We start from the raw sequence: 72,089 nt of genomic DNA on the forward strand, positions 1-72,089 counted from the left end.
AAGTTTCTACCCTCAGATTCAGATGCACCTGCCTGGAGGCATCTCCTGCTAGCGGTTGGGCTGACCAAGGTGGGGAATGACAGTGAGGGGTTGAGCACCTGGCTACTCCTGCTTAGATACCTAAATTAATCCCTCCCACTTGCTCCTGGGCCACCTCTAGGCCTGAAACCATCTGGATGCTGCATTCATCTTTTATAGCATTCATCTTCTGAACAGTACTTTCTTCTAAGAGGATTTTTTTCTTTTTTTTTTTTTTTTTTTCCCTTCAGAGCTGCTTCTCTCTAGTTTACTGGGGACTCTCATTTTTCAGTGCAGTTATAGATGTAATAATTTTTCTTTAAATGTTTTCTGCCATTTCTGGACATTTGAATTGGGAATGGAGCAACTAAAAATTCTCTCTTCAGCCTACCACATATTTTAAATATTTTAATGTGTGTTTGTCTGTAATATGCCAGTTATTTAAAGATTATTTTTAAGAGGTTTCTACCTCTTAGGAAACCCACAATATCACTAAATACAAGCTGTTAAGTACATTTTATGTAAACCATCATAAGTCTGTTTTTATTAGAAAAATGCATTGTATAGAATATGACTATTTTTATTTCATTTTCTTCACTTCTGTTATTCTCCCAAACGGCTGCATGTTACAGTTTGACTGATTTTCCAAAAGTGAAACTTTTAAAAGGATTAAATGTCCGAGATTTTAGATGTCCTAAACCAGTAAAATTTCCAAAACAAATCTAAGGAATCATGAGCAATTATAAGAAATTGTCTGGCATCAGAGTTATTTTATCAAGTAAGGGCAATTAAACACCAAATACACAAAGGATACAATATTGGAATATAGGACACTTGTCCGAGGGTCCCTGATAGCTTCATCACAGACTGGTCCTCATTCAGGGCAGTTGGGAACTCTTGGGTTAGTACACGTGGCAGAGACCTTTTTCAGAGGTAAGTTGCAGCTATATGTGGTTCTCATTTGGAAATCTCCCACTCCTTTTCCCATTCTCTTTCCCACGGGCCCTAACCTGGCTTTCCTAGGAGGTAAAAATTCTGCCCTATTCCATTCTGTGCCCGCCCCCCCCCCCCCCCCAAATTAGCCTTTGCTCATAGTGTGACTAGATCTCATTCAGATTTGTACTTGGGAGGAAGGTGTCTTTGAACTTCAACTTAGGCAAAAGTTCAGGTATCTCGGGCTTCTATTCTCACTGGGGACAAGATGGTCATTGTGGTTCTTGAAGAAGGATTTTCAGATCTTCCATCTCTTCACTTTTCATGTCTCATCTAGAAAGAAATTTGTTTTCTGCCAGTAGGATGACCAGCCCTCCTAATATGCCTGGGACTGAGGTTCCCTGGACCCATTGTTCACCCTACCCAGGTGTCCCACTGTAACCTAACTAATGTGAGTTTGCTCCTTGGTGCGTTACAGATTGAGATTATATCAGGTGGAGTTGCCACACAAAAGAAACTTTATTTGTAGCAAATAAGGAAATCACTGGGGATAATTTCCCCAAAACTGTGAGTTGCCAAATAGAGGTGAGTGGGTTTCTTATATTTAGGGTTAGGATGACTAGTCAGGAAGATGAACTTTGTCATCACATGTAAAGGTGGGCATAAGGTTACGAGAGTACTTAGGAAACTTGCCCATACCTGCATCTTGTGTTATGTTAATGAAGCTTGTGCTCCTCCTAGGGTGGAGACTCTAACATTATCATTAAGCAGAGGTAATTGCCAGGGGAGGGGTAAGCTCTGAGAGCGGGTATAAAATGGATGGCGACTAGGGCTCTTTATCATGGGGAAGGAGTCCAGGGCCTTGCTTACCTTTGAAATAGCCCTGGGAGTTTTACCACTGATTTATTGTCTCTGATTAGGCTTTTTCCAGGCCTGGTGGAGATAGTTGTTGTTACATTCGTTTTTTTTTTCCCCTTTAAAATCCTTAACTACTGAGACTTTTGCTTTTTTTTAATCCTGACACCTCCTAAGAAGCTCAGCAAAAAGTGTGCTTGACGGGGCGCCTGGGTGGCTCAGTTGGTTAAGCGACTGCCTTCAGCTCAGGTCATGATCCTGGAGTCCCTGGATCGAGTCCCGCATCGGGCTCCCTGCTCGGCAGGGAGTCTGCTTCTCCCTCTGACCCTCCTCCCTCTCATGCTCTCTGTCTCTCATTCTCTCTGTCTCAAATAAATAAATAAAATCTTTAAAAAAAAAAAAAAGTGTGCTTGAGCAACTAAGGCAAAGATCTCTGAAAATAGCTGGGGGCCTAAGATGACTTCTCTTGTGTCATGAAAACTGTCTCTTTCTTTTTCTGGGAACCCCTACCTCTTTCGGTTTACACACCAGGTTCTGTAGAGAGGACATAGCTTGCCTAACCACCTCCTCCCCCCATTCCCTGATTTGAGCCTTCATTTTTGTCCCATCTCGGTATTAATCCCTATGCATAGGGTGGGGAAAGGCAAATAGAAATTGTGGCAAAAGTATTTATGCACTAAATACTACTTTCATAATTTTTATTAGCTTTTCATTTCTGGAATTCTTAGGGACCACTAAAAATCTAAGGTGCTTCTGAAACAGCTATATTGGGTGAAGACATGAGTTATGTGTCCTGAGCTGAATACAGTCAGCTATGCAGTGAAATCTGGAAGGTCATTGTTGCTGTATTTCTTGGGGCTTATTATACACTGACAAGCCTCTCTCCCCTTCTGTCTCTCTCTCTCTCCTTTCCTTCTAGAACTTCTTTCCTTCATGTCTCTCCTTTCTATTTTCTTCCATGTCTTCCCTTCCTCTTGGTTTCTCTGATGCTGTTTCTCTTTCTCATTCTAAGGTCCACAGAGAAGAAAAATTCCCTGAGAAGCTGTCATTCTTGTGGGCTTACTAACATCCTTGAAGAATACTGAAGGATCTCTTTCATAGAAAGAGTCCCATAGACCATATCTTTTGAACTAAATACTTAGTGCTGTCTTCTGCATTTCTGATTCTACAGAGGAAGGCTTTGTGCATTCTTTCCTCAAGGCCCTCTCCAGAACTGAGTGCCAACCTGGCTCACCACAGATGCAGGGTTTGTGTGGCCTGCCCCACCCCATACCCCTTATTCCAGTTTTTCAATGTAGCTGGCTTATTTCTTTTCAGATCCGTTTGGGGGTGTGGGTATGAAAGAGGCGCAACTATTTTCAGAATTGCCTGAATATCGTATTTTACAAGAAACTAATAGCTGAGTATTCAATAGAATTCCCAAAATCTGAGGAGTAGGCTTCTGAGCCTTTGATCATGGACGAAAACAAAACTAAAAGTAGAACTGAACGAGACTGTCATCAAAAGTAAAAAAGTCATCTTGGAAGAAGGCAAAGGAGCTAGATCAGGTTTACATCATCAGGTTTTTTAGTTTAGATGTGAGCTAGAATCCTAACCCAATGAAAAGCATTTCTTGGACTGTCCTCCCATTTTGGGCTAAGTGATTTGGAGGATGCTTTATTATCTGAGGTTGATCTCTCTAAGCATGCTGCTTTTGTCTTCATCCCTTTCGGCATTTCAGATTTTCTTCATGATTTTCTAATTATTGATACTCTTAGAGGGAATAGAAAGATGATGTACACCTGTGTGCCCAGCCAAAAACAGATGGCACATTCACAAAGGGTGATTAATGAAGAGCCTCTTTAATAAGTGGACCGTTGACAAGTTGTGGGCAAGGTGAGTGCAAACCATCTCAATACAATGAAATAATCCAGGGTGGGCAATAGCAGGAGGCTATTACCACCCCAGTGAGTGGCGGCTAAGGAGAGTAATCTTTCCAGGACTAATGAAAGCTATAGCTGTAGGGCAGATTTGTCTGTCAGGAGCCGTGACCTTTGGTAGAACATAGCCACTGCCAACTTGTGGAGCTGGCAGGAAGGATTCAGGGGAATAAAAACCACCTTAAAACTTCTTTCTGCTCTGACTTCCCGTGTCTCCAATTGGCCGAATATCGAGCAGAGGTTAGGAGACCTGGAAGCATCACAGATGCCATTAACAGAGATCCACTTTCTAGGGCACAGAGCAAGGTAGAGAAGATTGGAGAGTGGTTCATACTGTTCAGTACACAACCCAGAAAAGTTTACAAAAACATCTTGTTCCTTCATCAGAAGCATTTTGTTAGATTTATAGCTCAGTGTTCACTTACAAAGAAAACATTTTGCTTAGGCCTAGAATTAAATGTGATACATTGAACAATTCTCTGCTTACTTCTAGGAGCATAGGAAAAGGTTCTTCTTCTTTTTTTTTTTTTTCTTACATTAATTTAATGTGAAAAAGTTTACAATAGAAACCAATACAGAAGGGAGTGAATGCTGGATTAGAGAAATAAAGCAACAACTTCAGGGTTGGGTCAAGATGATACATTAGAGCTGGCTGCTTTCTCTCTCCTTTACAATTAGCCCAGGGGAAGCACTGAAGGAGTGTGCAATGGGCACATGGAACCAGCAATAACCATAAGGAGACTGAAGGCTGCCTTGAACTGGAGAGAGAGAGAGAGAGAGAGAGAGAGAACTGGGGGGCTGTGAATAGGTGAAGCCTGGAATACAGGATGGCCAGAGCTGGCTGGGAGAACGTAGAGTGGAAGAAAGCTTTATATATTCTGCTCTTGACATTTTCCTTGCATTTCCTTGAACAACTTTGCTTGTCCCTTTACTGATAAAAGTGGCTGCAACAGACAAGATCGGGAGTAACATTGATCCACAGCATCCTGCAGTGGTGAGGACATGAAGAAAACAGATTTGAATTGACAAGCCACCCTCAAGCATTTATTTCTCCATTATTTTTTCCTTTTTAGCTTCAAATGAGATTCCACCTTCTTTCAATGCTGCTACTTATGCATTTAAAAGGTAAAACTTGTAAGATTGCTGGGGGACAGCAAATGTAAGGAATCACCAAGGGTTTTGTGGTATCTGCACTCTCTTCCCATCCCTTTCTCTTCCCTTAAACACACAGGGACTGATGTAGACTGGAGCCTTTCTCCATCTTATAATGCCTATCACCAAACTAAGAACCAGATAACTCCCTATGAGGATGAGCTCACAGGCTGAACTAATTACACCTCTCGGGAGAACAATAACTCTACAAAGAAAGACAACATATGGAATGACATATTTAATCAGAAGCACAATTGTTTGAACAGACTGGCAGAGGATTTAAAATAATTAGAGGTAAGGAAGTAATATAAGAATGTCGGAGAAAAAAATAGACACTTTAGGTATTAAAATGTAAAAGGAGAAATGACGCTATAATTAAAATATAGAATGGGAACAGCCAAAGAATAAGTTAATGAATTAGAAGGTAACATTGAGAAATATCCCAGAAAACAGGAAAAAAAAAAAAGTCCTAGAAAACATAACAGAAATGCTAAAAATATGGAGGATTTACATAGATATTCAACATCTGTATAATAGAATTCTAGAAGGAATCTTAAAAAATGGAAAGTGGGAAAATTTTCTAAAAGTAAAAATGAAGACCATGGAAGGACTTACAGAATACCCAGTGGGGATATGATTAAAAACATGTACTTAGGCTCAGACTGAAATTCAGGCATACTAAAGATAAAGAGGAAATTCTAAAACTTTCCCAGGGAAGAATTTGTCGACAAAAATCAAGAATTCTCTGGCTATTCAACATTTCAACAATAGCCTTGGATGCAAGAAGATGATTATGTTGCTAAAGTATTGAAGGAAAGAACGTTGATGGAGATTTTATAACAAGTCAAATTTTCACTTAATTCTGAGGATATAATAAAAACATTCTTAAATGTACTATGCCTCAGGATGCTTGCTACTTTAAATCTTACTGAAAGCACTCTAGGAAGAAAAACTTCCATAAAAAAGGAAAAAAGTCTGAGATAATGCAGGAGATATGGCCAGCAAAGATGGTTAAATCACACACACACACACACACACACGCACACATGTTATAAGGGCAAGGAGAAAAGGACAGAAGTAGACACACAATTAAATCTAGACATGATCAGCATGTACACATTGATCAAATGTCCATTAGATATTAACATCTATGTTTTATTAGGGAAAAGATCTATATTGATAGGTTTATGTACCCCTACAGAATTCCTAAACTTAAGTGTGAGCATTAAGTGCAACCCCCATAAGAACAAATAATGTGTAACTTTTTAGTAAGTGACATAACAGATCTCTCCAATATAAGAAGGAGATACAAGAGAAAGTACAGTAAATGGTAAATGTGAGGTAAGATAGCAAAATTATTTTTATGTCCTAATAAAGCAGCAATTCAATAAATGGATTGAATTCCTTGATTCCATGCTAGGAATGTTTTTTATTGGATTAAAAAAAAAATCCATGACCCCAGATTATGTTGTCAATATGAGCTAAATTTAATTTAAAAAATAATAGAAAAGTTGAAAATAAAAGATTACTGGGAAGTAAGGAATGAAAATAACACTAATGATAATTTATTAGTTGAGGTTGGGGAAATAATCCTTTTGGTGGTGAGATGTTTATAATTTGATATTCTAGGTGAGGGCCATCCATGCCCCAGGGCAGAAGATTTTCATGTTTCTCACCATCCACTTCATGATACTCAATTCCTCAAAGGCTTAGATATTTTATTGAAATGCATTTAGGTTAACCTTCTGGTAGTTTGTGTTCTTTATGAAATACTTTCTAAAAATAACATTCCATGAAGCAGATCAACTTAAAGACCTTTTGGATTCTTATATTACCATTACATTTCTTTTTGATTCTTTTAATTGGCATTGTCTCTCACATGTAGGCACTCACACGATGCTATCCTAAAGTCTAATAACCCAGCTACTCAGCCACTGGACAGTTCTATTGATTCATTTCTTTACGGATTAATTCAGACAACATCTGCTGAGTATCTAAAATGTGTCAGGAAATAGGTTAAAAACAGAGATCACAGTTGTCAGTAAAATAATCACTATCTCTGCCTTCGTACTGTTTACAGTTTTAAGAAGGAGAAAAACAATCACAGACAATCTAAAATTATACGGTGTGATAGAACTAGAAGGAAAATGAGGTGTGTGGTGCACGTTCCTGCACAGGGCATTGAATAATGTGGTGTGTGTGTGGTGGTGGGTCGGGAGGTGGTCCTAGAAAGTACTTCTGAGCAATTGGTACTTGAGTTCGGAAGGCTGGGTAGGGTCTGTCCAGGTGAAGAAATGTAGAGAAGAGCATTTTGCACAGATGGGCCAGCATGGGCAAAGGCTCTGAGGTGGGAAAGTTTTTTCAAGAAACAAAGTGTTTGATTATGTCTGGAGCAGAGATAGTGGAACCCAGAAAGTAAGAGTGGTGCTGAGTTGTGGTGGGAAAGCTACGTCAAAGACAATTCAGACATCTGTAAAAGATGGTAAATACTTGCAATTTGATCCTCAATAAAGTAGAAAATTGTGGCATGGCTTTAAAATTGGAGGTAGAGTCAGCTTTGTATTTTAAGGAGAACATTCTGGCTGCAAGAGATTCTGGGAGTGCAAGAATGAAAGCAAAAATCTAGCTAAGGAGGTATTTAAGATGTCCAGGTGAGAAGATTGGTGGCTTGGATTGGGAAGGAGCAGTGGAGTTGGACACAGGTTGATGGGTTGAGCTGGATTTTAGAGATAGATTTACAAATACTGATAGTAGGTTGAATGTGGGTGATGAGGACTGGGAAGTGTTGGGAATGATTTTTGGGATTCTAACATGAACAACAACTAGAGTGAGATCAGAATCCCTGCACTAAGTACAATTTGGGAAAGGATAAGACTGAAGTTTTAGTTTAGTTTGTGTTCAGTTTGAAATAACATTGCCAAATGGAAATTTCAGTTAGCTAGAATGTAGGAGACTGGAGCTCTGGAAATTAGGCTTGGCTGGAAACCTCACTTTGTAAGTCACTGGAATATATAGGATTCAAAGAAACATAAACAAAGAGTCTTTAGAAGGAGGGATTAGAGTAACAGAAGGCATTTATCCATAGGGAACTCAAACATCTATAAAAACTTGTTAAAGAAGGAAGAGGCAGCATAGAAACCTTGAAGGAAGGGCAAGAGAACGAGAGAACTTGGAGAATTTAGTTTTCCACAGCTCAAGCAAAGGAAATCTTGGGGCGCCTGGGTGGCTCAATTGGTTAAGCGTCTGCCTTCGGCTCAGGTCATGATCCCAGGGTCCTGGGATAGAGCCCCACATCGGGCTCCCTGCTCCGCGGGAAGCCTGCTTCTCCCTCCCCGACTCCTCCTGCTTGTGTTCCTCCTTTAACTATCTCTTTCTCTCTGTCAAATAAATAAATAAAATATTAAAAAAAGAGAAGGAAATCTCCCAAAAGGAAGGGAAGGAGTTAGCCCTGTGGGATATTACTGAGAGGTCAAGTGAAGATGGGGACTGAAAAAATGTCCTTGAAATTTAGAGACATGGAGGTCACTGGTGTTTGTTCCAGTCATTATTGCATAAACCCACCATGTTCTTATGCCCCTGGATTCTTTGGGCTAGGAATTCAGAGGGCACAATGGAGATGCTTGCTTCTGCTCCACCATGTCTGAGGCTCCATTGGGAAGGCTAGGAGTGACTCTGTGGCTGGAGTCCTGAATCTCTGCAGGTTCATAGGCTAACATCTGTTGCTTGAACAGCTAACCCCAGGATGGCACATGGATTTTCCATGTAGTTTGGCTTGGTTTCCTCACTGTGGTGTGTTCAAAATTAATAAATATTTTACATGGTGGCTCATGGTTCCAAGTTTTCAGAGGGCAAGGCAGAAGCTGCACCTTTTCTGACATAGTCTTGGAAGTCATCACATTCTCTTGGTTACAAGTAAGTCACAAGCCTGTTCGGATTCAAAAGGAGAGGACATAGACCTCACCTCACTACCAAAGGACTCTTCGTATTTGTGGGCACAGTTTAAGACCATCGTCGGAACTTCAGTAACAGTCTCAGGGGAGAGGAGGATGCAGACTAAAGGGGCTTGCAAGTGAACAGAAAGTAAGATGTGCCACTTGAGCACAGATCAGTTTTCCAATTGAAACCTTAAGGGGCGCCTGGGTGGCTCAGTCGTTAAGCGTCTGCCTTTGGCTCAGGTCATGATCCCAGGGTCCTGGGATCGAGCCCCACATCGGGCTCCCTGCTCAGCGGGAAGCCTGCTTCTCCCTCTCCCGCTCCCCCTGCTTGTGTTCCCTCTCTCGCTGTGTCTCTCTGTCAAATAAATAAATAAAATCTTTAAAAAAAAAAAAACCTTAAAATTTAGTTTGTGATACAAAAAGGATGTGGAGAATAGTAAGGGTTATTAATATTCCTCAAAATTGGGACAGCTGACTTGAGTCTGCATTTGGAAACCATAACTACACACTCAGCTACTCAGCCACTTTGAATCAAACATCTTAAAATGTCTTCCAGGTAGTTTTTTAAAAAAATCAAACTATAATAAAAAACAACTATAAGCCTTTGCTATAGCGAGTGGAAGCAACTATCATACCCATTGAACAGAAAGGGTGCAGAAAGGGTAAATATTTCTTTGGCTTCTTACTAAGGCTCTGGCAATGTCAGAAATGAAAGCAATACTTGTGATTAGCCTGTGTGGTCCTTCTATGTGAACAGATGTGCACAGGGAGGGCAATCATCCTGCTCTAAGTGAGAGTATTGTTCTAACTTCCTCAACAACTTTGAGTTCCTTTTCCAACTTTGAATTTTGTTTTTGCATATATAAAACATACACAACACATGTATTTATATCATGGAATCTGTATGGACATAGCTATAAATATTCAGCTAATATCGCATCTTGAAAGGATAAGCAGAAATTTGCAACATAATAACTCTATCAACATTTTTAAAAACTCAGCAATTATTTTTCCTTCCATTGTTTAAAGTTTCCAAAGCTCAGTTAAAATTAGCAAGCTCTTTTTATTTGCCATAATACTGATCACAAAGTGGTTTTAAACTACTGGTAAGTGGTGACATTAGCTAAAATTTTGCTCTGGCCATTATTCACTGATTTTTTTTTTTCATTTATTTGTTCATTCACTTAATAGCATGTTTATTTGTTTTGTGTTACCTTTTCCTCCCTACTTTTCAAAAAAATTCAAATTCGGAATAGTTGGAAAAATTTAGAAGAGTTAATATAATACTCCTATATCTCCACCTAGTTCCCTCATTAACATTTTACATTATTAAGATTCATTTGTCACCACTAATGAACAATATTTATGCATTATTAACTAAAGTCCCTATTTTATTAGAATGTTCTTAGTTTTTACCTGAGGTCCATATTATTTTTTTTTGTAAAGCTATCACATTACATTTAATCGGTATGTCCTCTGAAGCATCTCTAAACTCTGACAGTGTCTCAGACTTCCCTTCTATTTGATGACCTTGACACTTTGAGGAGTCCTGGTCCGGTGTTTTGTAGAATGGCCCTCACTTTGGGTTTATCTGATGTTTTTCACATGACTAGTCTGGTTTAATGGGCTCCTGGGGGAAGCCGACCACAGAGGTAAAGGGCTGTTTTTACCAAGGGAGCACACCGTCAGTGTGACTTATCACTGATGAAACTAAACGTGATCACATGGCTGGGGTATTGCTTTTTGGTTTTCTCCTCTGTAAAGGTACTCTAGTGTCCACCTTTCTATACTGACCTCTTGGGATGGAAGTATGTGGCCCACACTTAGGGTGTGGGGAGGAGTTACACTCCACTTCCCTTAGGGGGCAGTATCTGCCTCAGTCTTTGCCCTGCCTGGATGTCCCGCTTTTGGAGTCAACCATTGGTTCCTTAGCACAATTTATATAAAGCACTTAATACGGGTGGCTGTCATATAGTGGGTGCTCAACACACTTTAGTTTATGCTTCACCCAAGAAGCTTACAAAATAATTCATTTAGAAAAATATGTATAATGTCAAAGCCCAGAGTTATTTTTCACTTCTGTGAACTGTTTCAAGATACAGATAATTCTAAAAACTTAGTGCCCAGACCCAGCAGTAGAGCTTCACATCTTGCTATATATTCTCAAGATCTTTTATTAGAAGTAAATGTTACCATTCTGGAACCTCCAGCATCTCTTTCCCGACTCCTGGCTATCACTGCTCTTTGTATAAATAATCACTATAACAAAGCTGGTGATTTAAATTTCCATACAGGCTGTTATACTACTTCTACATTGTCATTGTGGATTAAGAGAATTTTACCTCTTCCTTTCCCATTTACAGGACTTTTAATTTTTATTTTGTAAAGAAGTGTTAACTTGATGGGAAAGAGGAGAAAGTTGTTAAGAAACAATACTAAAATCTGGGCTCTAAATATACAAAGCCATAATTCAGTTTTTCACCCTGGAAAAAAGACCACTGATGTGCTTTAAAGTTCGTAATTCTTTAGGCTAAGATACAAAAGATAATTGAAATAAGATGGCTACAGAAAGGAGGAGGAGATGCGGCTGGACGTTGATGGATGTCTGATTAGCAGCTGTTTCCTAAAGGCCATGCTGCAGGGATGGGAAATACACAGGTCAGCTGTCATCCAGGTAAGATCCTGCCCCACTGAGAAGCTGAGTTAGGGCCATCCCACTGGCCTCATACAATGGGGCTGACACTGTTTTTCCTGAAGAATTTATACTCACAGTTTAGGTGAGTGGGTCTCAAATTGTGGTGTGCTTGAGAATCATGGAGAGAGGCAGGTAGGGACTTGGAAAACCTCAGATTCCTGAGTCTTTCCCCTCAGAGAATCTGACAGGGTGGTGTGTTGTTCCAAGTCCTATATTCATCTGATTCTAATTCATGGGTTCTGAGGACCACACAAATCCAGGGGCTACTACCTGAGAGTAATGTTTGCACTCATCATGGGTAACGAGTTCTTGAACTAAACTTAGTAGAAGCAAGACCACATTCTTAGTTTGAAGGCGAAACCAATCTTTGTCCTGCCGTTTTGGGACAATAGCTCTGTTTTTAGTGTTCATTTTCATAGAAAGCCTGTGTCTCTTCAAGGTGTTAGAAATTAGGAGCTGAATAAGGGCAGTGGGGCTAGAAAGAAAGACTAAACAAAAGGACAGATGTGTGGAGGCAAAGTCTATGGGCCATCAAGAGAATGAGAAGACAGGCCACCGACTGAGAGAGAATTTTTGCAAAAGACATCTGATAAAAGACTGTTATCCAAAATATGAAAAGAACACTTAAAAGTCAAGAAAGCAAACAACCCAATTAAAAAATAGGCTAAAGCCCCAAGAGACACATCACTAAAAAAAAGAACAATGACAACACCAAATATATGTGGAGCCACAGAGACTCTCACTCATTGGTGGTGGGAATGCAAAATGGTATGGCTACTTTGGAAGACAGTTTGGCAGTTTCTTACAAAACTGAACATTTTCATGATCCAGTGAGCATGCTCCTTGGTATTTTCCCAAAGGAGTTGAAAACTTACACCTACACAAAAACCTGCACATAGATGTTTACAGCCGAGTTATAAATAGTTGCCAAAACTCGAAAGCAACCGAGATGTCCTTCAGTAGGTGAGTGGATAAATGAACTGTGGTACATCCAGGCAATGGAATATTATTCAGCACTCAAAAGAAATGAGCTATGAAGCCATGAAAAGACATGAAGAAAACTTAAATGCGTATTAATAAATGAAAGAAGCCGATCTGGAAAGGCTTCACACTGCGTGATTCAACTACATGGCAATGTGGGAAAGGTGAAACTACGGAGACTGGAAAAAGGTTTGTGGTTGCCAGAGGTTTGGGGAAGGAGGGAATGAATAGGCAGAGCACAGAGTAATTTTACAGCAGGGAAACTATGATACCATAAGGCTGGTTACAGGTCGTTCTACATCTTAAAACCTACAGGTCATGACAAGTTGGCAGCTGATTGTCAAGATAGACTTCAGAGATGTGACTGCATTTGCTGGCCTTGCACCTGGGAGGGTGGTAACCCACCAAAAGTAAAAAAACCAGCTAACCAGACAAACAAAAAATGCTGTATATTTTGTAAATTTTAAAATGCTCTGCAGTTGGAAGGTCTTATATAGCTGTAAGACCTGGAACTGTAAAACCCACTGCTCTTGCCATGAGATGAAATTTCCCAGAAGAGCAGTTGCTTGTCCCATAATTTGTTTTGAAGGGTTTTCTGAGTCTCTTAGGGTGAAAACAATATTTGATAGAGGTGAAATAGAGGAGGTGAACTGAATTATAACTTAATATGCATGATTTTAAGTTCACATTTTTTCTTTTTTTAAGATTTTATTTATTTGAGAGAGTGCACAAGCGGAGTGGGGGAGAGGGAGAAGTAGGCTCCCTGCTGAGCAAGGAGCCTGATGCGGGGCTCGATCCCAGGACCCTGAGATCATGACCTGAGCTGAAGGCAGACACTTAACCGACTGAGCCACCCAGGTACCCCTTAAATTCACATCTTGAAACATGACCCATATCCTTTTATTTAACCAAGTGACAAAAGCAGACTTAGCATTTTCTTACGCTACTATGTGTGTGTGTGTGTGTGTGTGTATGTGTGTATATATATATATATAAATATATATATATATATACACACTTTTTTTTTTTCAAATAGTGGATTTAGAACTTAAGGAGGAAGAGAGTGACAGCTAAAATAGCAAAATACACTCTGGTTTCCATTGTTAATATTCACTCCTTGTGTTTTTCCTCCTGGATTTCTTGATTAAGAGAAAAGCTATTTAGAATGTTGAAGAACCTTAGAAACTCAGTTCTACCAGTAACACAAGATGGTGGTTAAGGTGACATGCAGCACAGACAAGAATGGCTAATTATGTCAAATTATAGCTTTTAAAATGCCAGATGAGATCTCGTTTCAGTGTAAGTCCTGTTCAGGCCTCAGCTGGATTTCTAGTAGAAAACCCACTCTTTTGTATTAGGTTTGAACTCTTAACTGGGAAGGGAAGGAAATCGACCATGCTGCCAAAGGACATGGATTCATGTTAGCTGTACGGCAGAAGGCGTCCAGGCCCCATCCCCTATTGTAAACACTGGTCAACACCAAGAGATAAGTGCAGAATTATTAGGTAAGAAGGGTGCGTTTTGTTCCTGTACCCCAGGGATCTAGTTTTTCTCAAAAATCTGCCTACGGTGGGGTTGAGTGTTTTATAAATAGTTAATGTTTCAGTTAGTGTTGCCGTGAAATGAAATAACCCCAAAACTCAGTGCCTTAAAATCCCAACTATTTCTCAAAGTCTGTGGTACAACCGGGCCACTGCGATCTAGCCTGGGCCTGGCTGGAATGAACAGACCTCTGTCCTGTGCCTGCAGTTCCTTGGCTGGGAGCTGGCTAGCCTGTGATGGAGCCTTGGCTGGGCTGACTCGGTTTTGTTCGGTGCCATCCTGCAGCAGCTTAAGCTTTTTCTGATGCCAGCAGAAGGATTCCAAGAGAGGCGGTGAAAATGCATGAAGTCTCTTGAGGCCTGAATTGGCATACGATCTCTACTGCTTCTGTTGGCCAAAGCAAGTCACAGAGCCAGCCCGATTGAAGGCGTAGGGCAAAAGGACTCCACGTCTTTCTCGATGGGAAGAGCTTTTAAGGGATGTGCAGACAGGGAGGGGTAGAGAATCGGGGTAACTTCCACCCTCCCCAATTTTCCAAAAATGCTTTCCTTCTAAAATCAAACTGCACAATTATCAGGTAAGACCTTTGCCTGCCTGCCTTATTATTTTTTTATAGGCTGTTGGTTTTCCCAGCAAGAAGCATATCTATTCTCTTCACAATTTCTTCCACAATTTATATTTTTCACAAATAACTTCAAGTGCTCGCATTCTTTCTCAGAAATCTTTTTTTTAAACTATGATTATCAACATAAGCCCTCCACTTTCCATTGCCATCATTTTCATATTGCACAAATGCTCTCTAGAATATGATGAATCTTCGTTTGACATTCCTAAGCAGGCTTACATTAATTTTAGTTCCCCATTGAATTTCAAACAGGAGCCTCCACACTGACATTAAAAAATATTAACATTTGCCGTGGCAGGGCAATGTGCTGAGGCGTGGATTGTGGCTCTGACTTGCCACATCTTTCCCCTTATTCTTTTTTTAGAAAGAGCAAAGCAGAGGGATTTGGCAGGGCAATTCAAGCTGCCACTCACAGCAGCTCCAGAGACGGAAGGCTAGCCCAGACCGTATTGCGTCCTAACTGGCAGCAAATCCTTCAGTCAAGGTCTTCTGCAGAAAGGCAGCGTGAGCTAGGCCCCTGACCCTTCGTGATGTCTGTCCTGGGTGTTAGGGATAACTTCCCCTCCAGAAAACCACTGCTACTTTCAATTTTTCTGAATGTGTCTAAAAATGCTGCTTTTTAATCCGTTCTTTTGCCCCAAATAATAGTTCTTCCCTTTGTTGTTTTCAATAATGCAGTCAGTGAAAAGAAGCCAACCTTCTGATAGAGGTGTGGTGGGATAAGTTTGTTCATAACCAGCTGCTGCTTCTGCTGCTTTTTTAAATTGAAGCTTCCGTGCACTTTATGGACAAGGCAACGTGCAATAGGGAGAATTTCCTTCTGCAGCTCTTTCCACCCCTTCAGCCTTGCTTATTTTTATCATGTCCCATCACCATTATTACCCATTATATTTATATCTGCATTTAGCAGGCAGACTTGCTTCATGTCTATAAAGGTGTAATGAGCAATTTGGGTTAATGATTTTCTGCAGCTGCTCAAACAGTTGGTACTAACGTCATCGTTTACGCCTTCCAAAGACATCTGAATGAGGCATCAGATGTAGACCAAATTGGTTTTGCCTGTTGGAGGAAGTAGAAGCATGGATGGGGGTGGTGTGTGTGTGTGTGTGTGTGTGTAATAACTGTTCATGCATCTTTCATTCCCCAATTCAATGGATACTAGCAGTGGAGTCTCTCTCATAAGACAATCTTTGGCATTGGGAGAAAAAAAAAAATGATCCACGACAAACAAACACACTTGTGTTGCCATCTTGATTAAAGGATATTGCCTTAACAGAATTCAGAATTTTTACACAGTTGTGCAATTTATAGGTGAACTTTGAAAATACATAAAATCAATGACTTTTCATCCCTCTTTAGGGAGTAAAGAAGCTGGTGCAGAGAAAAGAACATTGGATTGGAACTAGAATAACTAGGTTCAGTGTTTCTATTTGGCAGAATTTCAGCTGTGACCTTGAGCGATCCGTTTCACTTTTCTGGAACTCATTTCCCTTCTCTGTGAAACTGGGGATACTGAATTCCTCACAGAATGGTCTCGGGCAAAAGGGAGAGCAAGCACATGAATGTAGTATATGGCCTATAGCACAGATACTGGGTGTTACTAGGGTACACTTTTAGAGGGCTTTTTGTTCAATTAATGTGCCCAAATATATATCAGGGAGTTTCTCCCCCTACACAGAAGGGTGTTTGACCTCTCTTGGCTTTCTCGGCACATTACCTATCTGAAGGTCTCTCCTGCCAATGTCAGTTCACACTTCCAGTCTTCCGCTTTCTCAATTCCTGGCTCTTCTCAGTAGTACGGAAATGGTGTAATGGAGTGACTATTTTACATTGTGTTATTTTCATGCTTTAGGAATTCAGAACTTGACAGGAAAGTAATTTAAATTTGGCAGCCTGTGGGCTCATGTAGGGACAAAATTTTGAAAGAGAAACTTGTTTTGAATTTCCTCCCAGCCCTGTCTGCCTCTCTCAAATACACCTGTGACAAGTGTGGATTCCTTAATACTCGTTCTATATCAGCTCCCCTCCCTTTTATGATATTCCGTCTTCCTTGCACCATAACTTGATCTGTGTTCTCCCCAGTGGTGGAAACCATGCTCCATCTCTAACTGACATCTGTAGCCCAGAGCCAGGCATATATTGAGCTTGTTAAATGAATAGACGTGACCATGAGGAGATAGCCAATCTGGTCAGATAATTGGAGCTAAAGGGTTAATTGGCGTAAATGATTTCATGGATTGTGTCTCCCAGACTTCAAATTTGCCTTCTGGCTGGCACCTTACAAAGTCATAATCTGTGGAAGTGGCAGGTGGTGAGAGAGCTTTATAATCCTGGGGCAGGCCTTGAGGGCAGGGAAGGTGGGCAGATGTTTCTGGACATGTAACCTTGATATGATGTTCTCACAGTTTTGTTAGGGCTGGAGGCATACTCTTTTTTGGTTGAGATGGAAAATTTTGCCCCCTCCCCCCACCATCACCCCAAAAGTTGCTTGGAACACCTTGGTTCAGTTTTATGAGTGCTCTGAAACAGAACAACTCATATTGATTAAGCCCTAATTTTCGCAGACACTGGTAAAAGGCTTTGGCATATACTAATAATTTTCTTAAATCCTAATGAATGATTCTACCTCTAGGTACTATTTTAAATTTCACCTTTATGGATGGGGAAACCAATCTACAAAGAGATTAATAAATTATTTATTTTTAAGTAGGCTTCATGCCCAATGTGGGGCTTGAACTCATGACCCTGAGATTAACAGTCTCATGCTCTGCCAGCTGAGCCAGCCAGGTGCCCCAAGAAATTACGAAATTATATAAAGTTACAGGCAGTAAATGGAAGAACCAGGAATCGAACTCTGGATGTTTTGGCTCCACATTCTTTGTTGTTACCACCACAGGATAATGGATAGGAGCACAGAAAAGTCTGTATGTTTTTCACACAATGCTGAGATAGAAATTTCCTGGAGACTTGGAGGGAGCAATGACGTGATGATCAACAAATTGCTGTGGATCTTTCTTGACACTGTGAGAAATATAGTTAGGCTGTGAGAATGGGGAGTGCTCAGGGATACTTCAGTGGAGAAAGGAGCTCAAAATTCCTAAGAGCAGTTCCCTAGGGGCAGTGCCTCTGTGTTCTGTATGACAAGAATGCTAGGATGTACCTAAAACTGTCTTTGGAGTGCAATACAGCTATTACAGATACGCAGTTGAGAGGAGTTTTGCTATCAGGCAAACTGGTGATACCCTCATGAAAAAGAACAAGGCAAGGATGTCTACTTGCATTAAAGACCCACTCTAGACCCCATGGAAGTAGGCTGAGGGAATGTTCTCAGGATCAAGAGTCCTTGCAAGAAGTAATTCTTGTTCTAACCTGGCTCACACATGAATGATCAACAGGGCTGCCAGGTTCCTTTCCATTGGCTATTGACTGTCCTCATTTACCTCCAAGACTTCTAGTTACTATGGCTGCTATCAATCATCCCCAAACTCATTGGCTTAAAACAACTAATCATGAATTATCTCTTACATTGTCTTTGGGTTAGGAATTCTGGAGCAGCTCAGACGTTGTAGTATGGAGTTTCTAATGAGGTTGCATTCTGACCATGGCCAGGATTGAGGTCATTTCACTTCTTCACTCAGGTCTGGTGTTGGGGTTGGGAAGAACAACAACGGGACGTGAGGCAGGGGCCTGTTAGGAGCAATTGTTACACGCTCAGGACTTTGGTGAGCCAGCTTTTAAACTTTTGGTCGCTTGAACTAGATCATAGTGGGAGCATTCACACCGTGGAAATCAATAAATACTATACAACGGGGCTTTTTCAGAATGCTGTTTTACCTGCTCACCACTGTGAACACTGGGGGCTCCTTGGCATCTCTTTCTCTCTTGATGTGGTGGCTTCAGGGTCGCTGGACCTCTTTTCCATCAACTCTGGGCTCCCAAGGTGCAAGTCCTGAGAGAGGGAGGCAGGCGCAAGGGTGCAGCTTGTTATGACCCAGCCTTGGAAGTCTTGCAGCGCTGATTCCACTGTAGTGCCAGGACCTCCCAGATTCAGGAAGAGGGAACATAGACCCCATCTCGTGATGGAGGAGTGTTAATAGCACAGTGTAAGAACAGTGTGTAGATGGGAGGCCTTTGTGTAGTTATCCTTGGAAAAGACAACTCTCACAAAGACTTTTCTTTCTTCCTCTTTCTCTTCTCTCTCTCTCTCTTTCTTTCCACGTACATGAGTGGGGGGGAAGGGCAGAGGGAGAGAATCTTTTTTTTTTTTTTAAAGATTTTATTTATTTATTTGACAGAGAGAGAGACCGCTAGAGAGGGAACACAAGCAGTGGGAGTGGGAGAGGGAGAAGCAGGCTTCCCGCTGAGCAGGGAGCCCGATGTGGGGCTCGACCCCAGCACCCTGGGATCATGATCCAAGCCGAAGGCAGACGCCCAACGACTGAGCCACCCAGGCGCCCCAGAGAAAGAGAATCTTAAGCAGGCTCCCCATGGAGCTTAGGGTCCGATGCAGGGCTCGATTTCACAACATTGAAATCATGACCTGAGCTGAAATCAAGAGTTGGATGTTTCACCACCTGAGCCACCTAGGTGTCCCAAGATTTTTCTTTTTTAAAAAACTTTTTATGATCATAAAACTAATGTTCATTGTAATAAATTATATAAGAAAAAAGTAAAAAATCACCTGATATTCCTTCCACCTTCGGATAAGCAGAATTGTTGTTTTGGTAACAGTCCATTTATCAGTTTCTTAAATCTTTTTATTTTTTTAGAGAGAGCAGGCGTGCACACATGTGCAGGGGTGGAGAGCAGAGGGAGAGAGAAACTTAAGCAGACTCTGTGCTGGACACAGAGCCTGAGGCCAGGCTTGATCCCAGGACCCTGGGATCATGACCTGAACGGTAGTCAAGAGTCAAAAGCTTAAATGACTGAGCTACCCAGGTGCCCAACAGTCCATTTATAAATCTCTGTATGCATACCTACATATATAATTTTGAAGGAATGGGTTTATATCATATACATCATTTTAGTTTTAAAGTGTTCTCTTTGTTTTACCTTTCTCCTTTTCTCACTTATTTGTATCTTGTTTATCACACTTATAAAAAGTTTCTAATATATCATCTCCAGGTCAAATGATAACACTTCTACTTTCCTGAAGCTCCTGTAACAAATTATCACAAATATCACAAACAACACAAATTTATTCACAGATACAGAGGTCAGAAGTTTGAAATCAGTATCACTGGGCTGAAACTAAGGTGTTAGCCGGGCTGCACTCCTTCTAAAGGCTCTCGGGGAGAATCTGTTCCCTGCGTCTTCCAGCTTCTGGTCTCTGGTTGCATTCATTGACTTGTGACTGCATCACCTCAGTCTCTGCCTTCATGGTCACATGGCTGCCTCCTTGTCTATAAATCTCCCTCTGCCTCTCTCTTATAAGGATACACGTGATTGCATTTAGGGCCCATCTGGATAATCCCGGATAATCTCCCCATCTCAAGATCCTTAACTATACCTGTAGAGACTTTTTCCCCCACATAAAGTAAGATGTATAGTTTCTGGCTATTAGGACCTGATATCTGTGGGTAGCTATCACTCATCTTAAAGCTCTAAGTTATTCTAAAAAGAATATTTAATAATATTCCACACAAATCACAGTTAATTCATCTATTCCCCAGCTAAAGGCCATCTATTGTCGAAAAATTCAAAAAAACTTTTTAAATTATAACAACAAATGCTCATAGAAATTTACCCTTCACTTCTATACCCCTTTCAAAGATACAGCTACTTACGTATCCATTTATAATTTCCATGTATATACAAGTATGTATGTATATTTTTTATGCAAAGCTGTGCATGTGTATGATAGTTTTATAATTTATTTTTACTAAATAATCTTGGAAATCTTTTCATATCTACACGTATAAATCATACAGATCTACCAGAACCTATTAATTAGTTTCCTATTAATGACTATTTAGGTGGTTTTTGTTTTTTTCCAATTCTAAACTTTGATGTAATGGATACTGTTACCCTTATAAATTTCTAGTATGGTGTTTTATGACTGACAAAGTGAACTAAATATTGAAGGTCCCTGCCTTTTATGAGCTTCTAGGTATAAAATATTGACATAAACAGAAAGTTTATGGAAAATAACTGAAGGAACACAAAAGCATCTGTGTTTTGTTTTTTCCTCTTTCATCCTCAGGAGTGAGTCCTGTGCTGGGCGTATTGAGAGACTGCTCATGGTGTGGGCCTCCTCCAGTCATTTTGACGTGCCCTTAGGAAATTGTACTGAAGGTGGAATCACGGTATTCCAGAGGCTAGGAAGGAAAATTTCTCCCAAAAGACCAATGTAAATATACAGATTAGTATACCCTTCTCTTATAGGATATATGCATCTTTGTGTTTATTCCCAATGGAATATTAAAATGATTTTTAAATTCGTATGTATTCTAAACTTCAGGCAAAATAAAAAAGCAAAGTCATGAATTAAGTAAATGGTAGACCATTATGAGTGTCATAGTCTCAAAAGCAAACGTGTATGTGGAAACTATTCCATGGGTTGAATATAAAGATCGGTAAAAGCAAAAGGATAGTGATTTTTTTTTTTTTAATTTTTATTTTTTGGTGGTATGGGTCAGCTACTCTTGACTCATTTGTATCGTATATCTTCTATGGCTTATGACTTCTTATTTTATTTTATTTATTTTTATTATGTTAATCACCATACATTACATCATTAGTTTTTGATGTAGTGTTCCATGATTCATTGTTTGCATATAACACCCAGTGCTCCATTCAATACGTGCCCTCTTTAATACCCATCACCAGGCTAACCCATCCCTTAACCCACCTCCCCTCTAGAACCCTCAGTTTGTTTCTCAGAGTCCGTAGTCTCTCATGGTTTGTCTCCCCCTCCAGTCTCTCCCATTATGACTTCTTTTTAAATAACTTAGAGAAAACATGGGAAAAGTAATGGATTCTAAGCCATAAGTCTTTGAGATTAGTTTGGTTGCTTGATTTTTTTTTTAATTTTTAAAGGATTTAAATGAATACAAATGTTCCAAAGACATGCTATCGTCTACACCTCTAAAACCAAAAACCTTTGCCAGAAAAATAGCTGTTGAAATATGCAAAAAGCATGTGAATATGCAAATATAAGACAACAAGCCTAAATAATTATTTTTGAAATTATTTTTAAGTTATTTTTCTGCATTGGTCCTCTCTCAGTGTTTTTGGAATCTTGACATGTCTATTCTTTAGTCTGGCTTTTGTGTTTGGAATGTTCATCTTGATCTCAGACTTACATCTCCACGTAGAGTTTGGTTAGACATTTTTCCCTAGCTGCTGCTTCAGACTTGAACTGTTTGTGAACACGTCGGGGCCATTTCCTGGTGGAGTGAGGTCTTGGGACCTGTGGGTTGGCCAGGAACCAGGTCCAAAGGATGCTATTTCCTCCTCCTCACTCAAGTTAGAGTGGTTTTTATGTTCGTGTTTTGGCTGCTTGCCTCTAGCTTTGTCCAAGGAGCTTAGATTTCTATTTTTGTTCAATATGTGACCTACATTCTCTAGAGAGTTAAGATCCTCTTTGTTTTTGAAGAATGGTTACAACATCCTTTGGAAAGCACTCCTTCCCTGCCCCATCACCTTCGATATTTGAAGTGTTTCCCATGTTCAGTGTGTGACTCTGGCTAAAGTTAGTAGCAACACAACTGTACATCTGTGATATCTCTGCTCTACTTCCTCTCTCTTCTCTATGTGGGTGGCCACTGGAAACTGTGCTTAGCCATTTGGTTTCCTTCTGTTCAGAATATCCCTTTTTGCTAACCGTCTACAAAAGCTGCAAAATGCATATTGGACATTATTTACAATTAACATGGTGAGTACCCTTACTATTACTTACAACTCAAATTCTGCCCAGAGTGTTAATACAGTCATTCAATAAAAATTTACTGAGTAAATAGTTTGTGCCAAGCTCGCACTGTAGGAGGTCTTGAAAATGGGAAGAGGAATAAGATAAAGTCCCAGTTTTTGAGGATTTCAGTTTGGTGTGAGGTGACAAATAACCAAAGAGAGAGCACAAGATGCCTTGAATAAGACCTTGTCCTTGCCCTTGAGGAGTGCAGCTTAGTGGAGAGAGAAGCAATGGTGCCTGGAACATAATAAACAATCAACATCTTTTTTTTTTTTTTTAATTTTTTTCCTAATTAATGGGGAATAACGTGGTGCTATATGCAAGCTGTTATGGTGTATGTGGTAGACATGGTTCCTTCCTGTCTTTATCATTTTCCCATTTTCTGGAACTCCTCTGGGAAATGGTTGTCCTTTCTCAGTCCATTGGGTCTGTGTGGGGTGGTGCCTACCGCAGCTTCAGTACTAAACTTAGCAGTGTATTCCATACCTCTGGCTATGCCATGAGCATATGACTCCAGCCAGGCGAATGAGAGTAAGTCCTAAGACTTTTTTTGAGATTTTAGAGAAATACTTACTTTTCTGTTAAAGCATCTGGGAGGAGGAATCAGACCTAAAGTTTCCTAAATCTGTCTTTGCACATAGAAAAAGCTCCTAAGAATGGACCAACACCGTGGACAGGAGAAAGGGGAGATGGAAATATCATGCTTGCCTCCCAACCACCTCATTTGAGCCCTTGACTTAAGCTAGTTCTCTTCTTGTACCTAATAGTCCTAGGAGTCTCCCAGTTCACCGTTTTCCTTGAGCCAGGTTGTATAGGTGTTCTGTTTCTTGCTAGTAAAACAAAACAAAACAAAACCAAAAAAAGAGACCTGCTTGACTTCTATAGGAACCCAAAGTTGAACTTGTCTAATTCTGCTTGGGAGAAGCCTTCACAGAAGGAGATCTTCAGCTAGCAGTCAGAGGATGAATAGAAGTAGGCCAGCTAGATAGAGAAAGGAAGGGGGTTTCCCAGCAGAGGAATCTGTATGAGCAGAGAACAGAAGTGAGAAAAATAATGCCGTGTTGTTTCTGATCTGTGAAGCAGAAGAGGTTGTTACTTTTCCAGTACCTTATGTCTGAGGTCTTTCGTCCATTAACAAAACTTTTTTTTTTTTTTAAAGATTTTATTTATTTATTTGACAGAGAGAGAGACAGCGAGAGCAGGAACACAAGCAGGGGGAGTGGGAGAGGGAGAAGCAGGCTTCCCGCGGAGCAGGGAGCCCGATGCGGGGCTCGATCCCAGGACCCTGGGATCATGACCTGAGCCGAAGGCAGACGCTTAACGACTGAGCCACCCAGGCACCCCAACAAAACTTTTTTTTTTTAATAAAAGAATGGAGATACACTACATTTTATGACAACAAGCAAGTAGATCTTTTTTTTTTTTTTAAAGATTTTATTTATTTATTTGAGAGAGAGACCAAAATAGCAACAGAGATAGCGAGAGAGAGCAGGAGCGGGGAGGAGAGGGAGAAGCAGGCTGAGCAGTGAACCGAACGCGGCACTCGATCCCAGGACTCTGGGATCATGACCCGAGCCAAAGGCAGATGCTTAACTAACTGAGCCACCCAGGTGCCCCAGGCAAGTAGATCTTTAGAGGGCACAAGTAGGTTTGGCATGTGGGTGTGTGAGTTAAGATACTTAAGCTATGAATAACTGAAAATCTGACAAATATTAGCTTAAAACAAGAAAACATTTAGTGTACTCTTAACAACCCGTTGGAATGCAGTGGTTTCAGGACTGGAAATAATGTCCAATAATGTCATCTAGGACTCATTCTCTTTTCATCCTCCCCCTCTGCCATTCTCACCATGTTAGCTTTGGAACTCAAGTGTTTTGCCTCATGGTTAACAGATGGCTGCTATGGTTCCAAACATCTCATTATGCCCATATTACCAAAATAGGGAACATGGAAGGAAGCAAAAGAGCTGTCTTCATTTGCATCTCTCTCTTTTTTTTTTTAATTAAAGATTTTTATTTATTTGTCAGAGAAAGAGAGAGAGAGCACAAGCAGGGGGAGCAGCAGAGGGAGAGGGAGAAGCAGGCTCCTCACTGAGCAAGGAGCCTGATGTGGGACTTGAGCCGAAGGCAGACGCTTAACAACTGAGCCACCCAGGCATCCCGATCTCTCTCTCTCTCTCTTTTTTTTTTTTTTTAAATCATGGAGGTTAACAAACACCTCCATCCAGTAGATTTTTCCTTATAGATCATTGGTCAAGAGTTTAAGGGAAATTGGATTGCTGTGATGGCTTAGACCAGTCCATTCACATGGTGGAGCTGAGTGTATTGCCAAAATGAAATTAAGGGTTTGATAGCTAAAGAACAGTTGCTATGAAGATTGACAGGGTCTGTTACAAGGGCTGCCCTCAATGAGGTGTCAATGTAAATATATCCCCTCTGTCGGATATAACCTATTTTTCTCAGGGAACTGCTTCTCACAGTATTTTACAGGACAGTTTTAAAACCATTATTCTTGGGAAAGCCCATTTGAATCTGGCTTAAATTTTGAAAAGTATTCTTTTTACTGGTAACTTGAGCACCTATTTTAGGGGATACACTAGTAGAAAACAGCATCAATAATAAGGCATAGAGTTAATGGTGAGTAATGACATTGTATATCTGTTTATTGGCTTTTTTTTTTTATCAAGATGCGTTTTATAAATTTGTCTCATTTCATTTGTACAACCACATCTAAGTAGTAGCTATTTTTCAGTTTACCAATGAAAAAATCAAAATACAGAAAATTTTTTTTTTTTAAAGATTTTATTTATTTATTCATGAGAGACAGAGAGAGAGAGAGGCAGAGGGAGAAGCAGGCTCCCAAGGAGCAGGGAGCCCGATGCGGGACTCGATCCCGGGACCCTGGGATCATGACCTGAGCCGAAGGCAGACACTTAACCATCTGAGCCACCCAGGCACCCTCAAAATACAGAAAATTTAAAATACTTTATAAAGCTACATGTAAGTTAGGGAAAGAGCCTGGTCTAGAAAAATCTGCTTTTTCTAGTGCTGCTTCTGTGATTTCCTAAAGGCTTCAGAAGCCAGATCTATTCTTTGCTCTGTTTATCCAACAACCTTCTTTCAGTGGGTTTAAGGTAGTGAACATGTATATGGAACTGCAAAAACATTTCTTCACCTCACAGTCAGTGATGATTTTAGTATCTTGAGGGTAATGAATAGACATCGTTACGTCATTTTGATGATGCTTTGGCTTTGACGAGGGACTCATTTACCTTCTAGAGCCCCTGCTTATCAGAGACACCTTGTGTGCTCATTTGTGGTAGAATTTTAAGGGATTAGAGAAGTTCTTGGGTCTTGTTACAGAACCTGAAAGAGGCAAGTGTAAACACCATGCCATTACCATTTCTAAAATCCTTTCTTTGACTCTCACTGCTTCACATATCCCTGGGTACACAGTACCACATACACTGTAGGTTTTGTTATGTTTTATTTGGGGAGGAGTGTGATAGAAATGTACATGATAAGTGAGGAAAGCACTGAATGTAGAGTCACAAAATTTAGGTGTCCATATAAGGCCCTTTGTGGAACTCTTTCAAGAGTGGTCTATTTTTGAGGAAATACTTATCCCCTCTTCCTTAGTTCAGTTCTCCTGATTTGTATAATTCAGGTTTTCTCAACCTTAGCAGCACTATTGACATTTTGGAGCAGATAATAGTTGTGGGGAGCTGTTCTGTGCATTGTAGGATGTTTATCAATATCTTTAGCCTCTACCTATAAATATTAGCATCAAACTACCCCTCCTTCATCATAGTTGTGATGATCAAAAAAAATCTCCAGACATTAGCAAAACTTCCCCTGGGAGGAGGCTGAGGTAGGGAAGGTTGGGGAGGGGGCTAAGTTGGGGAGGTAGAGAGTAGGAGATTGAGGTAACAATGCCTCCAGCTGAAAAACATGGATTTAATTTTATGGTCTATATTTTATGGTCTATATTTTCCTCTCCCAGACAAGAAGACTTGTATTTGTTTAATTCAACTTCAAAAATGTAAAATATGTGGTATGTTTGAACAGTATTTGGTTCAAAAATGAGACTTTGAAATTATTTCATAATCCACAACATTTTGTGAAATTATGCACATTGTGCTTTGGAAGTACAATATGATTGGGTTTTAAAATAACTAATCAAAATTTTCCAATCAGATAGGCTGTATCCATTTAAGTCAGAAGTTTTCTTTTTTTTTTTTTTTTCATGGAACACTACGTCAAAAACTAATGATGTAATGTATGGTGATTAACATAAAAAAATAAAGTGGACAAAAGTTTTCTTTAAAGCAATCTGTACTTCGGTAATCACAATATAGAGACCTAATTTTTTTACATTGCAAAAAGGCAATCCTCCTTATGTAGAATTCACTGATGTGACAGATGACATTAAACCATGACCACTTCTATATGTACTGCAGATGAGATTATGACAGGAAAGACATTTAAATGACATATACATTCAATCTTAAAATTTTTGAAAATTAAAGTTAGTGTGGGTTTGATAAGAAAATGTACTTGAAAATCTAGATGTTCTAAAAAAAGGACCTATAAAATATTCATGAGAGAAAAAGTTAAGCTAAATTAATTTAGTAGTTATCTTGATTCTTGTAGAGCAAAGCAGTTTTAGTACCCGGAGGCTTAAAATCCCCTTGTTGTAGACAGATGATAAATTCATTGTTTGACATGGTAAATAGGCCTACTCACTTGATAATTTTGAGGATTCTGTAGCTCTGACATTTGAGTTGTTACTGGAAAACCTTCTCTCCCGCACCTTTATACAAAGAGGGAAAAAGTCTGTTTGATATCAGGGAGGCCAAAATGGCCAAAAGAAGTGACTACAAAACAATTCACTTTGCATTTGTTTATGTGGCCTCACTAGAAGGAGCGTTTGTGTTCAGAAGCCTTGATGAAATATTTATTAGGGAATATTTTGAATGAGATGGCCAGAGGGACTGTGAATGGGAATGTTTGGGTACAAATATCTTTTTTTTTAATTTTATTTTTAAAACTTTTTAAAGATTTTATTTATTTGAGAGAGAGAAACAAGGGTGGGGAGAGGGTCAGAGGGGGAAGCAGACTCCCGCTGAGCAGGGAGCCTGGTGTGGATCATGACCTGAGCCGAAGGCAGATGCTTAACCAACTGAGCCACCCAGGTGCCCTGGAAACAAGTATCTTGATTTGTTAGCTCCGGTCCCATCTCTACATACCTTGCTCTAAAAAGGGATTGTCCTTTTTTTTTTTTTTAAAAGATTTTATTTATTTATTTGACAGAGAGAGACACAGCGAGAGAGGGAACACAAGCAGGGGGAGTGGGAGAGGGAGAAGCAGGCTTCCCACCGAGCAGGGAGCCCAATGCGGGGCTCGATCCCAGGACCCTGGGATCATGACCTGAGCCGAAGGCAGACGCTTAACGACTGAGCCACCCAGGCGCCCCAAAAGGGATTGTCCTATCACCAGCTTGTGCCTGTGGCCCTGGTCTGAGTTTAAACAAAGAGAAGTCACTTGTGTTTTTGTTTCTAGAATCTATTATTTTTTCCTTAGATTTGTAGAAATCAGGTGATTGCCTTCTAATAACCTTCTAGATATTACGTAGGTTGGTGTAGTTCAGATGGATAAGGGTAGAAAAAAAGTGTCAAGATCAAGATTTGAATCTGGGAGTGGACCTGGAATGATCTTTGAAGGATTAGGGTCTTTTTACCCACAAATCTTCCATGCTTAAGTTTCTCTGAAGTCTTATCTCTCTCTTATTTCTATGAATGTATACCTCAGCTAGTGGAAAGATTTTGCCATACTTTTTCTAGGTGGTTTCTGTTTCAGGAAATCATCCATAATTTCTTTCTTGTCTTTTTCAAGAGCTGGAGCTCAACATAGAACACAGTGGGTATTTAGTGGACAGCTTAACTTTCTCAAACTTTCAGTCTTTTAGTCAGGACTTTGAGCCCTTAGTTTCCTCTTACCATAAGAAAAAAAAATCAATTATGGATTACTGGTTGTCTGGAGGTGGGGCTGGGGTGGAAACAGAGTAATTCCAAGAGCACCAGGAAGCCACCTAAGGCTTTTAAAGCAATTCTGTGGCTTACCGTTTTATTAATAAATAAGATTACTCTGGTTGCTCCCTGGAGATGAGAAAGTCAGAATGTGTGTTGGAAAACCTGTTAAAGTATTTCAGTTGTCCAGGTGAGAGATGATGGTGGATAAGGATGACAGTAATGGAATAAAAAAATGAAAATATTTGAGAAGTGTTTTCTAGGTAAAACCACTAGGACATGATAGATTTGATGTAGTGTATAAGAGAGCATGAAATCAAAGATGGCACCTGGGTTTTTGATTTGAGCAACAGGATGGGTCGTGTGCCATTTATTGACATAAGTAATCCTGGGGAAGGAACAAATATAAAAAAAATGAAAACTTGAGTTTTACAGTATTAATTTTGACAAGCTTATAAAGTATGCAGTTGGATATGTGTCTGGAGCTGAGGGGAGAGAATTACTGTATTTTGATGGGTTGATATGTTTAATCCCATATAACTTTTTATTAGTTGTTTTGTGACTACAGGCATTTAATGAGGGAAAGTTCGCTCTTTAATTCAACCTTCTTTTACCTTTCTGCTCATATGAACAGCCTTAAAAACTGAAATCCTTCTCTGATTGGCATTGGTGCTCATGTTCCATTGATGATAGCAATATGTTTGTCTTCATGGTAAATGGGGTGTCAACCTGGTTATCTCGGATCGGAAGACTCCTTCATAGTTTAATCTCAGAGCTAAAAAAAGATTAATGGGAAATGTCATAGTGATACATCCCATGCTTAGAATCCAATAATTTCATTTTAATCAGTTGCACATTACTGGTAACACTGAATCATAACTTTGCTTTTCAAAGATACCATGACCTTGCACAGCTGTGTAGAATGACTAGAAAAAGCTTGATATACTTAGTACCTTTTATTAACTATTGGTATTTACTCTTTTCTTAAAGAGAGTATTAGTGCCTTTAATTTATGCACAAATTGTCACACAGTGCAAAAATAAAACAACTTTAAGAGATTGTCTGAAAATCAGTCAGTTTTGCGCAGTCTAGTGAGTATATGTGAATGCAATCTTAAGCTGGAGGGATGTAAAAGAAACCTGACTTTTACCACTTCATATTTTCTTCTCAAAATCCAATCTATATTTCAGGAGGTAGAATTTCATGTTGACAGCTCAGTATGAAATCCTAATTCATTTTGGATAATTTGGAAATGAAACTGAAGAATACCATTTGCTAACAGATAATTTACACCGCAGGATTTATTTTGCATAATATACTTTTATGAGAATTTAGGAATTCAGAAGGGAAGATATCCGGCATCTTCTTCTGCATAATATATCATCTCTCAATATTTTCTTTAGTATGTTTTGAGTTCCTTAGGTTTGGGAGGGTTATTACTGTAAAAGTAATTTCAATATTATTCTCTTTGATAAAATACGAAGGAAAAAAAGAACAATCCATCTATTGTCAGAACACATAATCATATGGTTCAGGTTAGAGAAACAAAAGGAGCTTGACTTTCAAGCAATTGGAAAGTATCTTAAAACTCAATTAGCCAAGCATTTGCATTTTTCAAACAGTTTTTGTTTGTTTTCAACAAGTGACACAATCTCACTACTATTTTGATATATGCTATTTAAAGTTCTGGCTCCTCTTTAACTGAATATAATTTATTTGGATGAGAATGGTTTCACAATTAGATAGAAACAAGAGGAATAGGAACAGTTTGGTAGAATTTGATTGATTTATTTATTTTAGAGAGAGAGAGGGAGAGAGTGTGTGTGAACAGGAGGAGGGGCAGAGGGAGAGAAACTCAAGCAGACTCCCCACTGAGCACAGAGCCCAACACCAGAGATCTCACAACCCTGAGATCATGACCTGAGCCAAAATCAAGAGTTGGTTGCTTAACTGACTAAGCCACCCAGGTGCCCTTAGCTTTGTAGAATTTGAAAACTACAACTTCAATTTCAAGACATGAAATTACTGTTTTTCCTTAACTATTTTTACTTGTCAATAACATTTTGATATATATTATTAATAACACCTTGTAATGGGAGAACATGATTCAACTGCTATGCAGAATCCTAGTAGGTAAAAATCTGGAGCTTTCTTGTGGTAGAAATGCCAAAAGTGGGGCGCCTGGGTGACTCAGGTGGTTAAGTGTCTGACTTCGGCTCAGGTAATGATCTCAGGATCCTGGGATAGAGCCTGGTGTTAGGGTATCTGCTCAGCAGGGAGTCTGCTTTTCCCTCTTCCTCTCCCGCTGCTCGCTCTTTCTCTCTCTCAAATAAATAATAAAATCTTAAAAAAAATGTCAAAAGTAAGGTCTCTGCATCTAAAACGTATGGTGGAATTTTGTATTTTGTCTGGCCTTGGAGTTCTGGCTTTTCATTAATGTGAAATTACCAACATTGATTTTTGAGCATATTGGTGGAGACTGAAAGAAGATGATGTCACTTAAACAGAGTCCAGTTTATTCCCTGAAAGGCAGTGCTAAAGTGCTCTAGGTTCAACAACAGGAAGAAGTGTGTTTGAAACCTATATTTTCCACATATGAGCTATGATGTTGGCAAGTTATTTAACCCTTTGAGCCTCAGTTTCCTTGTCTGTAAAGCAACACATATTTTATAAAGATGAAATAAAACGGCACCTGAAATAGTGCAAACACCTAAGAAATATTTAATAATAATGAGGGTAATTATTTTTATTAAGTCTCTAGCTTGCCCAACCTTGTTATTGATTTTTCTCTAACCCCAGCTAAATCATTATAAAGAGTTTATATTCAGGAGAAAACTCATATTTTGTTGAGCTGAAGGTAGTATATTTCAGCCAGGCTAACGGACTCATTGCAAGAGTTTTTTTATAAAGTATTTTAAAATTGAATTCATAAGATTATAGACTGATAAGGGCTTGTTGAACATGTGGTCCAAATACTTACATATAACTAAAGAATTTGAGTTGAAGCTTTCTCAAAGTCCCATAGCTACTTAAAAGCAGAGCTATTATTACTACACAGGCTTTCCGATTCCCAGTCAAGTGTTCATTTGTTATTACACACTGCTTCATAAAGTCTGAGATGACTTGAGAAGTAGGTTAACACAGGATTGTGTGAATGCTGAGTTTGACCTGCTTCACAAATTCAGGTTGCAAATAATGTCATCCACAGGAAACCTAGTTCCAGTACTCATTCACCAGATTAACATAAGTCTAATAATTTGCTCTTAGGGCTCCCTCCCACCCCTCTTGATCTATCCAAGAGCCCCAGGAGCTTGTGAAGTATGAAAGAGAGGGGATTCTGTTGACTCCCATATCTGAGCAGATGGGAGAGAACCTACAGTTTCACCGGTCAAACTTGTCCTTGTTTCCTGCTGCCGAATAGCGCTTATGTGGACAGTAGAACGTAATATGGTATAAAAGGTGCTGCTTATCGTCTGCTGGTCCAGAATCTCCCAGGGAGGATCATTTTAGACCATGAGTCTTTAAGAGAGTGCTCTCCCATTCTCTTGGTTCTGAGTTAGGTTCCAAGGAATGCTAGTTTATGATCCAAAGAAGTCAGTTCTTCAGGTCAGATGCCGGTTTTCCTCACACGTTCATTCTCCACAATGCCAACTCCTCCCAGTACATAGCTGTGGTTTTTCCTTTTCCTCTCTGGGATCCACACAGCAGAAGTCCAACATTTTCTCTTTTAGTCCCAGAAACAAGAGAGTTTATAATATATTTGTGAGACAACAGCGCTCTCCATTCATGCTTCAGTTGCTAGTTCCTCCATTATCTCCTAGTGGCTCTGCATGATTTCATCTTTGGGGAAGGGACCGATTCCAGAGACACACCCTCCTCTGGAAATGAAGGTGAATTCTGGCACTTCTTCTGAAAGTAGGGAAAAAGTGAATGATGCTGAACTGGGCACATAGAAGTCCTTTTATCAATATTTTTTGAATGATTACATAAAAACAATGTGACGTCTGTATTAGGGTATCCAAGTGATATGCCTATAAAATCTGAAATTTCATTGTATTCCTTAGATATATTTATAATTTCAAGGAGTTTTTTTTTTTTTTTTTTGGTCTCCAGGCTTTGGTTTTTCTCCAGTTAATCTCTGTGTGGGAGACTTGCCAATGAACTAGCAGTATGATCCTTTTCTAAACTGAAATTCTAACTGTATAATCTTTATTCTAAACATAATATGTGTGTGTGTTTATATACATACATATATGTATGTGTTTATATATTTTTTCCTATAAATATAGTTACACTATCTGGATTTAGTAATGTTTTAGAGGATTTGGGTTTTTGTAATGTTTTTATTTTGGCCACATTCATAAAAATATAAATACAAACATAAAATAAATCCATGAATCTACCCATTATCCAGCTGCAGCTTTAAAACATGCTGTACTTGATAAGCTTCCAGATTTGTTTTAATGGCAGAGTTTCATATCTGTGTAGCCAATCTGGATCATAAAGCAATTCCTTTTCGAAGTATTTGGCCCATAAAGGGAATACAGTGAATGGTTGTGGGTCACACTTAGTCACATCATTTCATTCTCTTGTCAGACAAGTTTGAGAATTGCCTGGAGGAACTGTTACAGTCTCTCTGGACCTGTGCTTTCCTAGAAAAGAATGTGGCTATTTAAGAGGCTTATTCCAAGCAGAAGGCTGCATAAATGGAGAATTACTGTTGTTATTACAATTTTTATTTAGTTTGTGTCTGGAGCTGGTATTGGAGGTGAGATGCGGGTGCTAATTTTCTCCTAATAGATGGAGATTAGCCTTGAGTATTCACACAGATCTTTCTTAACCAAAGGTGCCTTGACAGAGTTGACAAGTATTTGCTCGGGGTCAGTTTGAAGCTCAGAAACTCACAAACAAATGTGATTCTCTAAAAGTCAGAAGCAAATTTCTGTAAAACCAGGCCAAAATTCCAAACTTGTAACATCAGCCTTTGGTGTGAGGGTTTGGTCCAGACCTTTGGATTCTCTTTAGTTAAATTTTAAGTGCTCAGGAAAGTTTTCTTGTAAATGTATTCCATAATTTGTTTTCAAAATGTATTTTTAACAATACCCTAGACATTTCAGGAGTACCCTAATTTTGAAAAAAAAGTTGGGGGTGAAACAGAATAATGTTTTAGAGAGCTACTTAGTATTCTACAAATGTAATTTTGAAGTATTATTTTAAAAAGAAGAAATTAAGAAAACACCAATTTCATCTTCCAAGATCTGGGCTGGGAAATGAAGTGAAGGCCCAGTTGTAGCCCCAGCCATTTATCTTACTCTGGTTCCTTGCGGGCATGTCTTTGTGTGCTGGTTCCAAGATTTACGAATGGGATGTGAGGGAAAATGAGGAAGAGGAAGCTTCTCATGGGTCTCCAGTTCAGCATTTTATCAGAGTTCTGCATTGATTAATTGGGTCCTGTTGTACAATCATTACCCAAGTAGTATTTTGGTTCTCATTCTGCTATCATGTTCATAATTCCTTTGGGAGCACTCTTCTGGGAAGGTTGTACTTTGACTTTAGGACAGGATTCAGGGATTTATGAGTCCTTAGACTTTTCTTTAATATTAAATCTCACTCTTAATCATTAATATTAATTTATTTTCTGTTCATCCATTATCACCTCCATATATGGCTCTCCCTAAGATCTCCCTTTCCCCCCATAACTTTAGTGTACTCTTTCAAATTGGAATTTCTTCTATCTTCAAACATGTGAAAGTTTCCCTTCTTTGAAAAAACAACAATAACCCAGTTTCCTTCATTTAAGCTTGATGTCTTTTCTCTCCACTCTTTTTTGTCCTTTAGCCATATTTCTGAGACAGGAGTTCGCTAATGATGACTCTCCTTACCGCTGGCTTTATCCATATTAAGTCCCATGATCTGGTTATCACTCAATTGAATCCTAACAAACCGATTTGTGATTCAATTTGTCTGATGTAGTACAGGGAGAAGAGTGTAAGAAGCAGAAATAGAGGATGTCCTATGAGGCAGCTCAAAGCTGAGCAGCTAATGACGGCAGACTTTACATCCTTGGAACTTCAGTATTCAATATGGTGGCCACTAGCCTCATGTGGCTCTCCTATCTTATGAAAGACTAATGTAACTAAAGAAATGTATTTTAAATTTTAATTTAAATGCAGCGTTAAAAACTGATACTTAAGTTTTCCAATATCTGAATTATGTCTGGGAACAACTTGGGTATGTCAATTTCTATTTTTTCAGCTCTGCATTTTATGAAATCTGTATAGATCAAGTATTTCTGATAAATTTAGCATCCAAATTGGGATGTGCTGTAAGTGTAAAATATGTGTCAGGTTTCAAAAACTTAATATTTAAAAAGAAAGTATAAAATATATCATTAATATTTTCCAAAAAACTTTTATTACATGTTGAAATAGTAATATTTTATGATAAATTGGGTTAAGTAAAATATATTATTAAATTAATTTTACCTTTTTTTACTCTTCTAATGCAACTGCTAGAAAATTTAAGATGACATGTGGGACTTGCATTATGTTTCTATTGGACAGTGTTGCTCTGGAAACACAGAAGGGACTGACCTCTAAGTTTTGGGCTGGGCTGCAGTCGCAAAGTAGCTACTAGTGAATGGGAGAGTCAAGAGTTTGTCTCAGTGACAGGAAGTTTATTTAAAATAGCTGGTGGGGCAGGGATTAAACAGGAATGCCAGGTGAGAAGGAAAAGTCTAGGACTATGCTGCAGGCCCAGATCCCACTGGGGAGAAGGAGGGCTATACCGGGGCGGGGGGGGGGGCGGCGGTCAGGGGGGTCAGACGCATGGAACAGTGTGGCAACTGCAATGAGTACATGCTTTGAGCTGTGAGGTAAATGGATTATCTGGGAATTGTAAATTTTGTGAACAAAGTACAACGTGAGCAGTTGTGACAAACCACAGGGGATTCCTTCTCTCTTATTATTTTTTTTAACGAAGGCAAAAACTTCAAGAGGCTGAGCCAGAAATAACTAGTATGAACTTAATCTGCCCCCTCACTGGTGGCCTAGGACAATATCTGTTGTAGTCCTAGGTCAAAAGTAATTTGAGGGGCATGTTCTGATGTTTTGGCATCGGAAACTCATTCTCCCTCAAGAGAAGGTCTAAAACTCTTAGTTACTTTTTTTCTGTATATTTAGCTTTGACTTGACAATTCATTAGGAATTTTCACATCTGTATTACCTGCTGTGAACATTCTGTTGTTAGAAATTGAAAAATCTGACACAAATAGATGGGGTAAAACTCACCTAGAGGGGGGCTACCTGTGAAACTACAGATGCGCTCCACATACTTACTTTATCCTAGAGCGGGTTTATAACTGGTTCTATGGAGCAAAACTGGGAGATTCAAATTTCTTTTTTTTTTTTTATTAATTTCTTTTTTAAATTTTATTTTATTATGTTAGTCACCATACAATGCATCATTTGTTTTTGATGTAGAGATTCAAATTTCTGTCCTGCTTTCTATTGTACTCCAAATAACACCTCAGTGGGGATTTACAAAGATCAATTCCAGGATTAAGAGGTGCTGGTTACATGACTAGTCCCACAATCAAGGGTTTTACTTGAGAATCAAAACGATTCCATCCATTTCAAATATCTAGAACCTTCCTGGTTCTTTGCCAGCTACAGCCTTTTTCTTATAAGAAGGGAGTAAACTTTTTTTTTTTTTCTTTTTAGATTTTATTTATTTATTTGACAGAGAGAGACACAGCGAGAGAGGGAACACAAGCAGGGGGAGTGGGAGAGGGAGAAGCAGGCTCCCCGCAGAGCAGGGAGCCCGATGTGGGACTCGATCCCAGGACCCTGGGATCATGACCTGAGCCGAAGGCAGTCGCTCAACCGACTGAGCCACCCAGGCGCCCCGGGAGTAAACTTTTAATAAACGCATCCTAGCCTCTGGAATCTGAGGCCTGGCTTTGCTCCTAACTAGATCCAGCATGATTTTAAGCACACCATTTAAGTATGTTGCTCTTCAATTTCTTCACGTGTAAAATACAGGTAATATTAGTATCTATGTCATCAGGCTTGCTAAGGATTAATGAGATTAAGTGTGCAAACTTTTTATCACAGTGCTTGGCATATAGTAAGAGCTCAGAAAATGTAAAACGTTTTGCATTATCTTTTAAACATCCTTTTGGATAGTTTGCATTTTATTTCTTTAATCTTTACAACCATTTGGTGAGGAAAGGATTCTGATCCCCCTTATGTGCATGAGAAAACAGAGCTTCCAAAAGAGAAACTCAAATGTCCGAGACTGCCACATTCTTGAAAGTATGATCAAGCAGGCTAAGTAGTTGAGAGCACAGACTGAATTCTGGTGCTCTGTGATGGGAGCAGCGACAGGGCCTCTGTCTGCCTCCATTTCCACATCTGTAAAAATAGAGCGTAACTGTAGCTACCTCATAAAATTTTTAAGAAGTTAAACTAACTTCTCATTTATGAACACTTAGAACAGTGCCTAGAACATACTAAATGCTAATATGGTCTGTTATTAAAAATACTGTTTTGTTTTTATCTCTGGCTTGAAAATGAGTAAAATTGTCTAGGTTCTCGCTTCAATATTTTCTTCAATTTTTAGGTAAGAAAATGTTAAGTGCTTTGGAAACAAAGCATCCCTCCATCATTCTGCCTTAACTCAAACCTGGTTAAAGCCACTTTTATGCACTCTTTTATAATGATACAGGTGAACAATAGTAACTTTATTTTTTGGTCCTCAAGCAGTGACAGCCTTTTGTAGACCATTGTAAATCTGGGATCATGCCTCTTTCATATTTCTCCCGCAAAATGTCAGCATCCCCCTGTGGCTGGAATTCTTACTCCATATGACTGACATCTAACACATGTTCTGCTGCCAGATGTCCTCTTTTCCTTTGGCTGGGCATCTGGATTTGGCACCAGTTTTCATTTCACTTGGGAGATGTGGTGTCAATCAAGACTGTATTATTGGGTAAGATAAGGGGGCAGAGAACACATTTTAGAAGCCATTTCACAGAGCTTTGGGGATTGTACCTGAGCTGGGAGATTTAGCAGAGAGATCTCAGGCTTTCCTTTGCTATGTGCTGTGCCTGTGTGATGTGTTGCATGGAGGGTTTTTTTTTTTTTTGCCTTTTAAATTATGACCTTTCTGAAGGCCAAAGCCTTGTCTGTATATTCAGCTAGATATGTCATAGAGAGGGCACCAAAATGATCAATATATATATATAAATTCTATACCGTACCTATTTTGAGAGAATTCCTTGTAGACTAAGAGCATCCTAATATTTGATGCTTGTGTTTCTAGCATTCCTTTAATAGAGGGCACTGAAAACAAACAAACAGGATTTATGCTCAAATAATTAGAAGGAAATTGAACTTTCAACACCTGAACTTTTCAACCACTGATTAAAAAAAAAAAGATAAAAAAAAAAAAGGCAGTTCTCAGACTTTCTATATTTTCCAATGAACTTACCAAAATTCTGCTTTACGGGACACATTGCTATCTATAGCAGGGAGGGGCTGACACACTACATCCTACAAGCCAAAATTGACCTGTTGCACCACTACCACCCTCCTTTAAATTTGTTTTGTAAATAAGATTTAATTGGAGTACTGTGATATTTATTTAGGAATTGTCTGTGGTTCTTTCATATTACACTGGCAGAGTTGAGTTGCCACAGAGACATATGGCTTCCAAAGCCAAAAATATTTATCTGGACCTTTACATCTTGTCAGTTCTGTCCTTGATTACATGTAAACAAGTGAGCATGGCAGTTTTCCAATAAAACTTTATTTACAAGCAGGCCAGATTTGGCCAATCCTTGATAAATTGGAAAAAGAAGGTGCTTTAGAGTCAGATATACCAACTGTGTGACCTGGGAAGCAATACTTCACCTTTCTGAACCTCAGTTTGCACAGCCTGAAGACAGGGATTAATGCTTGTCTCACATGATTGTTAAAAGGATAAAATAGGAAAATGTATGATTAGAAACTAGCATGTATGAGATCCTCTCTAAATGTTTGTTAGCGCCTTTTCATTTAACACCTCATGCTTACAGGCTATCAGGAATTTACAGTTAAAATGTAGGAAAATATCACCTCTACCAAACACCAGGGAGGTGTTTGTCTCAGAAAACAGGGACAGAGAAAAGATTTAAATTTTTAAAAAACTTGTTCAGTTTCATTTAAGGAGTTTAGTTTGGCTTGTATGAATATATATTAAAAAGGAGAACAATATTTACAAATCTGTATCACTTTGATATCCCAAACTTCTAATTTAACACTAAATTTTGAAAAATACACTGTTTTAGATACATTTCATACTCTTAAATACTCAAGAACTTAATGTAGTTTTACAATGTCTTTGATGTTTCTCAATGTTCAGAAATATCTCTGCCATATCATTAAACCAACTATTCCTCACAGTCACTTTTAAAAATGAAGCATCCAGGACTGAAAGCTAGAAAAGCACCTGTATGCATGTTTCAAATCAGTGAAAAATGAAAGTGTTATAAGCAAATGAAGCCCTTGGGCCCTTGCAGGAATGTTGATCCTGAGCATCATCCATCACCAAACTCTGAATGTGGGATTGTGGGATATTCTTGCTATACCAGGCTTAAGAAAAAAAAAAAAAAGTCCCTTGCTTCTATTTCTAATCTGTTTTCTCCTCTAAATATAGTACAGTTTGCTTCCTTTACCTCCATAAAATCAAAAGCTTCTGGTATAAAAATAGAACCTACAGTGGAGCGTCACAAAACAGATGGGAACTTCTGATACAGACTCCTGCTTCTGGGTTGGCTGAGATCCTCATCCAGTTGTGTAAACTCGCACAAGAAACCTAACTTCTCTGGTCTTCTGTTTCCTTCCTGTTTAGTGGGAATAAAATGCACACTAATCACGTGACTGTAAATATTAATGGCATAATGAATATAAATGGCTGCATGGTGGTTACTAGATCCTCAGTAAGCTTACTTCTTCCCCAGTGTTCATATTATTTTAGAATGAAAGGTACAGAGCTGTGAATCTCCTGAGTACACGATGGTATGCCAGGGGGCAACTGAAGCCTCCATCAGAGGTGGACATTCTCAGTGTATCCATTTTACTCAATATTTTAATTAGAAAGTTTGCAAACACAATTTAGGAGAAATTTAAAGCACTTTCCCATGGAAACAAATAGTCTTCACTTGGAAGAACGTGTGATATGAATGGGAACTAGAAAGATCATGTTTAAACTCCAAGGAAATAAAATGGCTTGTTTTGACTGAGGGGCAGATTCCTCTCTGTTTTTGGGGTTCCATCAGTGGAAATGATATGTGAAACTCCAGGAGAAAGAATATGAGATTTGTAGTTTGAAGAGAAGTTTGAGCTCCAGCTCTACCGGCTGCTTTTTTTAAGATACTGAATAAAATACTTCATCTCTTTGACTCTCCATTTCTGTATCTATAAAACAGGAATCCTACACATCTAAGAAATGGCTTGAGGATAAATAAGATTATGTGAAATCTCTTATTTGTGAAATTTTTGTTTTACGAAACAGTCTAAAGATGTAAGTTTTTATGCTATTAGCTGGTGAATCCTCCATTTTACTGGTATTCTGCACACAAGAGAAACCTTTTTTCTTTGAGGAGGCTCTCCTCTCCTTAAAGTCATATGTTCTAACCTTATTTTAAACATCTAAAGTTGTTTTTTTTTTTTTTTTTAGCTGAGTATGGATCAAATTAAACCTCTCTCTCTTTAAAATTAATTTGAAAGAGCGCGCAAGTGCGTGCATGTGCAGGAGCTGAGGGAGGGGCAGAGGAAAAGAATCTCAAGCAGACTCCCTGCTGAGCCGAGAGCCCAACCAGGGCTCATCTCACCATTCTGAGGGCATGACTTGAGCCAATATCAAGAGTTGGACACTTAACCGACTGTGCCACCCAGGTGCTCCAAATTAAACCTCTCTTTATCTTCCTATTTGTAAAATGAAGAAAATAGGAATTCGCTCAATAATGTTCTGAGAATTAAATGCACAAAATGCATATGAGATTATCCTGCAGGGGGCTTAAAGATTGGACTCTCAATACTAAATTCTTTCCCTGGCCTCCCTTTTTCGATCCTTGTCACTTGCAAGTTTTTTCAAACTTGAAGAAAAAATTCTGAAGCCTGAATTCTGTCATAATGGGTTTTGGCTATAGCCCTAGAAACTTGTTTCTGAGTGACATGGCCTTAAAAAAAATCCTCTTGTTCAGAATTGTATATTCACCGATTACTTTGGAGGATTTTCTCTGATTAGTTCTTTAAAGAGAATGCAGAATAATGGATTGTAGGAAAACACTAAACAATTCAATACAAACCCTTCATCATGCTAAGAAATAAATTATTTTTCTCTGGTCAGCTTACACCATGCCTGTTTATAAAGTCATTAGTTTTGTGTTTTTTTTTTTTTTTTAAACACATGTCAAATTTTTAGTAGACCTCATATCCAGCATTTTCAAATTACCAAATAAATAATAAATAAAAATATCTTCATTTGTTCTTTAATTCACATTACATTATGACTAAAGTTTAAATTTGTAAAGAGCACCTGCTAACTAACTTTTGCCAGACCCAGCTGGATTATAAACTTTAGAGTTTTGTATCAGGTGCACACGTCAACTGAAGATGATTGGCAATAGCTTCCACTATGCATACTTATAGAAATGGTTCCTTTTCTCTTTAGGCTAAAGCGTGTTGAATTCTTAGTAGATACTAGATACTAAGTACATTTCTTGTATTTTGTTTATGGGACTCTTCACAATCATCACTGAATAGATATAGTTGTATTTTCTTTACAGGTTTGCCAAAAGAAATGGAGCTTCTGGACAGATGTTAAGAAAATAAAACTTAAAGGGGCTCCTGGGTGGCTCAGTTGGTTAAGTGTCTGCCTTTGGCTCAGGTCATGATCCCAGGGTCCTGGGATTGAGCCCGGCATTGGGCTCCCTGCTCCACGGGGAGCCTCCTTCAAGCCCGATTCTTACTTTCCCTCTACTCTTCCCCTTGCTTGTGCTCTCGTTCTGTCAAATAAATAACTAAAATCTTAAAAAAAAAAAAAAAAAGGTCACTCAGATAATAAGTTATGTCTCTCAGTTAAAGTGGGTGACTGTAATTTGCTCTATTCTCAGCCCTTCTTTTGATTAAATTCTTTAATAGCTTCCATTACATTCCCCTCTCCTCCATAATTCTTAGAATTGAAAAAACAGAAAATTGGCCCCAATTCCACCCACTTTCCAAAATAGCATGACGTTCCAATGTAAGATCAGACTGAGTTTTAGGATTTTGTAGGAGAAAGCACATTTCTTTAGTCCATATTAGAGTGAAGGGTGGGAGCTGTGCCACCCATATCTTCTACTATGTACATTTAAATCCCATCAAAAAGAAGTTGATCACACTCCAGGTGCTAAAATCTGAAAGAAACACTTTCCAACAAGGCCCATGGCCTTCTGGTCTTTAGTGTCTCCAACTCTGCCACCTTAAAACAAAAAAAAGACACTAAGGCTTTCTCCTATATACTCTGAATTACTACCAATTTTACCTTTCTCTTATAAACTCTGAATTACTACTTCCTATACACTAGGTTTAGTGAGGCATATTACCAGAGTAAAATCCATCTCTTTTGGTGTACAGATCAATGAGTTTTCACAAACATGTACAAGTTACACAGTTATGTAGCAATCACCACAATCAAGATTTAGAATTTTCCCATTAGTACCCAAAGTTTCTTGTGTTCTTTTATAGTCAGTCTCTGTCTCTAGTCCTACCTCTTGGAAACTATTGATCCAATTTCTGTCCCTAAGAATTTGGTCTTTTGCAAAATGTTAAATAAACAAAATCAGACGATATGTAGTCTTTTGTGTCTGATTTCTTTCATTTGGCAAAATCCTTTTGAAATTTATTTAAGTGAAATATATCAGGAGTCCTTTTCTTTTTATTGCAGTCGTATTCCATTCTAGCGATATAAAACTTTTCGTTCATTAGTTGAAGGCCTAGCTGGATTATTAATTTATTATAGAGTGTGGTTAACTCTATAAAATATGTTGAACAGTTTTCTAAAGTGATGGTAACTTTTTGCTTTCCCACAAGAAATAATTGAAAACTCCAGTTGGTTCTTCTCATTAGTACCTGATATTGCCAGTTTTTTGTTTTTGTTTTGGTTTTTAGCCATTCTCATAAGTAGATAGTGATAATGCATTGTGGTTTAAGTTTGTGTTCCCATACTTGGAATACCTTTTCATGTGGTTATTTGCTGCTTTGATGCAATGTGTGTCAAATCTTTTGCCATTTATTTATTTATTTATTATTGAGTTGTGAGAGTTCTTTACATATTCTGGATATACATTCTTTATCAGAGACATCTCTTGAAAATATTTTCTTCCAATCTATGGATTTGTTTTTTCTTTTCCTTCACAGTGTCTTTCAAAGAGCAGAAGTTCTTTATTTTGATGATGCTCCCAGTACTGGGATTGCACTGAATCTATAGATCAATTGGGGAATATTGATACTTTAACAGTGTTTGCTGTTCAGATTCATAAAATTTGTATATCACTTCATTTATTTAGATTTTCCTTTAATTGCCTTTATAAGTGCTTTGTAATTTTCAGTGTATAAATCTTGTATGTATTTGTTTGATTTATCCTTAAGCATTTCTTTTTTGATCACATTATAAATTGTTATCGGTTTTAAATTTCACTTTCTGATTGTTCTTTGACAGTATATAGCCATACATTAAATGTTTATATATATCCTGCTAAACTTACTTATGAGTTTTAATAACTTTTCTTGTAGAGTCTTTGAGATTTTTCTACCTAAACAATCATGCTGTCTGTAAATAAAGACAGTTTTCATTCTTCTTTTTCATCTAAATGCTTTGTCTTTTTCTTGCCATATTACACTAACTAGGACCTTGGTATGAGATTGAATAGAAGTAAGATTGGACATCTTTGACTTATTCTTGATCTAATCAGGGAAATGCTCCAATCTTTCACCATTAAGTATAAAGTTAGCTGTAGATTTTGTGTAATGCCTTTTATTAGGAAGAGTAAGTTCCTTTCTGATCCTACCTTACTGAGCATTTCTGTCATGATGGATATTGAATTTTGCTGACTAATTTTCTCCAACTATTGAGATGGTCAAATGATTGTTTTTTTTTTTATATTATGTTGGGGTGAATGACACTAATTTTCCAATGTTGAGCCCTACTCAGTCATGATGTATTATGCTTTTTATAAATTGTGCTATTTGATTTATTAATCTTTTATGGATTTTATGTATCTTTGTCTTTGAAGGATATTGGTTTGTGGTTACCCTTCCTTGTGAGATCTTGGTTTATTTTTAGGGTTGGAATAATGTTAGCCTTACAAATTGAGTTTAGGAGGTGTTTTATACTTAATACTAGAAAAATTAAGATAGAATTCACCCAATGGCTTGAGTTTCCTTTCCTCATTTTATTTGGTTGACTATTATTTTTACTACCTTTCTGTCATGATCTAAATTATAAGCCAAAAAGGGAAATAGAAGATAAGAACGAAGAGGTCTTTGCAAGATAATCCATAATTTGGCAAAATAAGTATCTTCAAACTAGTGTTGTAGTACCAGAAGAAAAAAGAAATAGAGTTTAATCCTCAGCATTAAGATGCTTTTTAAATTTGTTTGGTTCTCAGTTATAATTGTCACAGTTCAGGAAGGCTCAATCTTAGAAGTAATTTGGGAGCTTGTCTATGACCTAATATCAGAAAATCCTTTGAAATATTTTGACAATATTGCCTTAAAATTTTAGGGAAAAATTTAATCTAGCCCTTGAGAAATGAATTCTTTTTCAGGGACTTCTAAGTTAGTAGCATTTCATCGTCCCCAGTGGAGAAGGAAGAATTTCTGTAATCCTATGAGGAAGACTTGGCATGCCACAATGGCCATTCATGTGTAAGGATAACTTGGAAATTGGTGCCGGGTACTCACAAGTGATATGAAAACAAAACCAAGTTCGTGTCCCAGAGTGTTGTGGAGAATGGTACGATGCTATATAGGGTAGCTGGGGAAGGCCTCTCTGATAAAGTGATGCTTATACAGAGATTTAAAATTGGGAAGGGGCAAGCATTTGGATATTTGGAAGAAAGGCATTCCAGGCAGAGAGATTAGCAAGTGCAAAGACTCTAAGGCAGTAGTAGCATTCTCGGTTTGTTCGAGGAGCACGAAAGACAGCAGGGCTGGAGCATAAGAAGTGAGGAGGAGGTCAGAGAGATACTGGGGCCAGATCATGTAAGGCCTTGTAGGCCAGAGTAAGGACTTGGAATTTTACTCTGAGATTAGAAGACTTTGAAGACCTTTAAGCAAAAGAGTACATGACATGACTTATGTTCTTAAAGGGATCGACGTGTCTGCTGTTGAAAGATAGATTAGCAGGCAAAGCCGGAAACAGGGAGATAAGTTAGCAGGCTATTCCAGTAGTCCAGACTAGATGTAGTGGTGGGGTAGGCCTGGAAAGAAGTGACAAAAAATGTTTGGCCTCTGGGCTTATTCACAAAGAAGAGCCAACACGATTCACAGGTGATTTGCCATGGGGTGAGAGAGGAGGAGGAGGAGTCAAAGATGACTAAGGTTTTGGACTGATAAACTAGAAAAGAATTACCAATTACTGAAATGGGAATGACTGAGGCAGAAACAGGTTTCTGGTTGTGGTGGGGGGGCATCATGAGTTTGGCTTGGATATGTTAAGATTGAGATGCTTATTAGACATGTTGGGCTGTTCACGAGTATGAAAAGTGAGGGTCAAGTTGGACTGAATGTGTGATTTTGGAGTCAACATCCTTTAGAAGGAACAGAGGAGGGAGGGAAGAAATTAGGCATAAATCTTAGTAAGAGTCCAAATTGTCCTTCATTCATTCCTTGGGCTATGAAATTCCAGTTGTGGCTGAAAATGCCTGGTGAACATGAATGAGGTGAGGCTGACATAACCCCGATGATAGTCTTCGTTTCTCCTCCCAGAGCTTAGTTTCCTGTGTGGATTAGCAAAGTCATTTCATGACTTTGGGCTTATTTTCAGCCTGCAATACAGACGCATCTGGGAGTTGTTGTGAATCTCAGTTTATTAATATTTGCAAAAGTGCTTTCAGGTCCTTTGTTGAAAGGCATATAGAGAAGCAGAGGGTTATTATTAAGGATGACATTTGCTCATTGTGATTAAAAATGACAAAATGAAATTTCAAGTGCAGAAGTCAACACTGCAATTTAATGTATAAAGGTGTCTTTGCACATCAACATGCAGCCAAATGAGGTCCATCTGTATTACAGAGATTTTTCTAGTTTGCTTTCAAATGAGGATTGGTTTTCAAGTGGGGAATTGAATGTAAGCAGACATCAGCAGAGGCCAAAAATATACCGTTTCAGCTAATTGCATCCGTTTGCACAATGGTTTTTTTTCCTCTTTAATTTATCATGGACTGCAAATGGAGCCCAGAGAACTGTGCACTGAGGCCACATCCACATGGTTTTATTTACCCTTGCACACAGAATTTTATTGGGCTATAAAATAAATGGATTTCAGCTGAAGCAATTAGAACTGTACCTTCTAAGGCCACCGTGCAAATTAGCACATACCCATGGGCCCTTCCCTGGAAGAAGCCTGCAACATGCAGAGAGGAAATGGGGTAGGAGCTTGAAGGGAATGGTGGGAAAAGTTCTTACTCCTATTTCTGTTACTTTCTCAGAACATGCTGTTTGTGAACCCCAAGCTAATCCAGTTGTAGACTACATTGTAATCAAGGACAGGCTGACACACTTGGATTGAGAAATCTATTTGGCTGACAGTGTTTGATGGAAGACTGAACTTGCTTTTGGGTGGAGATTGGGGAGAGAAACAGAAGACTTTATAGCAAATTCATTTGCTGAATTTTGGGTCTCTTTCTCTTAATCAAGTGAGGCAAATTTTCCAATGTGTTTTGGTCCGTGGTTTAGCATAAGCAATAAGGCCAGAAGGCACTATGGTGGCATTTCTGAAGTCTCAACTACCCCTTCTAGCATCACCATTTAATACCCAGATAACCTTGAAAACTTTTCTCCACTGTATTGGTCTTGGCTCAGTCCAGTGGTATAAACAATGGCCTTAGAGTGTCGCCTTCCTCTCTGTTTCAGATGTGGCCCCAATTCTATGCATATTGAGAGAGTGGCATGAGTTAGAGACCAGAATCCCCCCTTCCTCATCTCTACACATAGGCGAGAGGAAATGACTCTGAATCTGCTTAAGAACTTTTGAACCTCTCAACCAGATCAAGGATTAAATACAAAGTTTTCAGAGATCTGAGAGGAGGACGTTGGGAAAGAGGTTTCTTTAAGAGAGCTGTTGTTGAGTCTCTAATTCACCCTGAGCCTTGGGGACAGCACGGTCCTGTTACCTTAGAACCATCTGCCTAGTGAAGGGCCCTCAAGGACTGACTGAGAGAGCATGCACAGCTGCATGTCCAGCAGTTGCTAGATTTACCTCTGACAAGACAGATGGTGAGATGGGATCTGACTGTAACCAGAATCTCCAGCGGACACGTAGGCTTTGGTGGAGGATCCAAAAGACTTTGTTGTGTTGTAACTGTCCTTCCCAAAGTGTGTTTGGGCTAGAGAGGTTACGTGTTTCTAGGGACCATGGAGACTGTGTGGGGGAGAGAGAGAACTACGAAGAACATTTTTAAGTTCTGTCAAATAGTGTAGCTTTGTAGGGCTAAGGAAACCTCAGCAGAGAGAGGATGGAGATATACCACTGGATGCCCACTAAGGGAGAAGAGGAGAAGTAAAGAGATAAAGAAAAAGAAAAAAAAAGGGGGGGGGGCGCCTGGGTGGCTCAGTCGTTAAGCGTCTGCCTTCGGCTTGGGTCATGGTCCCAGGGTCCTGGGATCAAGTCCCACATCAGGCTCCCTGCTCGGTGGGAAGCCTACTTCTCCCTCTCCCACTCCCCCTGCTTGTGTTCCCTCTCTCGCTGTGTCTGTCTCTGTCAAATAAATAAATAAAATCTTTAAAAAAAAAAAAAAAGAAAAGAAAAAAAAAAGACCTTATCTAGAAAATCTCTTTTGAGTTCCATTGTTGAGCATCTCTCTCCTGCATTTTCCTCTAGGCAAAGGACTACTCAAAATAGTGATGCCCAGGTCATGTTCCTACTGGAGTTTTGCCGTCTAGAGGCAAGGAAGATTACCCCTACTGAATTTTTCAGAAATGGTGAGAGATATAAGTTGGTTTTTGCCACATTCCATCTCTCTTGACACCAATGTTTTCTGCATGAAAGGGGGTTGAATTCAGTGCAATTCGGTTAAACATGTATTGAATGCCTTTAATGTACAAAATCCTGGGAGATATAAAGAGGAGTAAGGTCATTTTCTTTCTCAAAGATGTAATCTAACCTGCCTGCTCAAAGTATGGGAAGTTGCTGGGAGATGAAATGACCCACAGATGTTGCTTTTTCTGTTCTGTGTGGTCTTCGCTGCCTCTGTACTTCTACAGAACAGATTACTTGGAGACTTGCTACCTATTACCCGTGTAAAGTTATCTTTCTGCATAGATGTCTTCTTTCCCATAGTCAGTCTTAGGTCTGCTTTCTACAGCTCTACAGCCTGTCCTTCTCTTGCTCTCTTCTGTGTTATAGGAGAGTCCTGCAAGTCGCATTCCCCAGGGTTCCCGTTAGGTTTGGCCAATGGAAATTGCTCTTAGAATATTATGGGAGATGGGGGAATGTGGGGAGAGAGAAAGAGAAACAACTAGAGCTTTTTATATAAAGCTTGCCTTCTCATTCAATGGAAATTTATAATCTCTTTGAGAATGAAGACTGGCTTATTTATGTATTCATGGCTGACTCCATAGTTTTTGGGATCCAATGCAAAATAAAAATGTGGAGGTTGTTTTTCAAAAAGCAGGAAAAAAAGCTTTTTCCTGTCCTCCACAATCTCACTCTTGACCTGTCAAGGTGTTTTTAATTTGCTCTTTAATACTGCAGTCCCTTTGGTCCTCAGATGCTCAAGGAACAAGTAAAGAATCTCACAGGCAACTGTGGACCTCAGCAATGACTTGGTATGCACAGATGGGCACATGTGGGACCAACAGGCTAGATTCCCTTTCCTGCCAGTTGCTAGACCAATGCCTCTGGAAGTTGGCCCAGGTCCCCCAAAGGGTGGAGAGTGGCAGTGGAATAAGAAGGGGGCACTCCGGATCCTGGAGGATATAGAGCAGGTGGTAAAGAACCCCTCCCGGTAATGTGGCTGGAAGTTGGACTGTACATGAGCTAAATCTCTGAGTTCCTAGTGATGCTTCATTGTCCTATTGGACTTCACTTATAAAACACAAATTTAGGGGCACCTGGGTGGCTCAGATGGTTAAGTGTCTGCCTTTGGCTCAGGTCATGATCCCAGGGTCCTGGGATCGAGTCCCGCATCGGGCTCCCTGCTCCTTGGGAGCCTGCTTCTCCCTCTGCCTCTCTCTCTTTCTCTCTCTGTCTCTCATGAATAAATAAATAAAATTTAAAAAAAAATTTCAAGACAGTGACTGCAGAGCATTAAATCCCAACTGCAGGACTCTGTGCGACTGCATCTGGTCACATGCCTATAATGTGGGCCCTGCAAGTATATATTCTCCAAGGTACATCACTCATTAGTTTATAAATACTAAATTATCATTTGATGACTATTGGGCAAATAGTCCAGTAAATGGCCATAGGAATGAATGAATAAATAATTGAATAAATGACATAACCATTTAATCAGGTTTACCCAATAATCTACCGCTTCAGTCGAACACCAGAAATAATGTACCAGCGATTAGCCAGCATTTACTCAGTATCTTCCATGTTCAAGATACTTTTTAATCACCAGTTGGAGATATTTTGGGGTGAAAAAATAATTTGTAATGTTTCTCCAGGGTTTAGCCCAGCGTTCCATAGCACAGGTGAAGGGGAGAGAGAAAGTAAAGTGGACGGCATGGGTTCTTTTTGGTTTAGGACCAGAAGATATAACTTTCTCAGCTCAGCTGTAGTCCTGAGAGTTCTGTTCTATTTCGGCTACAGAGAAATTGGGGACCTGTGCAGGAGGCAAAAAGAACTAATGTTATTGCTATCTTTCTATATGCCAGACACCATCTTGGGTATTTCTCATATATTAATTGGATCCTTATATTAACTAAGCCTGTGAAATAGCTGTTAATATACCCATAAAATCAATGAGGAAATGGAGCCTTAGAGAAGTCAAGCAAATTGACTGAAGTCTCTTTTAAATGGAATACCAGAGATTCTAAGCCTGTTATATTTTATTCCAAAGTTTTAAAAGTCTAGGCTCTTTTTTTTTTTTTTTAAAGATTTTATTTATTTATCTGACAGAGAGAGACACAGCAAGAGAGGGAACACAAGCAGGGGGAGTGGGAGAGGGAGAAGCAGGCTTCCCGCGGAGCAGGGAGCCCGATGCGGGGCTCGATCCCAGGACCCTGGGATCACGACTGAGCCGAAGGCAGATGCTTAATGACTGAGCCACCCAGGCGCCCCATAGGCTCTTTTTACAAATAATGAATGAGTAATTAAATGCTTTAAAAATTTTTTATTTGGTTGTATTTGTTTTGTTTCTTTTGACACAGGAACACAAAAGGTCTTTGAGGTGTTGGGTAACTCCTTTTTTAAAAAAATTAGGTCACAGAAAAAATAAATGATGCAGTAATTAAAACAGCAAAAATCTAAAGTGGATTTTGAAAACCATCATTAGTAGCACTATTTAACATGAACTGAACACTGAACTCATTTAAACAAAGAATTTGAAAGAATCAGTAACCTCAATATATGGCCCTCCCTCACTTCCTGTTGCAACAGAATTAGAATTTCTTCCTTTTACTAATTATTTTGTCTTTTATCTTCTAAAATATGGGTGATTGGCACCTCCAGGGTGTTATAAACAAATTAGATATACAAATAGTAATGAGTGATTTTCCCTGTCGTATTTTCTGGGTTGTAAATTTTGCCTGAGATTTTATTGGGTGGATTAAATTTCACCAAAATAGAATTCCTTTTGCTTTTGTAAAAGAAGGACAATTGTTGCTCACTTATCAGCCGTGATCCCAGTTTTGGATTAGATGTTATGAATGGTTAAATGCTGCCATGTTTGGCCTTTAATGGAAAAATGATGTGATACCTCTATATTGTTTTCTAAACAGACCATAGCGTTTATCAAGCCGTAGAGCTATTGGAATAAAACTATTAGAAAAATGTCAATCATAACATTCTTTCCTTATTTCCCAGAATAATGATTTGGCACTGTGTCTGCATAGGGCTTTTGATGGGTACGGAAAATGGAGTGTGGGGTTCCTATTACAATGAGAATCATCTCCTTGAGGAATCTATGGATTAGTACATGGGATAAGCAGCTGTGAATAGAGCTGTCATGTGATAATACTCTTAGTTCATTGGGGCTGTTCTAACAAAATACCATAACCTATGTGGCTTAAAAACAATAGAAGTTTATTTCTCACAATTCTGGAGGCTAGAAATCCAAGAGCAAGGTGCCCGTGTGGTCGGGTTCTGGTGAGGGCCCTCTACCTGGTTGCAGATTGTTGACTTCTTGCTGCATCCTCACATGGTGGAAGGGATGAGGTGATCTCTGGGGTCTCTTTTATAAAGGCACTAATCTCATTCATGAGGGTTCCATCTTTATGACCTAATCATCTCCCACAGGCCCCATCTTCTAATACCATCTTATTGGGGGTGAGGATTTCAACATAGGAATTTGGGGGGGATACAAACTTTCAGTCTGTAGCAAAATGCCTTTCCAAGGACATGTACAGAAATAGCCCCAGGATAATTTAGATGCAAGAAAGATTGTTGCCAGCTGGGAGATTGAGAGAGTCTTTAAATAAGAGGTTATGAAAAGGAGACAAAGCAAAAAATGCTAGGATTCAGTCATTTCTTTGAGTCAAGGAAAATATCCCCGAAGACTCAGAAGTTCATTGTTGGAGGCAGAATGTTATTTGTGTTTGTTTTGGTCATTGAATTTATGGAAGCAACAGAGATTGGTGAACAAAGGGCCTATGAGTTCCAAACTATGTATTCCCAGTATTAATTTGCTGACGCATGAGACATTGGGAAATTGCTTTATTTATAGGCTAGCAGGGGCCTGTGTGATAGGAGAGTAATTGATTCATTGTTCATTTGCTCACTTACTCATTCTTTCACTCATGTAGTCCCTAAAATATATTAACTGAGTACCTATTAGGTAAAAGGGACTGAACCAGGTACTGGGAATAGTGTGGGCAATGTGGCTGACCTGGTTGCGGTTCTCATAACATTAACCTAGATCTTTGCTCCTCTAAGTGTGTCTAGCGGCCCAGAAGCATCGGCCTCATCTGAGTGTTTGGAGAAGTGCAGAATCTCTGACTGCTCTAGCTCCATGAAATCAGAATTTGCATTCTAACTAGATTCCCAGATGATTTGTACACATATTAAAAACTGGGAAGTTGGATTTGTAGCCCTAAATAGAGTCAAGCAAATAGTCTGCAAGCTGGGGTATCTTGGTCAAATCCTCAAGAGAATAAGGAAAGCAGGCTTTTCTTTATTGAGAAGGGGCTGTGGGTTTCAAAAGAAACTTCACATAAAATGACTAACTGGAGGGAGAAGCTAAATTCCAATTGTAGAAAATTTGAACAATACAGAGACTGACAAACTGATGAGCTCAGATTTCTTACCCTAAATGAGACCAGAGAGAAATTTGCATGTCTCCCAGTAGCGTAATAACTTGCGTCCCTTTAACCAAATATGATCAGCTTTTCTCTTTTTTTGCCTAGAACCTGTCCTTTGTCAATCTCAACTTGTGCAAATATTATCTATACTTTAGGAACCAGCCTAAATGAGTCCTCCTTAGAATCTTTCTCAATACCTCAGCTAGAACCAATCTCCCTTCCTTTGCCTGTCCCCATTTTGTACCTCTCATATATCTGTACTTCTCGATGACACCTTCGTATTTCTGACTTTATGGGCATATTTGCAAGTCTGTGAGTTATTTGCTTCCCAATAATGCCTTTGAGGAAAACAAGCTCATGCCCTATCTCTAAAATATACACTGGGCATATTATCATGCACATAGCAGGTTCTCAACTGTGCTTGGATGAACTGCTGAGACACGTAAATCACCAATGCATTTTCATATATGTTAAAATAGAGGTGCAAACACATTAACTATGCTTAGTCAAAAGCCTTGAAAACTACCAAATAGCATCATTCAATCCAAAGTGTCTTTATTATAGTTAAGATTTATATCCAAAGCTGTGGCATGTGCAGTGAAATTAAAATGACGTCTATAAAGTGTTTCAAATTTTTGTTAGGGAAGTGAGACACTTATCCCAAAAATCAGTTAATAGCTACAGAATGAAGAATATAATAGCAGTTACAAATTTAGCATAATTAAATGCCAAAATGCAAAATAAAAACCATGAGGATTCTAGGGTGACCAGGGATAATCAGCATTGGTGAGTTTCCTAAGAATTGGGTAGAATAGGTGAGGCTTGAGTTGGGCTTTTAAGGATAGTTAGTATTGAGCTGAGGAAGAAAAGTATGTAAAGTGTTTATATATAGAGACTAGAAGTGTTTGAAAAGTAGGAGAAGTAGGTTATTCTCCTCAGATAGTATTCAATGTTAGTTTTGAAAGGAAGATTTTCATGTCAGGCTGAGTATTTCAAAGATGGCCGCAGTAATATACACAATAATTTTCCATGTTCTTCTGTAATGTGATCTTGGCACTCCCTCTGGAAAGGAGGGTCTATGTCTCTTTCTCTTGCATCTGGACAGGCTTATGATTGCTTTGGCCAATGGAATAGAGTGGAGGTGATGCTGTGTGACTTCCAAGGCTAGGTCCTAAGATGCCAGGTAGTTTCTGCATACATCTCATGGAATGCTCACTCTCTGATACTTTCAGGTGGGATGATCCTTCTTGGAACCTGACTGCCATGCTGTGATAATCCCAAGCCACACAGAGAGGTCTTATGTTGGTGATCCACTCAACAGCCCATCTGAGCCCGATCTTCAGGTGTTTCTGGTCCAGGTGCAAGACTGATAAGTAAGCAACCTCAGGATTACTCCAATCCCCAGCCGTATTGAGTCACTTATATCCCTTATAGGCTCCCCAGCTGAAGCCTCAGACATTGTGGAACAGAGATAAGCCATCCCTGCTTAGTCCTATCCAAATTCCTGACCCATATAATACATAAGCACAATATGGTGGTTTTATGTATGCCATTATTTTTTTTAATGAAGCATTAAACTCCTGAAACTACCTTGGTTTCCCATCCATCTCTGGTGTAATGATGGAAAGGGCACGTATTTTGGAGTTAGACTACCCTGGGTTTGAATCCCATCAATTTCACTTACTTAGCTGTGGGTGCTTAGACAAGTTAAACAGTTTCAGGGCCTCATCTCTATTTCCTCATCTCTAAAATGGAGATGGTCATACCAATATTACAGAGTCATTAGCAAAATTAAGTGAGTTGGAGTATGTAGGAGGCCAGTTACAAAATAGGTACCCGATATGTTATAGGTGTCCTTACTAGCATTTAAAATCAGAAATGGTCCCGCCATAGGGATTAGCACCATTTACATGGACCTGGCATGGATACTGGAGGAGAATGCAGGGAGATAGTTCTGGGGGGCGGGGCAGGGTATGAGGGCCCTTTCCTTTGTAGGATTTTGCTCAGGAACTCTCAATTTATGTATATAATAACATTAGCAATACCTAAATTTAAATTCTGCTTTAAGGTTTCTGCAGTGCTTTTGTAGATGTGACTTTGAGTTTGGGCAACCTTGTGAGGAAGATGATCAGATTTATACCATTTTGTAGATTTTTATAAGCAGCAGCTGTAGGTTAAGACGTTCAGCACTTTGTCATGAAGCCAGATTTCCTGAATTCAAACTCAGCAGTCATGTGACCTTGAATGTTAAGCTCTTTTTTTCTCAATTGTATCATCTCTAAAATGACAATACTATACCTATTTTTTGCAAGATTGTTTTGAGAATTAAATTTTTTTTGAAGATTTTATTTATTTATTTGACAGAGAGAGAGAGAGCACACAAGCAGGGGGGAGCGACAGGAAGAGGGAGAGGGAAAAGCAGGCTCTCCACTAAGCAGGGAGCCCAACATGGGGCTCGATCCCAGGACCCTGGGATCATGACCTGAGCAGATGCTTAACCAACTGAGCCACCCAGGCACTCCTGTTTTGAGAATTAAATAAGATCATACATGTAGATCACTTAGAGCTGTGCCTGGCATGGAGCAGGGTGTTTAGTAAAGTGCTGTCGTCATAGGTTTGGCTCAGAGAATTAGATTTTTTAGGGTTGCACAGGTATAAATCTCATCAAACCCAGGCCTCTTGCTCTAGATCTTATACCACAGTTATTACATATGTTCCTTTTAATTTTTGTTTAGGTGAGGGATAGCTACTGTGCGTATTAGGGCTTGGCCAGTATTTAAACACACTCCTTGTCTTTATATTCCAGTGGTTCTCATGAAAATCACTTGTGCAAAACCAGACTCTATACCAGCTCTGAATTTTGCCCCAGGATGATGTCGGTAGATAGCTCTAATAGTTTATGTGTCACTGGCAGGAATGGTTTCCTAGAAAAACTGTCTTGAACACAAATGTATGATGCACGACTTTATGACTTATCATAAAAATCTCTTTATGGCTGCCTCGTCTTAGTAAAAAGCCAAAAGACCTTGTTTCTTCTCAGGTGTTGGGACCATCCTCCCCACTCCTGCTACAGTCAGGATGCTTTTTTTTTTTTTTTTTTTTAAAGATTTTATTTATTTATCTGAGACAGAATGAGAGACAGAGAACACATGAGAGGGGGGCGGTCAGAGAGAGAAGCAGGCTCCCTGCCGAGCAGGGAGCCCGATGCGGGACTCGATCCAGCGATTCCAGGATCATGACCTGAGCCGAAGGCAGTCGCTTAACCAACTGAGCCACCCAGGCGCCCCCAGGATGCTTTTTAAGTCATCTAAGGGAAAAAGTTATTCCTTGAAGCAAGCTTTTTGTCAATTCTGATGACTTTTTGTTTAGATTCCACGCATGTCAGAAGTCTTTCCAGTCACTGATTTGTCCTTTGACACTCATCCTAATGCATGGAACATACTAGTAAAACTTCATTGGACTGCATCGTCATCGCAAGCTCTTGTATAAGCATCTCCTCTCAAGCAAGTATCTTACCACTTTCCTTCCTCAGCTTCCTTCATTTTCTCTTTTATTTCTTTTTGACTGACCATTTAATTCTCTCTTAAACTCTTACATTAATAACCTCCAGTTGGTATGTCAATATCTTTTAATATTCCCTATCTTGGAATGTTTTTTAAAATACATATGACTTCTTTATTCTTTTGCCTTGTTATTTGTGGGCTGTCATGCTACCTGTCAGTGGAATGGTGTGCAAATATTTAGCTGAAGGTGACTTAGCTCAGACCTTGCTTCTCCCACAGGGGGGCGAAAAAAAATCAGTCTTTAATGAACTCGGTGCTAAAGTAGATTAGCCGTTTTCTTCTGCTAAGATGGATGATGCTATCAACATTATTAAGTCACTAGGTCTGAATTTCTCTCTGCAAATCCAATGTAATAAGTGCTTTTAAGATCCCTGTTAATCCATTCTCACTGACATATTTTAGTGTTTTGGCCAAAACCTGAAATAATACTAGTCCTGATTAAACAGTTTACTTTGTTATCTATTCAGTTTTCTTCCAAGTGGCTTGACCTTACCTACTGTCATTTGGCAGTGGGCTTTATTTCTCAATGAGTTCATAATATATACTAGATAACATACAATTTGTCCAATTACTTAAAACGATTGAAAAATCACTAGATTGAGAAACCTCTCTTATAACCTCATTTTAAGGAGTGTGGTTTGAGTTTTTGCTTTTATACATCTATGAAGCATCCTTTATCAGTTTGGTAACCCTCCTGAGGGAACAGCTCATGGTAGAAAAATTGTAAAGAATGTTCTTGGTTGTGATGGCAGGAATGGATGGGTTGGCCATGACTCTCTGGGAGAGACTGGGAGAATATTTCTCACAACCATAGGACCTGTTACTGCAAATCTCCAGAGCAGAATGAATAATCTAGTAAATTTTATCTTTGCAAGATGTGTGAGCGGAAAGAGAGTTAAGGTAGTTTTCGAGGAATATAATAATATCTTCTACTGTAGGCTAATGTTTCCTTTACTCACTTAAAACAGCATTTTCCTGCTCAGGCAATCCATTTCATTCACCTTCTTAAAAAACAACAACAGAAAAAGATAAAAAAAAAAAGTGAAAATTCTGAGGAAAAGTTTTTAGAGTTTTGCTGGCCTGGGCAGTATTTCATCTCTCTGCATATAGAGATATTTTAGTAATAGTGTAATGTTTTCCTTTCAGTATTATGCAGATTCCTTAAGGTTAAATTTGTTCCTATGTGGCTCTGTGTAATTTTAAATAAATTTTACCTTCAAATTTTTAATTTTTTTAGTTTGAATCCACTTTAATAATTGGTGAGAGCCACTTGTGGTGGTGAGTACTTACCCTTATTTGCTAACATTGGTAAATTGGGATGGCCCTTGAGTAATTGAAATTAGAATTTGCCTCTTCTGACTTCTAACAAGAGGTAGAAGTTGAATATTTGCAACATAATGTCATTTCATTCACTAAAGAAATGTGCTTATGTTAATATTCTGTAGTGCTGAATTCTCTTGCTATTATTAGAAATAGGCTGGGTGGAGAATTAGGAACAACAAAAAAAGGAAAGGTAGAGAATTGTTCACTGACTCGTTCCTAAATTTACTTGCAAGGAAAAAAAATTAATGGAAATCCGTATTCTTTTATTGTGCTTCCATCCCTCAAAGAAATGATGAGCTGTGCAAAGAAAGAAAAAGTGCTCACCTGTATTTTATCTGTCATTTATATACAAATAGGGTTCTGATTAAAATACGTTTTAGTGGCTCTGACTGGGAAGAATTTATCTGTGAAGAAACGTGAAAAGGATAACGTTTTATTGTTTAGTATTATCAATGCTACAACTCAAATTCTTTTGAGTTCAGTCCCATACAGACTCTGTGAAATTGCTAATGCTTCCTCATGTGGTTCACATCTGTATAGGGAAGCTTAATCTGAAGTTCTGCATGCTCTTTTCATCTGGGGTGTGTGTGTGTGTGTGTGTGTGTGTGTGTGTGTTAATTCCTTCCAACATTTTTTCTTCCTGTAGCACTGTTTTCCTTTTCTACGGAATTTTAATCTCTTGAGGTCTTAAAGCTTTTTGATGCCTTCTGCAATGCTTTAGGGAACTTCAGGGTACAGTTTTTCTCATGGGGGGAATAGTGGGAAAGCTGTTCTTTTCCAACTGTTAGTGGGGAACTTGAAGGACAGTTAGTTCGGTATGCATATGTCCATCTGTTTTGATGGGCGGGTGGTGCCATGGATTCGAAGCAGTCACCACCCTTAGTGCCATTTTCTTGATGTGTATTGAAACAGCATAGGAGATGAGAGATGTTCAGTGCTTTTGCTGCAGAAGTTTTTAGACTAAGTATATAGGCATGGTAGGTATGTCATCTAGAGCTTTGTAACTCAAAAAGTGATCTGTGGACATTGACATCACCCAAGAGTGTGTTAGAAATTCAGAATCCCCAGTTCTACCCTAGAACCACTGAATCAGAATGTGCATTTCAATAAAATCACCAGGTAATTCATATATGTGTTAGTTTGAGAAGTATTGGTCAAAAGATACTTCTTTTTTCCTTCAACATGTTCTCCAGTATTAATAGTTGTAAAACAGCACTAATGATAGTAGTCTCTAGTAGAATGCAAGTTTGGCAAGGTAAAATCTATAATTTAGCCATTCTAATAATGTCTTGATCAAGAATTTCATCCTATCTTCAGAACAGTTTTAGTGCTCTAATAATTCTCTCTCATCAGGGAAACTCTAAACAACTTTTAGACACCATATAAAATGTATATAACTACTCCAAGTTATTTTTATTTACTGCATTGATCTGTATGTACCACAAAATTTTATGGGTCTTACAGCAAATAGAATTATTTACTTTGCAGTAATACTTCTTATCTTCCTTAATAAAGAGAAATGATTACACCCAAATTCAATTGCTTAAGACGTGGATAGAGCTACATTAATTGAATCCCTAATCTCTTAATAAAATTCAAGATCTTTTAAAGTACTCATTTATTTGACAAATATATATTCATATCTGCTATGTGCCTGGCACTGTTTTAGGCACATGGGGTATTAGGTAAACAAAATACACAAGAATCCCTGAGCTCATAGAAACTATTTTGTTGTAAAAGTCTATAGAAAATAAAAAAATAAATAAATAAACACAACTAAGGATCTAATATGTTAAAATCAATAAGTAATACAGAAAAAAATTAAAAAGGGAGCAAGGAAATAAGAAGAAGGAATTCTGGTAGGTATAAGAGACAGGATTATGTAGGCTGGTCGGGTAGACTTCATCAAGAAGGGAAGTGTTGATTAAAGAATTGAAGAGGAACATAACCAGGCAAATATGTGGGAGAGAGCATTCAAAGTCAAGGCAATAACTTCAACAAAGGCCTAAATGGGAGCAACAAACAACAAAGATGTTAATGTGGTTTACACAAAGAGGAGAAGAAGAGAGGGAAGAAGTAGTAGGAGACCGATTAGAACAGGTAGCTAAATCATGTAGACCCTTGAAGGCCCTTAGAAGTAGTTTGGCTTTCATTCTGAGTGAAATGAAGTATTGTTGGTGGTTTTGAGCTGAAAAACAACAGAATCTGACTTGTATTTAGAAAGATCCCTCTGGATAATGTATTGGAAATAAACTATAGAAAGGCAAGAGAAAAAATCAGTTAAGCAATTATTGAAATAAGTTTGAATGAGGTAATGGTGACTTGGATCAGAAAACTAGCAGTGGAGGTGGGGAAAAGTATTCAGATGATGGGTATATTTGAAGATAGAGCCAAGAATTTTTGATGGATTGGATGTGAGGCATGAGAGAGAGCATCAAGGTTGACTCCCAAGGTTTTGGCCTGAATGTTTTCAGGGATGGAGTTAACAGTTGAGATAAGGAAACCTTAGTGTGAGGTATTATTACAGGAAAGGGAGAAAGATGAAGAGTGCACTTTTGAACATGTTGAATTTGAAATATCTAATATATGTTCAAGTGTGGGTGTTAGTAGTCAATTGGGTGTACAAGCCTGGGATTTGAAATTAAAAAAAAAAAAGGCTAAAATTATAAATTTGTGGTTTGTTGGCATATAGAGGGAATGTTACGTCCATGAGACTAGATGAGATCACCTAGGGAGTGAGTATAAAGAGAAAATCAAGAACAAAGGACCCAAGCCCACAAACACTCCAACATTAAAAAATTGAAAAGGGAAGGAACCTGCAGAAGACCCTGAGAAGGAGCAATCACTAAGTGAAAAAGAAAATTGAGATCGTGTGGTGTCCTAGAAGTCAAGGATGGAGAGTATATCAAAGAGGAGAGAGGACTTCTACCTCTGGCTGTAATGAAGAAAGTTGCAAAAAACTCTTCCATCTTTTTTTTTTTTAAAGATTTTATTTATTTATTTGACAGAGAGAGAGACAGTGAGAGCAGGAATACAAGCAGGGGGAGTGGGAGAGGGAGAAGCAGGCTTCCCGCCGAGCAGGGAGCCTGATGCAGGGCTCGATCCCAGGACCCTGGATCATGACCTGAGCCGAAGGCAGACGCTTAACGACTGAGTCACCCAAGCGCCCCAAGACTCTTCCATCTTAACCAAATGAACTAGATAAGCTACCAAAGTCATAGATTTTTAAAAACCCATCAGAATGTTTGGCATATAAACAAAAATTAATTCAATTTTAGAAAGTGATGAGCTCTTCATTGGAGAGAAAAGGCCTAGTTTTTCTTAAAACTTGGAGACCAATGAGAAGGGGAAGAAAATGCCATAGATTCCAGTAAGAATAAATGAGCTGAACTAATAGACATTTTTTTGCCACATGGCATGTAAGACTAGAATTCTGAGGACTGTCACCAAAAGCAGGTATATATCTACTGGCCAACAGTTTCTAGTGGACCTTTGTGAAGTGAATGGGTAGTATGCTGATGACTGGAGACATGGAAGGGTAGCTGAGAGAGAACCCTGCCGAAGACCCTCCCAAGTTCAAGGCAGCCATCTTCTGAAGGCTGGGATCATGGTAATATAGCAGAGAGAAACACACCTGAGCCACTCTGGGCTTTCATCCACCAAAGTTTGGGACTAGAAAGACGGTAGAGTGAAAGCTCCCACCAAAGTACTCTGAGATACCGTAGAAGATAAACCACCCTCTGAAGGCTCGTTAAAGGGGAGGAAGGCTGAGACAGATCTTCTGAGATGCAAAAAATTGGGGACAGGAGTGGAGAGCAAAGAGAATTCCATGGGGCCCCAAAAGTTGGTAGCCTGACTGTAAGGCAGAAGGAGATTTCCCATTGTTTGGAATTCTATAAAGGAATAAGAGCTGTCTGAAATCTCACCAATGATTTGCGGAAAGGAAATATCCTGATCAACCATTAAAATATTAAAGTAAGGCTGCACCAAAACCCAGATCCAGCCTAACTACAGTTAAGATGGACTCAACCACCCACTCTAGCAATCTGTTAGAAGAAAGGGTATGCCACTTTCTGGAGCTGAATTTTACTCACTTTAGTCTCTAACGTTCTTTTATACCAAAAGCATAAAATAAACTAAGAACATAAAAAAAAAAAATGTGACCCATGGTCATGAGAGGAAACAGTAAATAGTAGATACAAAGATAGTCCAGATGTTATAATTATCAGAAAGGAACTTCAACACAACTCTGGTAAAAATGCTTTAAGAATCTACCAGAGAAGATAGGCCACATGCATAAAGGGATGGAGTGTTTTTTCAGAGATAGGAAAAATATGCAAGAGTGACAAAATTGCTGCAATTGAAAAAAAAAAAAAAAAGAATTCATCAGATGAGTGTGTAGAGCAAATGGACTAGAAGAGAGTGTCAGTGAACTTGAAAGGTAAATAGAACATACCCAAACAGAAACACACATAGGAAAAAAAAAAAAAAGAATGGAAAAGACAAGAGAAAAGAACAATTCTGTGAGATAATATCAAATAGTCTAACATGTAATTGAAGTCCCAGTAAAATTGAGAAGAGAATGGGGTAGAAAAATATATTTAGGGAAATAATGGCCAAGATATTCCAACAATGATGAAAGATACCAACCTACAGAGCCAAGAACTTCAACAACTCTCAAGCAGTAGAAAAAGAAAAAAGTATGTTTGTGCAGCACAGTGCAACTTACGACAACCCAAAGATAAAATTTTTAGTGTAGTTTTAAAAAAGTCCCCAAAAGAACATTTGCAAGAATGTTCATAGCATTCTTTTTTTTTTTTTTTAAAGATTTTATTTATTTATTTGACAGAGAGAGACACAGCGAGAGAGGGAACACAAGCAGGGGGAGTGGGAGAGGGAGAAGCAGGCTTCCCACCGAGCAGGGAGCCCGATGTGGGGCTCGATCCCAGGACCCTGAGATCATGACCTGAGCCGAAGGCAGACGCTTAACGGCTGAGCCACCCAGGCGCCCCATTCATAGCATTCTTAATCATAACTAAAGAGCAGAAACAATGCAAACACTCCAAAAGCAAAAGAATGAACAAATTATGATGTAGAATCACAAAAACCCATGTTTAGCAAAAGAAACCATACACACACAAATTCATATTGAATCATACCATTTTTATGAAATATAAATAATCTGTGGCACGGTAACCTAAGGTAACTGAGGCCGGAAAGTGGCTGCCTCTAAAGGGTGAGGGGAATGACCAAAATGGGACACAGAGGAACTTTCTGGGTGATGGAAACGGTCTGTGTCTTTTTGTGGGGGGGGGTGGTGGTGGTCCTTATGTGGTGTCTACAGCTGTCAAAATTTATCAAGCTGTACACTTAAGATATTTACATTTGAGGATTTGTAAATGATATTTCGATTTTAAAAAAGTTATCCTCTGTACCAAGTGTTGCTGATCCGTCTAGTTAGAAAAGGATTGAGAATTTAACTTTGAAAGGAGAAACAGATGTCTTGGTGATCCTAAGGAAACCAGTTTTGGCATGAACTGTTGGGAGCAAAAGCCCAATCTCTTACACATTTCCCCTCTTCAGTATGATTGGCTAATGTGTTGAGAAGATGTGCTTCATAGACAATCCTCAGCAGACATAAGTGTTCTCATCTCTAAATATAATAGTTTTGATAGAAGTTAGTGGTTGAGATTTTTAACCTTTCAATCCCCTCCATCTATTTTCAGCCTGTTTAAGGACTTATTCTTACTCCTAAGAACTTGTTGCCAGTTCAGTTTTAAGGGTAAAAACAGAAACATGAAAATCAAATGATGTATAACCACTTTTATAAACTGGTATATATGGCTTTAATGATAACATTTTTGGTTAACGAAGCCAAATACATGAGGAGTTACTCATCCTAAGTATTGCTGTTGTTTAGACGGATCCTTTTTACATATATATTTCTGGTTTAAGAGCACCCAGCTTAACCAAAATTGGGGGGATTATGATATAATCTAATTGAGTGTAATGAACAAGAAAAGGAATTTGACAAAATGAATCTTAAAAGTAAAGATAAGAAAACAACACATTTTTTAAAGTAAAATTTATCCTGGAGAAATAAAAGGTGGACTGATGAGAATATTAATTTTGTGAGGCATTAAAAGATAATATTATAAACCTGGCCTAGTTTTATAGCTGAAAAAGATAATATTTAGGTAGGCTGTTATATTTCAGTTGAGAAAGAGGGAAAGAGAAGTGTCTTTTCCAGGTTATGTAATTTACGTCACATTTGAAGACTAAGAAATTGGCTACTAATATATCCAATGGGGGGGTCCCTTTAAGACCTTTTTTTCTTGCTTAAAAAGCTAAATCATGACACATACTAGCTTAAAATTCAGTATTCATAAGGGTAAACCTTAATAGGAATGTGTATGGTCTAATTAAAGCCCCCTAATAGAACTGATGCTCCAAGTTCTGTTCTATGATTAACGGATATATGAACAAAAGTGCTACACCAGCAAGCTTGTTCTTTCACAACTAAAATGTATCATTTCAGCTTCACTTTTATATGGCCGTTTTCTCCTTTGTCTTTCCTCGGAGATTTTGAAAAATTCTGCTTGGTATCTGGTAGGAAGACCATGTTACTGATTCAAAATTCATAGCAGTGGTAGTGTGTCCAAGGAGTTCCCTGAAACTGAGCCAGCCTCCAGAGTGTTAGGGAAGAGCTGATTTCCCTTCCATTTTCTGTATCTGATATAATCTTGGCCTTGAGAAACCTAGTGTCAGAGTTTTCACAGCTAATAAATTCCATGAATGAAGCACACTGGCGTTGTAGTTATAAACCTTTGGAATACAGTGTTTGGACTATCCCATTAGTTCACTCTTTTCCCTACAGGTTAATAAAAATGATTAAGATGAAGGATAGGGCCAACTGGTGATTGCACCTCATAATAATGGGAATGTTAATATAGGTCAAGAGAGCAGACTCATTTCTAACAATTGAAAGAGAGAAAATATTACTTTTCCTTATTGTCGGTATATACCTACAGAAAAATATGTGAGATGCTCAACTCTTTGGTTGTGTTCCTAAAAAAGGGGACCCAGGTCTTTGAATGACCATCATGCTTTTAATGGCTATGTTAGCTGGAAAGGTTGCATGTGCACTTTTGCAAATGTTAGTAAATTTAAAAAACTTTTTGTGGGGTGCCTTGGTGGTTCAATCAGTTAAGCATCTACCTTCAGCTCAGGTCATGATCTCAGGGTCCTGGGATTAAGTCCCACGTCAACCTCCCTGCTCAGCAGGGAGTATGTTTCTCCCTCTCTCTCTACCCCTCTCTCTGCTCATGCATGTGCACACATTCTCTCTCTTTTTCTTTCTTTCTCTCTCTCTTAAATAAATAAATAAAATCTTTTAAAAAAATTTAAAATAAACTTTTCATGAAGGTTGGTTTTTAATTGACTCCCAATATATGGTTATACTTTATATCAAAACTCCAGTGGATATATTATTTAAATAATTTCAGTACCATCTAAACTCATTAATCAAGTGTTTAGGAATTCAGCATTTATGAGGATTTTCATTGAAGTTGGTAACATACATTTTATCCTGTACCCTTTAGGTTTTATTTTTATTTTAGGTTGAAATAAATTAGATAATACTAATTTAAATTATTTTCTAATTTAGCCATCTCATTTCTTATACCTATTTTGGTGATAACCAAGGAATGCACCATCAAAGAAAATAAACATGCAGTTAATTGTAATATAATGAAATAGCAACCTTTACCAAATATTAACTCTGAGTCAGGAATATGCCAAGTATTTGCAAACATGCAATTATTTAATCTCCATAACAATCCTATGATATTCTAAATTTAACCCATGAAGAAACTGAGGCTTGCAGAATCAAAGCAACTTGTTAAGAAGACATAGCTTTGAAAAGCCAGAAAGAGACTCAAAGCTTGGTGTATCTAATCCAAAAGGCCACTTCCTAACCAGTAAATCACAGTGCCTAGCACCTTGGCAACAGCTGTGTCTGCCAATCCACATGGTCAGGGCTGTTAACAAAGCTTGTAGGGATGGAGTACTCATGGATTCTTGTTTTATTCAGTGAGATATAATCCATTTCTATCATAGCTTAATTTGATATTCAGAAGGCGATTTTAATGGGCAGCAAGTCTGAGAAACTCCATACTAAGTCACCCTCACCCATCTATTTCCTTTTTCCAAACTTTGTCCAAAGTTTGTCATCACCTCTAGTTTAACTACTATTTCCTCTCATTCTCTTTTACTAAAATCTTAGTGGAAATTCAGAAGATAGTGATGATAATGCTGTGTTTAATATGCTATGGTTAACCAGAAGTTTTTAGTTATTTCAAAAAAAAAAATTTGACCATCTTGTCTAATGAAGTACATAGGAGTTCACCATAATTTTAATAAATATATACTAGATTTACTTTCACTATTTATGAGTAGACTATATACAGTATATACATACCCACAAACATATATTTATTTTCTGAAACTTCTAAACTTTATCACTTTGTACTAAGGCAGAGAAAGCATTGCCTTGGTTTGAACTGTGTAAAGTGTATATAAGGGTGACTCACCTGGGCTTATCTTGCTAATGAAAAAATTAGTCCAAATTCCATTTGAGACTCTGGGGCTGGTTAGCAATTCAGATCTGCTTTTCAAAAAACTGGTAGTGACTCTTTGATGTGTCTGAAATTGAATAAGCTCAGCTCCTGGATGATGTCACCTGTTTATTGCCACAATTCGGTATCTGAATAATGCAGTGAAAAAATGCCCAAAATAGCACAAAAGGAAAATAAACCAGCCAGAGAATTTCAATAATAAACATACTTATTCAGACTCCTTCTCTTTATACATTTGTCTAATTCCATTTATTAGCTTGAAATATTGGGCAACCTTCTCTGCATGTTATAACCATCAAATTTATAAATAACTATAGAATACTTGGTATCCATTCAAAAGTATAGTTGTATATTTTGGAAGAGAATTCTAATGAGCTGGAGTTGGGTCAGCCTATGGTATTTTGGTGCTAATGTAGAATCTCTTAACTTGAAAATTAATTGACAAAATGCTGAGCCACAGAAAAATTCACATTGACTTTATGATGAACGGTTAAAGTCTCCTAAAGGTTCAGTAAGCCAAGATATTCCCTACTGAGAGCTTGTTCCAACATTCTTCTGCAGGCAAAATTCTTTCTGAAATCAATGCCCTTCAATAGAAGCCAACTCTTTTTCCTGTCAAGTTATCACTGACAATGTTTCTTCCCTGTAACGTGTGGTTCAGATAGCCTTTTGAATACAGTGTCCTTGGGGTTGATGCTTCCAAAATAATTTTTCTTCTGATTTCTATATGAATGCTTGAAAAGCCCTGTCTCTGCCTCCACTCTCCACTCCAGGCCTCTTTGCTTTCTTACTCCAACAATGTGGGAAACATCCCAAGGTGTCTAAAAAAAATCATTTTTGTTCATAGGAAATTAAATCATAGGGGCTTTGGTCTTAAAATCAAGTCTGTGTGCTATGAAAGAGAGAGCAAGAACTGAAGTGAGTGTGAATATAAAAAATTAAAAATAACACAGGTGATAATTCTAGACAGGGACTTCTGAGAATGAGTGCTCTTAGTTTCATTTTCCCTGACTTCCCACAGTGTGAAAACAATCAAAGTTGAATCAGATGATACCTGCAGGCAAACTTTTGACAAAGTTGTATGAGTGATTTAAAGGGATTCTCTGCCATTAAAGATAAACAAGCAAGCAACCCCACAGTTCTTAGGTAGCCAGGAAAGTGGATAGATCTTTGAGGAAGGAATTTACAAAGTAAGATTCATAGAGAAATGTAAGCCAATAAAGGCTGGAAGAGAATTAATATTATCGCCATATACATGAGATCATGTGTAGTGCTACAGAAGACTAAAATTGAAGGCATTAAACAGGAGATCCAACGAGTTGTAATATTTGAATTCTGGAATGAAATTTTCAAACAAATATTTCAAGGATGATGAAAGGGATTTTCAAAAGTAACTTTGACAATATGCAATTTTTACTTGTGATGCCACGTTTAGAATTAAGCATCTTATTAAAAGATAATTTTCATAAAAGGGTAAAATCATGAGTTTTATACAGATATTAAAAGAAACATGTGTTAAAGATTTTAACTTATAAACAGGGTACCAGGCAGATAATATGTAAGTTGTTCAAAGGGAACCCAAAGAATAGACCCATTTATAATCAGGATTATTTAAATAAATGAACAAATGGAGGTAAAGCTAGTTTTACTATTAGGAGGAGGAAGACTGTGAGGAGAGGGTTATTCCTCCACCCATAGAATTCAGTTGCATATCTACAGATAAGAATTATTTTGTATTGCCATCAGTTATTTATAACTTCATCAAAATCAGATAATACAGTGAAAGATGCTATAATCAATGCATACTTTTCTATGAAGCACAGTTGTTTCCTAGTACTGTAGTATGAAAATATTTCCTTAGGGCTTTATAGCTTTAAAGGCTATTAAGATAAAAGTCCCAGGCTAGGTAGATGCAACTAATCATGCACCCTTTATGCAGACTAGATTTTGTAAAATGAGGGTACCAGCAAATGTGGATAAGTAGAGATGACCAGTGACTGGGGAGAGAGCATAGGGTGGAATCATAGGTGTTAAGGTTAAATTTTGCCTGTTTCACAGTTTTCCTGAGATTTGTCTAGATTTATCTCTTTGTTTCTTCTTCTTGAGTATCCTGGAGTCTATTTTACTTTACTCATATTTGAAGATTGACATTTGAATTAATGTTTTTAAAGTAACTCAAATGAGATATTATACACAAAAAAATGTTTTGTAAATTGAAAAGTGCTGAAGATGTAAAGGGTTATTATTATTATAAATATTTAGTGAAGGCTCATTTCTTATTTATTTTTGTTCCCTTTGTGGCTTTCTGTTACAATTAAGATGCCAACCAAAGTGCTTAGCATAGGTAAAGTAAACTGCCTGCAAAGATGGCCACAGTAATTCCTCCAGTCTGTTCCCACAACCTTTTGTGTTATGAATTTTTTGCTCCATCCAAAAAGAGTGGGAGTCTACTTCTCCCTTCTCAAATCTAGGCTGGCTTTGTAACTTACATCGACTAATAGAATATAGCTAAGTTGACATCATGCACTTTCCAGCCTGGGCCTCGAGATGCCTTGATGTCTCTGCTCTTGGTCTCTTGGAATGCTTCTGTAAGCATGAAGGCAGCCCAGGCTTGCCTGCTGGAGCCGAGTGAAATCCCTGACAGCTGTCACCAACCACTAGAGGGGCCATCTTAAACCGTTCAGCTCCAACTGGGTCTCCAATTGAGACTGCCCAAGAATGAGTGACACCAGGTAAGAAACACCAAGAGAAATACCACCAACTGAACCCAGCCCCAAATGCTGAGCAAATCAACTAGTTGTTGCTTTAAGACATTAATTTGGGGGTGGTTTGTTTTATAGTCATAGATAATTGAAGCGTGGCCTTCAAAATTTTGTTTACTATAATCTAGCCCTTGCCTACCCCTCAAACTGTTCCTCTACTATTCTCCTCCTTGTGTATTAGGCTTCCCCACATCAAGTCACTTCTCTTTGATCTTAAAGATACCAGATTTCATATTTTGATGTTCTATATTCTTAATTTTCTCTTCTTTCCTATTCTACCTCAACCCTCCCTTGCCCTCCCCATACACATTCATAATTCTGATTAGAGTCTAAATATTACTTTTTCAAAAAGTTCTCTTTTTTAAAGTAAGCTCTATGCCCAAGGTAGGGCTTGAACTTACAACCCCGAGATCAAGAGTCACATGCTCTGTAGACTGAGCCAGCCAGATACCCCCAAAATGTCTTTTCTAATCCAAAGAATGTTACGGTTCCCCATGGTTCTCTTAGAACTCTAACTTTTCTCTTAGAGTTCTTACCACAATTACCATCAAGTTTTTTTCAACATTTTTCTTCTGCAACTGATAGTTCCTCGGGGAAAGGATCATATCTATCTCATTCACAGACTGATGCATCCCCAGCACCTAGTACAATGCCTGCAACATAGTAGGTTCTTTGTATGTATAAGTATTTGTTGGAGGAATAAATGTTTGATGAGTATTTTCTGCATAAATGTGTACTTTTGTCATTACTATTTTGTTTTATCTTCAAATTGATTTTCATTCCTGGGCAAATTCATTGTGCCATGTATTGTGTAGTTCTATAAAGTCAATGATTAAATAGCTGTTATTAGATAATTTTTTTATCCAAAAGGAATTGGCAGCTCTGTTCTATTAATTGTTACATAGGGAAAAGTGGAAAGAGGTGTTTTTGTGGGGAGCAGACAGTGGCCATGGATGTGAATACAAAATATTCTCTTAAAGGTAAAAATGAATGGGGTGAGAATATTAATCTGGAAGAGAAAGTGAGCAGAGGTTTGGGGTTTTTTTTTTTTTGCCAAAGAAATGACTGTCACCCTGAACAATTGTTTCGACTGAGATCTTAGGGGTTATTATTTAGGATATGAACTAGAATATTCGGGTATTCCCTAATTTTAATCCTGAAACATGGCATGTCACTATTGTAGAAAAGAGTGGTTGAGCTTAAAATTCTGCTCTATATAAGAAAAATGGGCGGGGGGGGGGGGGGCGCCTGGATGGCTCAGTTGGTTAAGCGTCTGCCTTCTGCTCAGATCCTGATCCCAGGGTCCTGGGATCGAGCCCCATGTCAGGCTCCCTGCTCAGCGGGAAGCCTGCTTCTCCCTCTGCCTACTGGTGCACGCTCTCTCTCTCTCTCTCTCTCTCTCTCAAATAAATAAATAAATAAAATCTTAAAAAAAAAAAAAAAGAAAAATGGGTACAGAAGTGAAAATTCATAGCCCTCAAGTGTCCAGCAAGTTGCCAAAGCAGCAAAGTCTTACTACTGTTCGACAAGATTGGTGGGTTTATGGCCTCTTGACACTGCCATTTATGATTCTACAGAAAATACGGCGAGAAAGGCTTTGCCTTAGTCCAAATGGTAAATAGGTGTAGATTATTATTATTTTTTTAAAATTTTATTTATTTATTTGACAGAGAGAGACACAGCGAGAGAGGGAACACAAGCAGGGGGAGTGGGAGAGGGAGAAGCAGGCTTCCCGAGGAGCAGGGAGCCCGATGCGGGGCTCGATCCCAGGACCCTGGGATCATGACCTGAGCCCAAGGCAGACGCTTAACCGACTGAGCCACCCAGGCGCCCCAATTTTTTTTTTTTTTTGAGAGAGAGAGAGAGTGAGCGAGCATGGAGGGGAAGGGTTAGAGGAGAGGGGGTGAGAAAATCTTATTAAGCAGGCTCCAGGCCCAGCGCAAAGCCTGACCACGGGCTCCATCTCATGACACTGAGATCATGCATGACCTGAGCCGAAATCAAGAGTCAGACGCTTAACTGACTGAGCCACCTGGCTGCCCTGGTGTAGATTTCTTTTAAAATGTGGTCTCCTAAAATCTCCAAAAGGATGGAGGAAATCTAGTTCTGACTGCTGACTTTTGTGCTGTGAGATTGAGCAGTTCACTCAAGTTTTCCTATATGGTTTATTTATCTCCAAACCATGGGTGTTTGTGTGAAGTGATCTCTAAGGTCACCTCGGCCTGTAGTAGCCATGGATTGTTGGCACATCCGCATGTAATAGGGGCCGATGTTACCATGCAGATTCCTAGGACCTTGCACAGATCTTAAAGCAAGTGGAAAGTGGAGGGGAGGGTTGGAATTAGAGCATTTGTATTATAAAAAACAAAAACAAAAACCTCTTCAGGTAATTTTTAAGAACGCCTTTGCCCAAGAACAACTTCTCATGCTATCAGGAATTCCATATGTTAGATAGGAGGACATTTAATTTTTATATAGGCTTGAGAACTATTATATAGAGGAAACACCAACACTTTTAAAATAGGAGAAGAGACTTGACTCATTTGTTCTGATTTTTCTTCAGATACTGAACTTGAAATCATTAGAGGCAAAACCTTGCTCACATGATTTTTATCAAGTTCAGATGTTACAGCATTTAAGGTCTTGAAACAATTGAATCAACACCAAAACCTTCACAATAAATAGCCAATTAATGTAAGTCCGCCAACATCCACACTACTTTGGTATTTGTTCCTCTCTCTGTTGTCCTATCAGATATTATGCGAAGCAGAGCGGTGACTGAACCAGTGTGTGTGTGTGTATTATATATTATATACATAATACACACATCTATACAAATGCATACATACATACACATATATGTATACACATTGAATTCCTGTGCCCTCAAAGATCCTTCCACCTGGACTGAGAATCAAATTGACATGAGACAGATTAACAGGAGAAAATCAAATTTAATAGGCTTACAGATGGGCAATCCACATAGACATGGAAATTCCAAGGACAAGCAAAATGAGATCTGTATGTCATTCTGAACTAAGGAGAAGGGGGTAGGGATCTGGGACTTTAGAGGAAAGGAATGTACTTCACAGGGCAATAAGAGCAGATGTTTGGTAATTAGATGCTTGCTTTACATACAGATGGGTCACTCAGATAAAATTGATCTCTGCTAGTAACACTTATGCTGAGAAAGACCCTCAATTTAGATTCTTTTGTGTAGTTAAGGGAGGGACAGAAGTTCAGCTGAAAATCACATGCTAAAGTGGCATCTTCTGGGGCACCTGGGTGGCTCAGTCAGTTAAGCATCTGCCTTCGGCTCACGTCATGATCTCAGGGTCCTGGGATCGAGCCCCACGTCGGGCTCTCTGCTCAGAGGGGAGTCTGCTTCTCTCTCTCTCTGTCTTAAATAAATGAATAAATAAAATCTTTTAAAAAAATAAAGTGGCACATTCTGGGGAAGGGGCTGTCCTGAACCCCACAACATAAACACACACACATA

The 72,089-nt window shown here is 38.7% G+C and overlaps 1 non-coding gene across 1 annotated transcript; it reads right to left on the reverse strand.

The window, feature by feature from the left end:
* Positions 1-17,371: 17,371 nt before the first annotated feature.
* On the reverse strand, positions 17,372-17,444 carry TRNAN-GUU (transfer RNA asparagine (anticodon GUU)). Its single transcript has one exon. It is a non-coding gene; the product is annotated as a tRNA-Asn (tRNA).
* Positions 17,445-72,089: the final 54,645 nt, after the last annotated feature.

The sequence above is a fragment of the Mirounga angustirostris genome, unplaced genomic scaffold (assembly GCF_029215605.1).
Source record: "Mirounga angustirostris isolate CCGP_5_RB_7025 unplaced genomic scaffold, mMirAng1.0.hap1 SCAF_1, whole genome shotgun sequence".
Lineage (NCBI taxonomy): Eukaryota > Metazoa > Chordata > Mammalia > Carnivora > Phocidae > Mirounga > Mirounga angustirostris.